This window comes from Geotrypetes seraphini, chromosome 1 (assembly GCF_902459505.1).
Source record: "Geotrypetes seraphini chromosome 1, aGeoSer1.1, whole genome shotgun sequence".
Taxonomy (NCBI): domain Eukaryota; kingdom Metazoa; phylum Chordata; class Amphibia; order Gymnophiona; family Dermophiidae; genus Geotrypetes; species Geotrypetes seraphini.
In genome coordinates this window covers 369,560,839-369,632,927 of record NC_047084.1, presented here as the reverse complement: position 1 = coordinate 369,632,927, position 72,089 = coordinate 369,560,839, and the positions used below count along the sequence as shown (strand labels likewise).

Below are 72,089 nucleotides of genomic sequence, written 5' to 3'. Positions count from 1 at the left end.
ACCAGGGCCCTACTCTTAGTGGGGATAATCTGCTCTTGGGCCGCATATAGGTCATATCCAGCTGCCTTAGGGTAAGCCCGGGTGGGTGCTATGGCTTTATCAGAAAGCGGGGCCCAGCGAATAGTCGGACTCCAGCTCTTTGCCTTCGGCGCCCTAGGTCGACGCCCTCTTCTCGGTGAGGCAGTTGTTCTCCCCTCTACCTGGCTTCCTAAGACACATCTCTCCAGGGCCCTATTTCCTTCAGGAACCCCTGTCCGAGCCTGGGTTAGCCAGTCTCTGCCCAAGATTAACGGGTAGGGAGCGGATTCCAGGATCGCTACAGGTATGTGGGTTCTTTCCCTCCCGAACTCTATGGACATGGGCCTAAGAGGATATTCCCTGGATTCCCCATGAATGCAGGTAATGGGAACCTTCTCAGTCCCCAAGCTCTGGTCCTTCCCTAGCTCGTCCCAAAGCTGGCCTGACGTAACTGATTGCTCAGCTCCGGTATCGACGAGGGCCGAGACCTCCTTACCTGCCACCGAGACCACTACCCGATATTCCTCAGGGATCTTGGTACCTGTCCCCTGGGTAATCATCAGGTCCTTACGATCCCTCCAATATCTCTGGGTATGCCCTGCCTTCCCACATCGATAACATCGAAGGGTCTTTTCCTGTGAAGGCTCCTTAGGCCTGGCATACCCAGAAGTCTTGTAAGCTTGGCTTTGGCCTCCAACTGTCTTCCCCTTCTCCAAACTCTGTGCAGAGGTTGCCCGCTCCTCTCCGCCAGCGTCCTGGGCATCCAAATAAGCCTCTGTGACTTCCAGAGTCTGAGCCAGGGTTTTGCAGCCTTGTCTCCGGACCCAGCCCCGCAAATTTTTCGGGACGGACTCCAGAAACTGTTCCCTTATTACCTCTAAAACTAGAGCTCTGGGGTCTCCTAGCCATGCATGTAACCATCTCTCTGCTAGTTTAGACAGTTTTTGCACTAAGGCCTTGGGTCTCTCTCTGTCCTGCATTATAGTAGTCCTGAATTTCTGCCTATAATGCTCGGGAGTGTACCCTAGGTACTCCAAAATATGGCTTTTGACTGCCTGATAGTCGTTGGCTAACTCGGGGATTAGGGTCTGAAATGCTGCCAATGTCTCCCCAGCTGGACAAGGCAGAAGTCTAACAGCCCACTGTCCCTGCGGCCAACCAGCAGCAGTAGCTACTCTCTCGAAAGCACATAAAAATTCATCCGGTGCATCTGCCGGTGTTATTTTACATAAGTTCAGCATCGAGAGTGGGTTAGCTCCTCCTACCGGTGGCTGAGTGTAGTTCAGTCCTGGCTCACCGCCTGTGGTGGCCGTGGGTTTTTGCAAAAGCTGCGACAGTACCTTTGTCTGTTCCCCCATCACCATCACCATTTCATCATGCTGTCGCCTTGAAAGTTCTTGCGACCGATACCACAACTCCTGGTTGGTCTTAAGCACCGCTTGTAGGTCCTCGCTCTGTTTCTGCCTTTCCCCGGCCAGGAACGCCATCAGCTGCTGCTGGTCCATCTTCCTCCCAGGTCTGGAACAGAAACAAGAGAAAACACACCAAGTGCGGTACTTTAAGATAGCTAAGCTATCTCCCTCACCAGCCCCTTAGTTTGGGTACTCTTACCAGAGGTACTGGTGAGTCTGCGCCTTGGTTAGTAGGCCTCCTTGGCCTCCAGTCGCTTTGTCTGTGTCTCTGTCCTCTCAGGAACCCGGTCTGGTTCTCCTTGGTTACCCTTGGTATCAGGTCCACTGCAGGTAAGGCCAGGTCCCTCTGGTTTCGTCCTCCGCCTTGCTTCCGCCCAGCCGATAGGATATCTCCCCAGAAGACTCGCCTCTCTCAGCTACCACGGACAGAAGAGTCTGGAAACCAGCTGCTCCAAGACAGGAACAAACAAAACAAACTAAAACAAAAAAAATCCAAAAAGACAAACTTTTTTTTTTTTTTTCCAAAAAGTTCCTTCAAATGTCCAGCAGGAGGCGCAATATCCCACTCCTGATACCACTTGTGGCTCTGCCGGTGCTGGTTTGTAAGATGGCCCCGGTCAGCGCCCAGAATAACCTGCGTCTCACATGCTTCCAGATGATGCTGGAAGTCCTGCTGGTCTCTCAGCCAATAAAGCAATACAAAAAGGTCAGGAACAATGAGGTTCAAAATAAAGTAAAGTCCCAATTTTTTGAGTTCACAGACCCTGAATAGGGTTTAGTTCATTCCTTTCATGAACAAAAGAAAACATGAAAGAATAAAGGGTTGCAAAAATAAACAACCCACACCTTCCGTACAGGTATATCAGGTGAGTAGTCACTTAGGAGTAAATTCTCTATTAGTACGTTTAACTTAGGCGTGCTTTGGACGTCCGGTAAACGTAAATAACAATTAACTATATTTAGGCGTGAGATAGACGTCCCGCAAAGTAGACGTGCGCAAAATAGACGTCCCTCAAAATAGACGTCCCTCGTCGCACAAAATAGACGTCCTTCATGGACCCGTGATAGACGTGAGTACGGGTTTGTTTTTTGTTATTTGTTTTTTTTTAAAATTAGACTTTATATATACTCTTTATTATCACACATTCAGCATTGATAAGTATAGGATGATGAAAAACATAACTAAAACACTGTATCAGAATTGTACAATTTACCATTAATACAAGGAAAAGAAATATGTTATGTTTCAAAGGAAAACTAGAAAATGAAACGTACCGAGTGGGTGTTGAACTTACATTATCAGTAATGGAAGGTGGGAACCAGTAGATGTGTGCTACACAGAAAGCTATACAGGAATGTCATACTCACCTCCTATTAGAAGTGGAAAGGATAGGACTTTGAACACCATATAGACTTTTTATAAACTTCGTTTAACTTCCACAAAGACTGGCAGGAAAGGCACCCTAACTCATCCAATAAGCTTTCTCTCGATTTGCCAGAGACATTATTTCAGAGAGGATAGTTTAGAAGTGATATCTTGCTCCAAAGAACACTCTCCTGGTCTTAAAACATTCCTACTATCAGCTCATTCTTCACAACAAGAAACACAATCAAAACACAGATTCAACCTGAATGTGGCTTCCAGTTCACAGGAAGAGGAAATAGCAAGCAGCACAATGCTGATCTCATTGTGACATCATCAAGGTGCACCTGGAAGGTAGATATGCCACAAGTAAAAGACAAGCCGGGACTTGAACTCACAACCTACAGATGATCGAGATAGTGCTTTTACTCACTGACCTACACCTGTGTCTCTAATTCCTCTGTCATAGCATACCTTAGTAATGTGCTAAAGTATACTCTACTTAGCTATCATATCACAGTCAGTTGAGGCTCAATGGTGTAAAGCACTGTTGTCACGGATGCAACACCCATATTCTTAAGTATGGTTCAATAAATGTAATACAGAGTCAAAATTATGCTGTTTATTTTATCAAACCCAAGCTCAACTTTTTAATGTATTGTGTATAGTCTCGCTAATGTGTTTGTGATGAAAATTAGATGTGATACGTGTATATATATAAACCCTAGCCACGCATGCGCACATACCTGCATGCTTCTGTGATCTCTGCTCTGTGATCAGTAGGTCTGTGGCCAGCAGGAGTGCAGATGCAGCAGCCAGGTGACTCCCCCCCTCCCTCCCTCCCTCCCTCACCACCAAAATCACCACCGCCAAAGCTTCCTCCTTCTGGCCAGCCGGGAGGAGGGCTCCGAGTCGCTGAAGACTGTCCCAGATCGCTCATAAATTAACCTTTTCATCTGAGGTGTGAGGCTGCGGTGACCTTGCTCCCCGGCTCACTAAGGTTTCATCTTAAGAAATTCAAATGCATTGTAGAAAATGCAAGTGACTATTCTGTGTCATCCTAGACACCCCTGCAACACCCCAACAACACACTCCTGCAGCATAAACCCCTCATGTTATAATCAAGTAAAAGACAAGCTGCGAGTTGAACTCATAACCTATGGATAACTGGTACAGCTTGTTTACTAACTGAGCTACCGAGCTACTTAACTGTAGCCCTAACCCTAACCATAAAGTAGCATCTGACATTATAGAAGCCGTTAGAATTTTGAAATAGTTTTGGACGTTCCTTGGGTGTTCTTAGATCAAATATACCTGTAGATACTTGCAATGATTACCCCTTGTCAAAGCTTGTACCTAAAGCCATTTCTGGAGACTCCCATTCCCAAGTCCCCAACATAGCTCAGTGCTTAAAAGCACTGCTTGTATCTTCCCCAAAGGTCAGGGGTTCAAGTCCTGACTAAGGTTACCAAAGACAGAATATTTTTTTTTTCCACCCACCCACCCAAACATGCATAGCTAAGCATGTGAACCTCTTCATTTATTTAATTTATAACGTCACTGTGTTTGGGGGGGAGGTGAAGTTTCATTAGGTTTACATGGTAAGCTTCTAAGCTTGTACCTAAAGCCATTTCTGGAGACTCCCATTCCCAAGTCCCCAACATAGCTCAGTGCTTAAAAGCACTGCTTGTATCTTCCCCAAAGGTCAGGGGTTCAAGTCCTGACTAAGGTTACCAAAGACAGAATATTTTTTTTTTCCACCCACCCACCCAAACATGCATAGCTAAGCATGTGAACCTCTTCATTTATTTAATTTATAACGTCACTGTGTTTGGGGGGGAGGTGAAGTTTCATTAGGTTTACATGGTAAGCTTCTAAGCTTGTACCTAAAGCCATTTCTGGAGACTCCCATTCCCAAGTCCCCAACATAGCTCAGTGCTTAAAAGCACTGCTTGTATCTTCCCCAAAGGTCAGGGGTTCAAGTCCTGACTAAGGTTACCAAAGACAGAATATTTTTTTTTTCCACCCACCCACCCAAACATGCATAGCTAAGCATGTGAACCTCTTCATTTATTTAATTTATAACGTCACTGTGTTTGGGGGGGAGGTGAAGTTTCATTAGGTTTACATGGTAAGCTTCTAAGCTTGTACCTAAAGCCATTTCTGGAGACTCCCATTCCCAAGTCCCCAACATAGCTCAGTGCTTAAAAGCACTGCTTGTATCTTCCCCAAAGGTCAGGGGTTCAAGTCCTGACTAAGGTTACCAAAGACAGAATATTTTTTTTTTCCACCCACCCACCCAAACATGCATAGCTAAGCATGTGAACCTCTTCATTTATTTAATTTATAACGTCACTGTGTTTGGGGGGGAGGTGAAGTTTCATTAGGTTTACATGGTAAGCTTCTAAGCTTGTACCTAAAGCCATTTCTGGAGACTCCCATTCCCAAGTCCCCAACATAGCTCAGTGCTTAAAAGCACTGCTTGTATCTTCCCCAAAGGTCAGGGGTTCAAGTCCTGACTAAGGTTACCAAAGACAGAATATTTTTTTTTTCCACCCACCCACCCAAACATGCATAGCTAAGCATGTGAACCTCTTCATTTATTTAATTTATAACGTCACTGTGTTTGGGGGGGAGGTGAAGTTTCATTAGGTTTACATGGTAAGGTTCTAAGCGTTCTGCTGTACATTTTTGTATAACAGCGATATCGGCGTCGTTGCGCATGTAATGAACTGTATTGATGTAGAGTATAGTAGCTGCTTCAAGTACGCTCATGAGGCATATATACGTCATCGATGTTTTTTTCTATACTTGTTCTTCACATGCAGTTATTTCCTATAAAATGGCAGCCAGGACACAGCCAAACCAGGCTCTTCCTACCAAACGAGCATCACTACTTTGTAGTGCCTGGCCATCACAGGTCATATCTGCAATTGAGAAACTCCTGGATTTGCCTGACCTGGTGGTATAACAGAAGAGCCTCATGTCCCAGGGAAGTGGAAAGGATAGGACTTTGAACACCATATAGACCTCATATAAACTTCGTTTAGGTTCCACAAAGACTGGTAGAAAAGGCACCTAAGTCATGCAATAAGCTTTCTTTCGATTTGCCAGAGACATTATTTCAGAGAGGTTGCTTAAAAGAAGACTCTCCTGGTCTTAAAACATTGCAACAATCAGCTCATTCGTCACAACAAGAAACAGAATCAAAACACTGATTCAACCTGAATGTGGCTTCCAGTTCACAGGAAGAGGAAGTAGCAAGCAGCACAATGCTGATCTCATTGTGACATCATCAAGGTGCACCTGGAAGGTAGATATGCCACAAGTAAAAGACAAGCCGGGACTTGAACTCACCACCTACAGATGATCGATATAGTGCTTTTACTCACTGACCTACACCTGTGTCTCTGGTTCCCCTGTCATAGCATACCTTAGTGATGTGCCAAGGTATAATCAGCTTAGCTATCATATCACAATTAGCTGACACAAAAAAGTGGTAGGTCAATGGTTTAAAGCACTGCTTTCACTGACTCAAAATCCATATTCTCAAGTATGGTTGAATACATAGTTCAAAAGTGCTGTCTTGATCACACACAAATTCAACTTTTCAAATGTTTTGTATCTGGTATTGCTAATGTGCTGTTTCAGATGAAAATGAGATGTGATTGGTGTGTATCTTGTAATTTTATTCAAATGAGTATTGTGTCAGCTGAAGGAGTTGAGGGTGTTAAAACCGAACTGTACTACTGAATGAATCTATTCCGTTTAGGCGCTTAACATTCGCCGTCCTATATGCTACAATAATGGCATTCCTTTGGTAAGTAATCACAACATCCTTAAGTGGTTTAAGATTTTTATTGTAGAATATTATGTCATTTCATTGACACTCAAAAGTCCAGAAAAGCGGTGTGAAATTGTAACACATGCAACTGCAGTTTGCTGAGATGGATCACAGCTACACCGGTATACAGAGTAAGCCCCTCCTAGGTCCAAATCAACTCCCAGCCTACAGGAGGAAACGGTACAATGTCAGTGCATGTGAAATATTAAGATTTGCTCATGGTAGGGTAAGGCAGGATGTAGGAAAAAGACAGGAAAGTAAGGAGGTCAGAGAATAAAGGCCAGAGGTTTATGCCAGAGAAGCAAGGGAAATAAAAGCCATCCTCCTTGTTACAGAGTCCATATGTGAGCTAATAACCTACACACACTGGTTGGAATGTTGAAGGTTAGTAGAAGTGAGCACAAATGTCTCATACCTACCTATGCACAAGTATCAGGAATACATCACAGGATCCGCCCGTATCACAGGAACAGCTTCACGATGAGATGCTAGCCACATGAGGAGGAGGAGGAGATCAGCTGGGCCCGAACACCTGCAAAGAGGGGAAGCATGTTAATACATTGGAAAAGTCCCCCACCTCAAACTGTTACAATACCTACAGTTATCCTATAGCTTCAGTTGAACTTGAAGTACCAGCATGGAGAAGGGAGGGGGGGGGTGCTAGTCTTATTCTACACAGAAACTTGTAGACCCATACCATCATTAACTCCTACAAGGTGTGGAAAGCTGAGCAGCATATAGGCTTCTGATAGCCATAGTTTTAACATTTTAGCAGTATAACTCATCCAATCTGCTTTCTCTGAGCTCCCAATATAGATGTCATTTATACCTAAAACTAAGGGGGTGTTCAATCAACACACATGCTAACCTAACACCAGCATGTGTCGATATACAATTTGTTGTTGGTAAAACAACAAAAAAACAAGAGGTCCTAAACTGCTAGCTCATACCAGGCCATCGAGAAGCACATTACGATGCCCTTGTATGGTGACGATGAAAGTCTTGGACATCCAACCTGCAACAAGAGTATGAAAGCTGTTAGCTATTTGACATGTGGGCAATTCATCATAAAGCCTGCTAATGGAATGATATACAGGAGCAACATAGTGAATGAGGCCAAAAACAAAGATAGCTTACCTATTATTCTACCTTTAATACTTGAGCTGCTACCAATAACTTCTTGCTTTGCTGGTCAGGGACATCTGAACTTTAACTTCAGCCTAGAGAAAGAGGCATCATCACATTCACTCACATGAGACAGAGACAGACAGAGAGAGAGAAGCTGTTTGGGGTTCACATAAATATACTCACCATTATCCCAAGAAATGGGCTCTTATTAGGTTGTCCCTGACCACCTGCCCTCTCCTACGCTCTTCTTGCTCAGGTAGAGGCCTGCGTCTAGCTTGGATGTCCTCATCATCGTCACTGTCTTGGACCGGCTCAGGAGGGTCTGGCATCCGTCTTCTCAGCGCTAGGTTATGTAGCATGCAGCAGGCAACAAACATCCTGGACACCTTGTCGGGCCTGTACAGCAGTTGCCCTCCTGAGCGGTGTAGACATCTAAAGCGGGACTTGAGCAACCCAAACGCACGTTCCACGATGGTCCTTGTGGTGTTCAGGGCCCGGTTATATCGCTCCTCCTCTGGCTGTTGGGGACGCACAATTGGGGTCATCAACCATGTCCTCAGGGGATAGGCACGATCACCTGCAAGGAGAAACAATATTAGAAAAGGGGCACATATCTGTTGTCCATTGTTCTGCATCACCTCCAAAGTTAGCCATGACCCTGTGGTAAAATGAGAGAAAGGCGGTTAATGTAGCAAAGCTTTATCTGCAGTAGTACGTTAACTCACCAACCAGCCATCCACCTTGGATTTCACCCCTCTGGAACCTGCCACCTAGGCCGGAGTGGGCCAGGATATAAGCGTCGTGGCAGGACCCTGGAAAGCTGGCACACACATCTGTCACCTCCATGGTAGCACTACAGACCACCTGCATGTTCATGGAATGATATGCCCTCCGGTTCCTAAATTGCCTTTCAGTTTCAGCAGGTGGTCTGAGTGCTACGTGTGTGCAGTCTATAGCTCCCAGGACAGAGGGGAAACGTGCCAGTTGAGCAAAACCCCTCATTGTGCGTTGCCGCTCTGCCTCACTCATTGGAAACTGGATATACATAGCAATACGCCTTAAAAAGACTTCCAAAAACTTATTGATTATCCTGGATACAGACGGTTGACTGATGCCAGCCCCAGCTCCCAGGGGCCTTTGGAAGGTTCCTGTAGCCAAAAACCCCAGGGCTGTAGTTACTTGTACATAAACTGGAAGGGAATGTCCCCTAAGAGTGGTGCGCTCCAAATCCACCTGCAGTTGCTCACAGAGATGAACTATGGTCTCCCGATTAAATCTAAAGAGACCAATACACCGCTCATCTGTCATATCAAGGAAGTTTGCCCTGGGCCTATATACCCTGGGGGCCTGGCGTCGGCGTCGGCCTGGGCCTCTGCCTCCAACCTGGCCACGCCCCAGGGCCACAGCCGGACCTCTTCCTCTACCTCTAACCTGCCCACGCCCCGGGGCCGGGGCCAGGGCCAGGGCTGGGGCCGGGGCCGCCACCAGACCCCTTCCTCTGCGCAGCAATCTATCATGGGCCACCACATGTAAGACAAACTCAAACTCATCAATCATCTCTCAAACCAATACCAGACCAAAGACACAACTGACAAGTACACAACAAAAGGGAGAAGATGGGGGAAAGGAGAAACAATACAATCACAGTACAAAGTCACACTATCACAAATCAACCACCAGAAGCACGAACGCACGGGAGTCTAAAGGAGACAAAATAATGATTTTTTAAAGATCCTTATATACTCTCGACGCCGATGTAGCGTCTGACGTCATAACCGTTACAATTTTGAAATCTGTTTGCACAGTCATTGGGTGTGCATAGATCAAATACACCTGTAAATACTTGCAATGATTACCCTTTCTCAAAGCTTGTACCTATAGCCATTTCTGGAGACTCCCATTCCCAAGTCCCCAACATAGCTCAGTGCTTAAAAGCACTGCTTGTATCTTCCCCAAAGGTCAGGGGTTCAAGTCCTGACTAAGGTTACCAAAAACAGAATATGATTTTGTTTTTCCACCCACCCATGCATAGCTAAGCTAAAATATGTGAACCTCACTTCCCAATCTTCATTTATTTAATTTACAAATTGTCATTGTGTTTGGGGGAGGTGAAGTTTCATTAGGTTTACATGGTAAGCTTCTAAGCGTTCTGCTGTACTTTTTTGTATAACAGCTATATCGGCGTGGTTTAGGATATAATCTATAGTGTTGATGTAACGCGGAGCGGCTGCTGCAAGCACGCCCAAGCGGCACAAACACGTCATCGCGTTTTTATGCGTTGTGACGTCATAGAATCGCCCGTTCTTCATACGCAGTTATTTCTCCTAAAATGGCTGCCAGGAGACAGCCAAATTTCTCAACAGAGGACTCCAGGCTGCTGGCCAGGCTCTTTTTGGTACATGAGCACCACTATTTTAGAGTGGCAGGCCATCGCAGGTCATACCTGCAGTTCAGGGACTCCTGGAGCCGCCTGACCCGGCGCTACAATCGTAGAGCCTCCTGTCCCAGGGAAGTAAGTATTCCAAGTCAGGCCCTCACAAATAATCATGTAAAATGTAATGATGGAAACCTGTCTCAATCAAATTGTTCATGTTTTTGTGGGTAAATTTTGATTCCTTTTAAAAACTACAATTGTGCATAATAAATCTTTTACATTGAATACTGAAATTAAAGCACATCCCAAAGGAGCAGTAGTAGGATTTCAAATGACAAATTCAGCTCCTAGAAGGCATCTATTCCATTCACAACATGCACACAACTAATTTTTGGGTCACAAGCTTCACATTTGTAATCGAAACATCTTGACATCAACTTTCCCAAAGTGCTGCTATGTCATTTCAAATACCTTAAACACTCCTGTATCAATCTGCTGGTCTAGGGAGATAGTGGCATGACGTTTAAAGTGACAGCGTCAGTACCCTGACGTCAGGGGTTTCAAGCCACGCTGCTCCTTCTGACCAAACTATTTTATTGCCCCTGCTGCATGATTGTAAGCTCACCAGGACATGCTGTAATGTGGGGCAGTGCTGATAGGCTACAGCCTCAGCACCCTGGGGTTGTGAGTTCAATCCCACCTCCTCCTTGTGATGCTGTCCATGTCACCTCACACACCCCCTCCCCCCCCCCCCCCCCCCACTGTCCCAGGTACAGTAGAGAGATAGCGATGCCTCCAGCACAGAAAGGGGAAATGCTGGTGTACGTGAATAAATTCATGTAAAACATGTGGCAGAAGGGGGTGGAGGCAGACACCAAAGCGGATAGGGGCTCTTGGAGGGCAGTGTACTCCATTTTTTGTGCTTATAGAGGTCAATACTTAAGTAAACATGTTATGCCATAGTGCTAGATGGCACTCATCATATCCCTCCCTCTCTGTTCTTTCTTTCTCTCTATTATCCAGGTTGAGGATCTCAGGAAAAGGGGGCGACTGCTGAGGCGCCAGGAGCGGGCCTTCCTTGAGGGGGTGAGGGAGGAATTGCGTGCACAAGCCGGTGAGTAATGAGTCCAGTGTGTGTTTCTTTGTGATCAGCTTACCAGAATAAATAGATGAAAATGCTTGAGTAGCTGTAAACCATTCTTAATCATAAAATCTGCAGTAAAGCTGCTATTGTGATATCATGTCACAATGGCTTTATGGTGTTCTACTTGCCTCACTTACTTACGCTACATTTTGATGTTTACAGTGGAGTAGGTGCTTTGCATCCTGTTATTAGCATTTGAAGAAAATAACGTAGTAAAGAATGTCATGTTCAAAAGTGTTGTGGACATATCTGACTGTATCCTATTTCTCTCTTGTCAAGCAGCAGCGCAGGCACCCCCTCAGGAGGCCCCGCAGGTGATGGAGGGAGCCCCACCCTGGTCCTCGGCAGAGGAGGAAGAGGAGATGGAGGAGGAAGAGGAGGAAGAGGAGATGGAGGAGGAAGAGGAGGAGATAGAGGAGGAGATAGAGGAGGAGGAGGAGGAGGCCTGGCAGCCCTCAGGACCGCCCACACCACCACTGCCCCCTGGACCTCCACCACTGCCCCCACCACTGCCCCCTGGACCTCCACCACTGCCCCCACCACTGCCCCCTGGACCTCCACCACTGCCCCCACCACTGCCCCCTGGACTGCCTGCCCCACCACTGCCCCCTGGACCCCCACCGCCTGCCCCACCACTACCTCCAGGACCACCACCACCATCCCCTGTTGGACCTTCCCCTTCCCCCACCCATAGCCCTTCCCCTCACTCTCCTGCCCTTCCTGTTCCCATCCCACCCCCTTTCCTTGCTGTTCCCCCCCAGGAGCAGCCCGACCAGCCTCAGGAGGGGGTGGCCAGGGAGATGGCGGCCTACTCTGCCATCTTGGAGGAGGTGCAGGTATTGAGAGGGTGTGTGGAGAGGATGGAACATGCCCTCTTGCGGCTGATAGCCGAAAGAGGGCATGGTGCCAGCAGCCATACACCCTCTCAATGACTGCACCTCTTCTGCCCCCCTCGCCTGAGGTAGCTCAAGCTGCTCTTGGGGGGCACCCACCCTCTTTCCCTGTGTTATGTGTATGTAAATAGTTATTTAAAAAAAAAGTTTTCCAAGTTTTAAAAAGTTTATATTTTAATTAAAAAGTTGGTTATGGTTTAAACTTTCCTGTGTGGTTTTAACCTTGTAGCATCAGAAGTTTAGTGGACAGAGTCCAAGGTAGATAGGGGTTCAGGAGGGACTGCTGAATGGGCCCTTTTCAATATAACAACAAGGTGACATATAGAAAGTTTGACAATCTTTATTGGGGTCTGTCATTCATTCTATTACCTGCTAGCCACTTTGATGTCAAATCATTGCAGAATCTAGGAAAAAAGTAAGTGAATGCAAGGGTATATGCAACTGTAGGTAGATGACAACATCTCAGCTATGATGTGCAAAGTAAGCCAGTCCCTGTTCCAAAGTAAATGGCTACATAAGGAAGAGAATATAAGTCACTCTGGTAGATTTGTTGTTAAGGAATAGGGTTATTTCTAGTAAGAGTTGGCTCCACACCAGGAGAATCCAAATGAGACATGTGGGTTTTTCTTCATTTCACGGAAGGTGATGGAAGTAAAGGCCAGATACCTCAATCTATCCTCCTGGTTCTTGAGCTGCACTATTTTGGTAAAGCAGGTGTGGAAACCACAAAGATGCTCACAGCTGCACTGCTCTCAGTACTATAAAAACTCCATCTGACAATACTGCACTTGCCTGTCTAAGACACCTGAAAACAGAAAAGAGGAGAAGCTGGTTTACACAACGTTCACAAACAGGGGGGTTCAACCCCCAAGGTCCTCCCTTCCCTGAAGCAATGTGTTAACCTCATATATGTTGAGCTGTTTAGATGTCACCGTGGTATAGGTGTTAAGGCAATAACCTTAACTTGCTGATGGTGTGGGTTAGTATCACCTGTAATCCTCCACTGCTACTGTTTAGAACTCATGTGAGGGAATAGACTAACTGAAAACAAAAAGTTTGTGTGCATATAACAGCAGGAATGCGTGCCATGGTGTTCTATGAGGCCAACATTATCAATTTACTATTGTTCCTGAAAGTCATTAAGGATACCTGTGTGAAGAGTGACTCAAGAGTAAGCAAATAAAGGTTACCATATATCATTCTCACCTACAACTGTTTGGCTAGGTGCAAACTGGTGTGCTGAGCTGCTGCTCTGGTCTGAAATGAAGAATACAGAGAAACTGTTAACAAAGACCTATGTCTCCTAAATTAAACACTGAAGTTGTGGCAGAACACACACCTAGAAGTAACAGAGCTGCTAACATACCTTTAGAATCCTTATTAAATATGGCAGCCATTAGGCACTCATTAGGAGTTTTCCACCTGAACCATGTTGATTGGATATCCATTGAATGGCAGTGTTCCCCCCCCCCCCCAACATACCCGACCTATTCTTATCAATGAGTTAGTACACAGAACCATTCCTCACCTGATTTTAATTTGCCTGTAATTAGATTCTACAAAGAATTAACTTTAACTCTGAGTAAACCCTCTCAGATGTATGAACACATCCATTTTACTTACATATCCATTTGTGTACCAGCAAAATATATACCAGTATGGTCTTTATCAGTCTTCTCAGTCATTTTTATCAGCCCTGTGGAATGGAGAGTAGGAGATATCAGAAATAAAATAACTAGTATAAACAATAGCACACAATGAAAGGCCATAAAGAGAAGTCACTTTTGGTTGGTTAGTTTCTTTAGTTCTATGATAGTTCAAAGTAGCTTACAAAATATCATTCTCACCTGGACTTACTATCTGAGCTGCTTCTAGAAAAGATAAAACCACATATTAGAATGGCCAGTATTAATGGCTCTGTGGAATAGAGGGAAATGGGAGGCAGAGATAGGGAAAGAAATGTAAAAGACTAAGACAGAGTAAAGTCTGAAACATCTGCATAAGCGATAGGATAGTATAGAAAGGAAACGCTGCTCACCTGGACCTTCTTATACTCATGCACGCCTATGTAGCGTGAGACGTCATCATGGTGGGAAAACTTTCTCTATGCCCATTGGGCGCCGTTCGGGTGCGGTTCCTTAGCCCGCTTCCTAACCACGCCCATCACACCTCATTGGGTGTTGTACAGGGGGTGTTTTTGAACGTGTTCTATAAGTAGCCTGAAAAGATGGCTACACCTTGCAACATGGCTTCAAAGCGAAAATCGAATTTCTTGCATGGAGAGTTGCAGATCCTTGTGGCCCAAGTTGGGGCCAACTATGATTCCCTCTTTGGGAGGGAAGCTGATAGGATTGGGATAGAAGGCCAGCATGCTATCTGGAGAAGAATCTGCAGTGACATAGATGCTGTACACCATCAGGGCCGTGATATAGAGGCTCTGAAAAAACGGTGGCGTGCCCTGCGGAGAGAGGTCCGGCGGAAGCAGGAACGAATTAATGCGCAGGGTCCTTGCGGCAACCTCCAGCTGACTGTCCTGGAGAGTGAGGTGATGGACATAGTGGGTCCTGGAATAGGTCCTGTTGTGGGAGCCATTGATACTTCCCTGGGGCACCAAGGTAACATCACTTTACATAGAAGCCATTGACTTGTTGGTGTTTTTACTCATATTTTATATCTTTCTAAACTACAACAGTACTATACAACCAATGCAATTCATAGTAATATAATAAAAGCCATTGCCTGTTTTGATACTCTTGGAAGCCTAACATGTGGAATACGTTGCTAATGTTCCACATGTTAGCCTGCATAATACCTTGTAAATGACCAGATGTACAGTATTGTGACCTGTGATGCAATTCAAATGATGTTCTCAGATGTTACCGCTTTCAACTAATACCAATGTGTATTTTCTTGTCTTTTTGCAGAGGCGTCCCATCCTCCTTCTGCTGCTGCTAGGGATGAAGGGGATGAGGAGGAGGAGGAGGAGGAAGCAGTGGCTGGAACATCATACGCCACCCCTCCTCCTCAGAACACTGCTACACAAGCTGCACCGGCGCCCCCCCCTTCATCCCCACGATGACAACAGGGCAGTAGAGGAGGGGGAAGAGTTGGAGGGGGAAGAAGAGGTGGATGAGGTTGGAGCCCTGGGGGAGGAAGATTTCCATCAGGGTGATGAGCTGGAGGCCCCCCCTGATGAGCTCCACCGTCAATTGGTGGAGGTGGGTAACCACCTCCACCAAAGACAAACTTTGCTCATCAGGGAGGTGGCTGAGATAAAAGAAGCCACACATGTAATGAACCAGCACCTGGCCTCCCTGGTGGCCGAGCAGTCTGCAACACGTGCTGTGCAGACTGCAATCCTGGAAGAACAGGCAGGGACTCGCCGGGCGCTGGAGAACATGTGTGGCATTCTTTCACAACTTCTCCCCCAGCTCATCACCCAGACTGCCTCCCATGGGGATCCTGGACCTCAATCCACCTCCCAGACCTCCTCCAGCCAGGCTCCCACCAGGCAAGGTTCCCCCCCGGCCACCCGTGGCCGGAGTCGAGGCCGTGGCCGGGGAAAGGGAAAAGGAAAGGACCGCCATTAGGACCCACTATGTCCTCTGAACACTCCCAGGCCAGTCATGCCGCATGGACCCTGGGGCTCCGCTGGACCTCCTCTGCATGTACACGCCACAGCCTCTATATCACGGTTCAGTCACTGCAGATCTTTCATCCAGATAGCATCCTGGCCTGAGTGCCAATCTTCATCAGCTTCAACTCCCATCGAGGGCATCATAGTTGGATAATAACTATTACACCCTTCCAAGGATCTGTAGCTCTCCAGGAGCCATGTTGCCGACTTCATCTTAAGGTGCAACCCGTTGCCATCTGTTGGCAGCCTGGACATTTGCCTGACTTCATCTTAAGGTGCAACCCGTTGCCATCTGTTGGCAGCCTGGACATTTGCCTGACTTCATCTTAAGGTGCAACCCGTTGCCATCTGTTGGCAGCCTGGACATTTGCCTGACTTCATCTTAAGGTGCAACCCGTTGCCATCTGTTGGCAGCCTGGACATTTGCCTGACTTCATCTTAAGGTGCAACCCGTTGCCATCTGTTGGCAGCCTGGACATTTGCCTGACTTCATCTTAAGGTGCAACCCGTTGCCATCTGTTGGCAGCCTGGACATTTGCCTGACTTCATCCTTGTCACAGGAAATGAAAAACTTTTTTCTTTGAACCAGGAAGCATTTAATTATTAATTGCACACAGCACAGCGGGTTCTCTGAAGAAGCCTCCTTGGCAAAACGCGTCTGAACCCTGCCGGACCATCGCTGTATGGATTTTTAAGTTAAGTTTGCTTGCACGTTTTGAAAGTATATTTTTTGGAATCATTGAATACTCACCTATGTTATGGACATGCTAAACAGAATGAAGCACTTTCAATGACCAATCTCTTTAGGGGTTTGTTCCCCATCCTGAGTTTTTTGTATTCCATCCGTGGATTCTGAGCACCATCTGAGTTAAATAAGGTATTAAATACTTCTTCAGGCTTGTTCCCTTTTGTTTTTTGTGGTTGCATCCTATATTATGCATATTTCCATCTATTATGTACAACAGCAAGTCAATGGATTTATGTTTTACAATAAAATCCATCAAATAAATGAAACATATATAGCTGACAGTGTGTTTGTGTTTCAGCTTATATTGTATTCGTTAGGTGCTTCCCAGAGCTACATTGCTGTATCATGTGGTTTACAGAGGTATGTCCCAACAGTGTCATGAACGACCACTAGGCCAGTTAAGGGTTTGAGGATACCCCTAATGGATATGCATCGTGGTAGATTTGATGGCTGACACCTCCATTAGATGCAGGTCTCTCATGCATGCTCATTAGCGCTATCCCTTACAATCCTCTTATCCCACCTTTCACAACCTAGCTCCCTATGCATCAACATCTGTCCCTCTCTTTTGTTATTTTCCTTGATGCATACCAGGGGAGGGGAGGAGAGGGCTGGAACCTACATGCCATCTCTCCATTCCACCTCAAAACCTAGTGTTACTCCCTAATCTCCTTCCATCCCCAGTGGCAACCTTTCACCCTTTCTGTTAGCAAATACCCTTGCATCCCTAATCTCTCCTTGCCTCCATGACATCCTCCACCTCTTGCTTTTATCTTTTCTCATTCAAGACTACTATCCAGCATATCTCTGCTCCCCCCTCCTCCAAGTCTGGCCATATCTAGACACCTCTCCTGCATTCAACTTAAGAATCTCATTAATATGTATCCCATCTGGTGCAGTAGCTGCCTTGGTTGATGACATATTTCCCATATTTAAACAAAGGTTCCCATCCATTCCACATGGAGTTAATTGAATGTTGTAGGCCCCCTCTGCTCTTTCTTTTTGGTGTACTCTGCTACTATGGAAAATGGAGGTGGGGCAGACAATGACATTATGAAAGCAGGGAGAGTGGTGGGTGTGGGCATCTGTGTGTAACCTGACCTGGCCCCTTCTTTTCCCTAACAATTTATTCCCCTCCACACTTAACACAAAATTTAAGTCCCCAACAATCCCTCACACCAACACCCAGAAAAATCCATAAACTAAGGAAATACAGATAATGGGGGAGGGGAGGAGTGTCAAAGGCAGAAGGGAGTATAAAGGAGAACAGGCAAGTCATAGCACAAAGTTTCATCATTGAGGAAACAGAACACCACAAACACCAACTCACATGAGGGGGTCTTACATAGGCAAAATGGCTGTGCCAAAGCTTTCTATATACTAAGCACGCCTAATTAGCGGCGGACGTCATAGAAACCGTTAGGATTCAAATCTAATTGGATGTGCATTGGATGTGGTTTTGCAATATACAGCTGTAGTGACGTTGTAGTCATTTCCTTCACATCTCTAAGCTCTATGTTCTAAACAAAGTTACCTCTATAGCTCTATGCCTTAAGGCATTGCTTTTTTCATCGTCCATACATCAGGGGGTTCAAGTCTTGAGTAAGGTTAGCAAATAGGTTATATTCATTTCTCAGCCAGGACACCTGGTAACTCTTTAGCCTTGCCTTTACATATCAATATTTTGCTTCAGCTTTTATTATGTGCAGCCCATTGTCTAATAGTTAATGCAACCTGTTCTCTCTCATGCTGAACACCCTCCCCCCACCAAAAACATCCCCCCCTAACTGGATCATTCTTCAACACCTGTCCAAGCCCTCTGAAGTTTGATTTAACTCATAGAAAACAAATATGAAATATGTATTAAAGAATTGCAGCACAAATAACGCCTAAACGGAACAGATTATTTACAGTCCTATATGCATTAGTACAGTGCTCAGAATGAAGATTAGCGTGTAAGAAAAACAGAGCTCCACCTCACATGCATTCAAGCACACTTGGGAATATGGGTTTGGGGCTCAGTGAAAGCAGCGCTTTTAGCCATTGAGCTAACACTCTTTTGTCTCAGCCTACTATGACATTATAGCTAAACTCCTTTTCCCTTAGCACTTCACTAAGATATGATATGACAAGGGAACGAGAGGAATTGGAGGTGTGGGTCAGTGAGGAAAGGCACTCTCTACCAATCGTGCGGCCTTTAAGGGTTCAAATCCCAGCCTGTATTTTACTTGTGGCGTATCAACTTTCCAGGTGCACTTTGATGATGGTTTCCACTTCTTATAGGAGTTGAATATAACATTTCTCCATTTAAACATGGCATACGTTGTTAGTTTTGATCGTGGTAAAGTATACATTTCTGAAATGGTGAAGAAACAATAAGCGGTATAAGCAAATCCAAACTGCTATAAGCGCAAGAAAGCATTTGTAGCTCAACACGCTAATGCTCCTTTTCTGAGCTTTGCCATCTAAAACTCCCCGGTTTGACTCCCACCTTTGCTCATTTTAATAAGGTCCTCGTTTTTTCCTATTAGATCTTATAACATTTCCCTTTGCAGGCAAACCTATTTTCAACTTACCATGGCTCGGACATCCTACGCAGTGATAAGCAGCAAGATGACATTTGTGGATCGCCTGGTTAATGTGCTCTCATCACTGCGTAGGATGTCCGAGCCATGGTAAGTTGAAAATAGGTTTGCCTGCAAAGGGAAATGTTATAAGATCTAATAGGAAAAAACGAGGACCTTATTAAAATGAGCAAAGGTGGGAGTCAAACCGGGGAGTTTTAGATGGCAAAGCTCAGAAAAGGAGCATTAGCGTGTTGAGCTACAAATGCTTTCTTGCGCTTATAGCAGTTTGGATTTGCTTATACCGCTTATTGTTTCTTCACCATTTCAGAAATGTATACTTTACCACGATCAAAACTAACAACGTATGCCATGTTTAAATGGAGAAATGTTATATTCAACTCCTATAAGAAGTGGAAACCATCATCAAAGTGCACCTGGAAAGCTGATACGCCACAAGTAAAATACAGGCTGGGATTTGAACCCTTAAAGGCCGCACGATTGGTAGAGAGTGCCTTTCCTCACTGACCCACACCTCCAATTCCTCTCGTTCCCTTGTCATATCATATCTTAGTGAAGTGCTAAGGGAAAAGGAGTTTAGCTATAATGTCATAGTAGGCTGAGACAAAAGAGTGTTAGCTCAATGGCTAAAAGCGCTGCTTTCACTGAGCCCCAAACCCATATTCCCAAGTGTGCTTGAATGCATGTGAGGTGGAGCTCTGTTTTTCTTACACGCTAATCTTCATTCTGAGCACTGTACTAATGCATATAGGACTGTAAATAATCTGTTCCGTTTAGGCGTTATTTGTGCTGCAATTCTTTAATACATATTTCATATTTGTTTTCTACTTGAAAACGTTCCAAATCTTTAGGCATTCCTTTGCTTAAACTTATTTGAGTTCATCCTGATATGATACCTAATGAAGCACAGACAGCTCAGTCAAACAGCTGTAGCTCTATCAGTTAGGAGCCCAGCCTATGCTGCTAACATCCAGAGGTTGTGGGTTCAACACCCACCACGTCTTTTAATTGTGGCATATTACTTTGGAAGATGCAGATTGATGAGGTCACAATGAGGTCAGTTTTGTGCAACTGAACACCTCCATTTTGCAATGAGGGAAGCTGGAATGTTAAGGTGTGTATCTGTTTATTCTCTTTTTAAGTGCTGATAATGTGTGCTGGTTTTTCTTTGCTTTCAAAAGAGAGCCGATTGCAGTGCTGTTTGTTGAGACAAAAAAGGGGGTTGTAAAAGCCATGGGAATATTATATTATGGTTTGGGCTGAAATGTGGTTTGTTATCCATGCAATATAATGTGTTCCATTGTTATGGTGTCATTCTATTTATTAGGACAGAGAAAAGATGAAACATACCTATTGAAATTTACTATTGGAATTATTGATAAAAAATACAGCAGACGTCTGCCTCGCGTGTAACAAAGAGCCGCAATTACGATAGTTGAAACGGCATTGAAATCCAAGTTAGACCAGGGTTTTTTACGTCTACATAATTCACGAGAGTTAGACGCACGCGTTCGCCCAAGTAGCGCCTATCCAGCGTCCCCACTTGGCACGCCCATAGACCGCCCACGGAACGCCCACGTCCAGAGCTGCAGACGGGACTATGCTTTCGATAGACGTTAGTTCCTTATGTACTACCTAGGGACGTCTATGTGTCGTCTATTACCCAATTAACATTAATTAAGACCCTTAACTCCATGATTATTCACTTATATCCGACGTCCAAAGCACGCCTAAGTTAAACGCAGTAATAGAGAATTTAGGCCTTAGTCTGTAATAGCCCAGTCTTAGTACATCTGCCTTTAGCAAGCAGACAGGAAAAAAACAATAGCCCTTTCCTTGAAGACTGAAAGTGCTGCACCCAGGCCTGGATTGAAGCAGGCCTGGCCCCAACCAACTCAGAGGTAGTTGGTGGGGGAGGGGAGTAGCTGAATCCACTTATTCAAACTTGTTTTAAATAGTATGCCACAAATGGCCCCACAATCCCGCCCTGAGGATCTTCTGTGGATTCTCCCCATGCTCCTCACCTCCCCAGGGTTTTGTAAGCTGAGGTTTAAATGTACATTCAGAGCCTTCCTTCTTATGGGTGTTTAATCTGTCACAATGGTTAGCCCTCTTTAAGGCCAGGTTAGGGTTAGACAGAGCCTTCCCTGGCACAAACCGAGCTTTAGGGCTAGGGTTGTGACAGTACCCATCACAATGGGGCGAGTACCAGCATTCTTCATTCTCTTTCGTGGTATGGCTTCTGTGTCTGTCATGCATGCAGGTTATGGAGTGGGGCCTTGTTTCCGGTGCTTTCTGCAGTATGGACTAGTCTGTGAGCTGAGGGAACTCTCTCTCCACAACTGAATTTATTTATTTATTTATTCAATTCATTATATCGTTTCCCCAGCGAACTCAGAACGGTTTGCATGACTTTATTCAGGTACTCGGGCATTTTATCTGTCTGTCTCGGCGGACTCGCAGTCTATCTGTGGTGCCTGGGGCAGTGGAGGGATTTGGTGATGTACACAGGATCGCAGGGAACAGTGTGGGTTTGGTCCCGCGAACTCGGGGTGCTGAGGCTGTGGTTTTGAGCACTGTGCCACATACTTGGTGACAGAGTATTGTAGCTCACAGGGGCTCGGCTGGGCCTAGTAGTGCAGCTTCTCATGAGATATTTGTGGGAATCGCGTGATGCGGGCAGGATCCCCATTTGCAGTCTCAGCCCATTGAGAAAAGTAGACATGGCCGGTGTGAAGGTTCAGTAAATCTAAGGCTATATCATGTAACCATGTATTTTGACCCATCTTCTTGTACTTTCTAGTTAGGTGGGAAGGGTAGTGGCTCCCCTGGAACTTTGATATCCAAGAACTGGCTAGGGGTTGATTATTTTGTTCATTAACAATGACATACGATTTCATGGTTTTCTCTGGTTGCTCCATGGTGACTCAAATCCTGAGGCAATGAGGCAGCTGACAGTGGTGATCTGTGATGGAAAGTCTCTTGGATTTGTGTTTCATATATGCCCGTATAATTTCACCAAGCCCATGGTAGGTCAGGAAACATTAGCTGTGTCTATTCCCAGTAGAAGGTAGATCTTAGTTCTTGGAGTGGTGGGCTACAGTTTACCGTGGTTGATGGCAGATGGGGAGGTCGTGCAACCTAGGGTGTAGGGACTCATTCCCCACTGTTTGTTATTTGATTTCGTTTGATCAGTTACCTGTGGGTAGGAGTGAGGCACTTATAATAGGAGCAACATCCAGGAAATAACCCGAATGTCAAGGATCTTGCCAAATATTCAGGGCGCTAGGGATCATTTCCTCTTTAGCCAGTTTTTTGTGATTGTCTGTGTGTTGCCATGCAGTTGACCATTAAATTTGTTGCCACACGCAGCATTGTATGGTGCACTTCTAGCGTTTTACGGTGCACTATTGATTGCCCGTCATATTTCTATACAGTGACCGTTAAATTTACTGCCACGTGGCAGCGTTTTAGGGTGCAATTCTAGAGGGCCAATTTTCCTGAGGTATCAAGAGCAAGTGTTTGTTATATCAGTGGGCGATTCTTGGAAGTTAATCATTCCTCCATTCAAGTCTCATTAATCTAATCTAATCTAATCTTATACTGGATCATTTCCCTAAGGAGCTCGATTCGGTTTACAGTTCATTAAAAAGGAGATAACATACTAATAGGCCATATAGAAAGTATACTATTAGTTAAGATTAGATAGATGTTAAGTAAGATATACTTAATTACTGTTCATCAGCTAATAATCGTGGATAACTATTGTGTGAACAGCCAAGTTTTTACATTTTTTCGAAATAGATGTAATTGACCTAACAGAATCTGGAAGTCTTTTCCAAATTTCCACCAATTTAAATGCCATAGATTTACTGAGCTTCCCGGCACATTTAAGTCCTTTAGAAGATGGAAATGATAATTTATAGATTGTTGTAATCCTTGAGTGACTGGATCTAATAGCATTCCAACAAAGAGGGACTGAAGGATCGAATATACCATAGAGGAATTTGAAAACAACACATGTACACTTGAACTGTATCCTATGACGAACTGGAAGCCAATGAAGTTTTCTCAACAATGGGGATACGTGATCATACTCATTAGCTGCCAGGCGGCCGTATCTCAGCTGGAGTTTTCTATCACACTTCTGGCAGGCCTCCAACTTGCAGGCCTTGGCGTGTGGTTTTGCTGAGCATAGTTGGGGTCATTACCTTTAGCTGATATGGCAGGCCCCATACAGTTTATCATCAAGCTCATTTGTTACCTCAGTGGGGCATGCGGAGGGCCCTGGTGCGCTGGTGGGTGGTATCTGTTGCATATGTAGGATACAGTGGTGGTGTGCGGTGTGGAAGTGCTGTACCTAGTACAGTCACTTTTTTTTTCACTGGGAAGTAGCCTGGTGGTCGCTTCATCATGAAACTAGGATCTGTTCGGAATTTAACAGGTCTGATTGACGTGAACGGAGTGATCCTCCCTTGATTGTTTCCTTCATATCGCTGAACTAGCGCACCATTTCCTTGGATGCCATACAAGGGCATGGGGTTGAAAATGCCACCGAATATGGGTAAATAGTTAGGACTCAGATCAGCTCTTTTGTACTTATTGGAGTACAGCTTACCTTTGTAACTCTGCATAGAGCCCATGTGTGCTAACACTGTGCAGAAACTCAAAACTCATGTTAACTCTGCAAGGTAACAGCTCCCCAGATGCTCACTGCTATTACAGTTCAGGTAAGGAACTCTGAATTGACCCCCCCTCTCCCAGTCTTCGGGAGTGGTTCGAAGCTTTCAGTGTACAAAAATATGACTTTAGTCCATAGGAAGGATCACCTAAGTCCAAAGGCATGTCATTATTTCTGCTCGAGATTTGGGAAGTGATTTATTCCACCCTTCAGGGCAGATGGTACAGCCATTTCATCCTGCCCTCGAGCTTCAAGTGCTCATTGGATGCCTTTCCTCGCTCGTCATGCAAAATGCACCTGGCATTAGATTGGGTGCGATCTTTACTGTCGCTATGGTGCCTTTAAAGTCAAGTTGCACTTGTTGAGTTTCACCCGCAGCAACTTTCACCAATTTTCACCATATACAGTGTGGGATCTGACTACATGGATTGACTACTGACTGTGGTTTTCTGGGGGCTGGGTAGCACATCAGGTGCCTCTTTGCCTGGCATAGGAGATTTAGACCAAATGTAAGAGGTTGGTCCATTACTTAGGAGCGTCTTTGAGGATAGGGGCTCAGGTATATCCTGACCCGATTGGGGGCACTCATCTGGGGGTGGTGTGGATATGGGGTAGACCCAATTGGGGTGCTAGTCTGGCGTTGGTGTAGATGTTGCTGTGGATATACTTATAAGTTCATGTCTTCAAGGCCACACTGGGTAGCAGGGGGCTGCAGTCGTATGCCTGGTGGGGAACCCGAGATAAGTAAGGTTTTGCTATCTCGGGTTGTGGCGGAAAAATCATAGTGGGGTCATAGGCACAGCATATAGACAAGAAAGAACACTGCGTAACTTTTGTTTAAAGCAAAAGAAGTGGCAACATATAGCCTTGCAGAAGCAAGTGTGGTAAGCACTCAGAGGCTTGTCTCCTTACTTAGACAGTGGGTAGGCCATGTGGCATGACTGCAACAACCGATAGGTCAATGGCCCTTCCTTGAATGGGATGTGGAGACGGCGGGGGCAGCTCGAATGACTCTCCCACAAGAACGACGGTAGCCCAGCCAGATACGCTGGGTAATCCATGGATGAGTTGATGGTTATAAGAACTGAGATGCAGCAATATGATGTTGTGCTATGGTATATAAAATGTTCATTGTGAATGAATATGATGATATGCATTGGCACCATACCCTCAATCGACCAATTAAAAAAAATGAAAAAAAAAACAAACCAACAAAGCTACCTGGAACCTAAATCAACCTACCGAAACCGATTACCTACCAACGTATGGAAACAGACAATTTGCTATGTAATGTAATGTAACCTGATTTATCTTCCAATGTTATTATGTCTATACACTCATTCTGTTATTAAGTCTATACCCTCAATCTGTATTCTCCAATGTCATGTACCCTCCTGGAAATGTCCAGTTCTCTTCTTATGTAATCCGCTTTGAACCGCAAGGTATAAGCGGAATAAAAATCACTAATCTAATCTAATCTAATCTAAACCTTAAGTTTGTATACCGCATCATCTCCATGAGAATGGAGCTCAACACGGTTTACAAGAACTTAAAATAGTGGGTAGAGAAGAAGAAAAAGGATTACATGAACTTATGTGTAGAAGGGGGGAGAGAAAGGGGGGAAGGATAGAGCTACAATTTGCTGAAAAGCCAGGTTTTCAGTTGTTTGCGGAATAACTGAAGGGAGCTCAGGTTCCGCAGCGGGGTGGTGAGGTCGTTCCAAAGACCTGTGATTTTGAAGAGAAGGGATTTTCCCAGTTTGCCTGAATAGTGGATGCCGCGTGGAGAGGGGAAGGCTAGTTTAAGCCTTTGGGCAGTTCTGGAGGAGTCGGGACTGGAGGAGTTGAAAGACAGTGGGATAAGAGGAGGCAGGATTCCGTGAATGATCTTGAAAGCCAGGCAGGAACATTTGAAATGGATTCTGGAGATTATTGGGAGCCAATGAAGTTTGGCAAGGAATGGGGAGGCATGGTCAGACTTGCGTTTTGAGAAGATCAGTTTGGCTGCAGTATTCTGGATTAGCTGGAGTCTTAGAATACTTTTTTTTGATAGATTTAAGTAGATGGCGTTGCAGTAATTTAGTTTGGAGAGGATGATGGATTGGACAAGGATGGCAAAGTGTTGTTGGCTGAAGTAGGATCTAGCTTTCCTCAACATGTGAAGGCTGAAAAAGCATGATTTTGCCAAGGAGTTGAGGTGGTCATTGAGGGAGAGAGAGGAATCGATAGTGATACCAAGGACCTTGCATGAGAACTCGAGCTGTAGTGTATCGCCTGTGGGTAGTGTGAAAAGTGTGGGCAGGTGTTCGAATTTTGGGCCGAGCCAGAGTAGTTTTGTTTTAGATTCGTTTAGTTTCATCTGTACTGAGAGGGACCAGGCACGGAGTCTCATTATGCAGGCTGTAATGTTTTCATGGAGGTTGGTGAGGTTCTGGTCAGTCTCAAGGAGGACAAGGATGTCATCTGCATAAGTGTAGATTGTTTCCAGGGGGGATAGTTGAAAGAGTTTCAGGGAGGACATGTAGATGTTAAAGAGAATAGGGGAAAGGGGTGATCCTTGAGGGACACCGCAAGAAGGAGTCCAAGGAGTGGACATGGTGCCATTTGTGTTGACGGTGTAGGAACAGGAGCTTAAGAAGTTTGAGAACCACATTAGGACGGTGGAGTCGATTCCAATCTCGGAAAGTTGGTAAAGTAGTATGTCGTGATGGACGACATCAAAAGCAGTGGAAAGATCGAATTGTAGTAGGACAGCGAATTTGTTACGTGAGTGTAGTTGTTGTACCTTTGAAATTAGGGAAACTAGGAGGGATTCAGTGCTAAAGCAGGGTCTGAAGCCATGTTGGTAGGGGTGAAGAATGGAGAATCTCTCGAGATAGGAGGAAAGCTGGGTAGCAACTATGGTTTCTAGAAGTTTGGTAAGTAGAGGGATATTTGCTATGGGTCGGTAGTTTGATGGTAGGGAGGGGGTCGAGATCGGCTTTTTTCAGAATAGGTGACAAGGCAATGTGGCCCATTTTTGTGGAGAACAAGCCTGATAGTAGAGCAGAGTTAATGAGTCTCGTAAGGGAGGAGATGGCCTGTGCAGGAATGTTTTCATAAAGGTGGGATGGGAAAGGATCTAAGATGCATTTGCAGGATTTCAGTCTGAGGCAGAGTTTAGAGATCTGGGGTTCAGATATGGGTTCAAATGTCGTCCAGGATCTATCCGCTGGGATAGGGTTTGAGTCATTGGGAGGAAGAAAATTGTAAGAGACTGCTGAGGGGAAAGAGCTCCTTATGGTGGAAATCTTTTCATTGAAAAATTTGGCTAAGTCGTTTGAGGGGAGAGGGGAGAGGTGGAGTCGTTTTTTGAGGTTAAGTTTCACCAGATGTAGAACAGAGTACTATTTTGATTTTTTGATCTGGTGATTTTATCTCCATAGAAATTCTTTCTTGCTTTTTTTAGTATTGTGTTATAGCACTTGATGTTGTCTCACCAGGATTGTTTGTCTGAGGGGGATTTCAATTTTTTCCATTTCCGTTCCAGGGCTTGACAATTCTGTTTTAGTTCCCTGTGATATGGAAGGTACCAGGGGGCTTTGTGGGAGTGGGAGATAGATTTTGTAGATAAAGGGGCCAGAGCGTGGTATGTAGTCCCGGAAAGGGTAACCCAATTATGCCAGTTGGACTCTGGGTCTGTGTGTTTAGGAGAAGGGGAAAGTTGGTTAAGAAATTGGGTCCAGAACAATTCGCTCGTGATTTTTTTGCGGTAGGTGATAGATTTTGTGGGCCGGGGTGGAGTACCTAGATGAGACATGAAGATGGGGAGGTAGAAAGAGCCTAGAAGGTGGTCAGACCACGGGACAAGGTCCCAGCGGGCCTCTTCGGCAGAAGTTTTGTGCTCAGTCAGGTCGAGGAAGATGATGATGTCTAGTTTATGTCCTTTATCATGGGTAGGTGTGGGTGGAGGAGTGGTGAAGCCAAGGGAGGTGAGGAAGTCTTTGAATTCAGTTGTGTCCATGCTGGTGTTATCATCAAGGTGGAGGTTAATATCTCCTATGATCAGTAGTCTCTGGAATTTTAGGAAGACTCTTGTTATAGTCTCTAGGAAAAGTTCAGAGGATTTATTCCAGGGGATAGGAGGGCGGTAGAGAAGCAAGATGCCTAGTGGGTGGGGTTGGAGTTCGTCTTTAACTGAAGCTAGTAAGAATTCTAGAGAGGTATGGCTGCCCTTTTCAAGGAGTTGAACATTGAAGAATGATTTGTAAAGCAGAGCCAGGCCTCCTCCTTTCCTTTCCTTACTAATGTAATGTAATGTAATGTATCTAAAATGTTCATGGTTAATGTTTTGGTATGTCGGTATTTGCTGTTTGTAGATTTGGAGGTAGGAGTGTCAAAAGGCAAGAGATCCATTGCGACAACTTTTAACTTCAGGAAAGGAAACTACGAAGCAATGAGGGAATTGGTAAGGAAGAAACTTAGGAACACTTCCAAAACATGGCTAACGGTAAATCATGCCTGGTCCTTCTTCAGGGACATGGTGAGCGAGGCGCAAAATCTGTATATCCCCAGATTCAGGAAGGGGTGTAAAAAGAATCGAACAAAAGACCCGGTGTGGATAACCAAAACAGTGAAGGAAGCGATAGGCAATAAGAAAAAATCATTCAAGAAATGGAAAAAGGACAAAACTGAGGGGAACTGGAAAGAGCACAAGAAGCATCAAAAAGAATGTCACCGTGAGGTTCGGAAAGCCAAAAGAGAGTATGAAGAGAGGCTAGCCAGGGAAGCAAGAAATTTCAAACCATTCTTCAGATATGTTAAAGGGAAGCAGCCGGCTAGAGAGGAAGTGGGACCGCTGGACGACGGAGACAGGAAGGGAGTGGTGAAGGAGGAGAAGGTAGTGGCAGAAAGGCTTAACATGTTCTTCTCGTCTGTATTTACAAACGAAAACACGTCCAACATACCGGAACCTGAACAATTCTTCAACGGAAGTCAGGCAGAAAAATTAACATCCATAGAAGTGAGCCTTGAGGACGTTCGTAGGCAGATAGATAAACTAAAAACTGACAAATCCCCGGGTCCGGATGGCATACATCCAAGGGTTCTGAAGGAATTAAAGGAGGAGATAGCGGAACTACTGCAGCAAATTTGCAACTTATCCCTGAAAACAGGCGAGATCCCGGAAGATTGGAAGATAGCCAACGTTACGCCCATCTTTAAAAAGGGATCAAGAGGTGACCCGGGAAACTACAGGCCGGTGAGCCTGACTTCGGTTCCGGGAAAATGGCAGAAGCACTGATAAAAGAAAACATCGATCAACATTTTGAAAAAAATGAACTTCTGATAACCAGCCAGCATGGTTTCTGCAAGGGAAGATCGTGCCTAACGAACTTATTGCACTTCTTCGAAGGGATCAACAAACGGATGGACAAAGGAGACCCCATAGACATCATATATCTAGATTTCCAAAAAGCCTTTGACAAGGTGCCCCATGAACGTCTACTCCGGAAACTGAAGAACCATGGGGTGGAAGGAGACGTACATAGATGGATCAGAAACTGGTTGGAGGGTAGAAAACAAAGGGTAGGAGTGAAGGGTCACTACTCCGACTGGAGGAGGGTCACGAGTGGTGTCCCGCAGGGCTCGGTGCTCGGGCCGCTGCTATTTAATATTTTCATAAATGATCTAGAAACAGGAACGAAGTGCGAGATAATAAAATTTGCGGACGACACCAAACTATTTAATGGAGCTCGGACTACAGAGGACTGCGAAAAGTTGCAAAGGGACTTGAACAAATTAGAAGAATGGGCGGCGAAATGGCAGATGAAGTTCAACATTGAAAAATGTAAAGTATTACATGTGGGGAGCAGAAACTCGAGGTACAACTATACAATGGGAGGGATGTTATTGAATAAGAGTACCCAGGAAAGGGACTTGGGGGTAATGGTGGACATGACAATGAAGCCGTCGGCACAGTGTGCAGCGGCCGCTAAGAGAGCGAATAGAATGCTTGGTATAATCAAAAAGGGTATTACAGCCAGAACGAAAGAAGTTATCCTGCCGTTGTATCGGGCGATGGTGCGCCCGCATTTGGAGTACTGCGTCCAATATTGGTCGCCGTATCTTAAGAAGGATATGGCGTTAGTCGAGAGGGTTCAAAGGAGAGCAACACGTCTGATAATAGGTATGGAAAACCTGTCATATTCTGAGAGATTGGAGAAGCTGGGTCTCTTTTCCCTGGAGAAGAGGAGACTTAGAGGGGATATGATAGAGACTTACAAGATCATGAAGGGCATAGAGAGAGTAGAGAAGGACAGATTCTTCGAACTTTCGAAAAATAAGAGAAGAAGAGGGCATTCGGAAAAGTTGAAAGGGGACAGATTCAAAACAAATGCTAGGAAGTTCTTCTTTACCCAACGTGTGGTGGACACCTGGAATGCGCTTCCAGAGGACGTTATAAGGCAGAGTACGGTACTGGGGTTCAAGAAAGGATTGGACAAATTCCTACTGGAAATGGGGATAGAGGGGTATAGATAGAAGATTACTGCACAGGTCCTGGACCTGTTGGGCCGCCGCGTGAGCGGACTGCTGGGCACGATGGACCTCGGGTCTGACCCAGCAGAGGCATTTCTTATGTTCTTATGTTCTTATGTTCTTAGATGTTTGTAGTAAGGCATTTACGGCTGCGGCCATTAATAAATCCACATTTTGTCGAAGAACAGCGAGTCTGTGTAGTACTTGCAGGTGTATTTAGAGTTTGGGTGGGGGGCAACAAGTGCCGAGTGCCAATTTTGTTAAGAAATTGTATGGTATTGTTTACATGGTTGCTCAGCTACTATTTCATGCTACAATTCTCTAATCATCTTGTAACAAGTAAAGTTGTACATACATATTTAACTGAATAGCAACAACTTGTTCACGCCTAATTTATATGCATATCTTGTCTTTGAAAAATGGATTGTTTTGTACATGTTTGAAACTATGTGGGTATGCTACTAAACATTTACCCCCAAACTATAGAAGATCTATTGCCTCGGTTGATATTTAGAAAACCTAATTATTTTTAAAACTGAATTCATCTTACTATTAATTCATGAGCAAGCCTATTTATCTTCAAAACTTTTCTGTTCAGGTTTGCTCTGGAAATTAAATTAACCGATGCACGTGTTAGCGTGAATTTATTGTTTGTGTAAGCAAATGAGTCATGGCTGTGTCCCCTCACTTGCAGCTTTAGCAGCTGTACATGTGGCATTCACTTGAATCTTCTTAAGTTATGTGGCTGATAGACGAACTAAACCAGAAAAAAAGGGCTTAGATACTGCTTTTACAGAATTTAGCTATGGGATGCAAATCAACTCTGGACAACGAGTGCATGCATGCTATTTTGCCAATTTACATGTGCTGTTAATTGACAGAGATGTGAAGCACATACATTTTCAAACTAGAGGGGAAAAAAAAATACCAGGAAATAAGGAGGGGGGAGGGACAGGACTTCCTTATTCAGTTTTGCTAAGGATTGGCTAAAACAAACTCTTAATATGTAAGGGAGCAGTTTTTAAATGCTGACATTAATACGGTGTTCTTCAACCACCAGTCCGTGGACCGGTGCCGATCCACAGAAATTTCCTGCCGGTCCACAGGGCCAGCACGTGCATCAGACCCGAAACAGTGTTCTTAAACCGCTGGTCCACGGGGCGATCGATGCAGCATTATCTTCGAGCCAGCTCCCTCTTACTCACTGTAGATTGTGTAAATGGGCTGGAGTAATGTCTTAACAGAGATTTCGGCAGTTGGAACCCAATCACAGTACCGGGTAAAGCTTTGGATTCTTGCCCAGAAATAGCTAAGAAGAAAAAAAAAAAAAAAATTTAAATTGTTTCAGGTTGGGCAGACTGGATGGACCATTCGGGTCTTTATCTGCCGTCATCTACTATGTTACTGATTCAGCGCACAAAGCCACAGGCAGTGGCTCCTACAAGCGTCCTGTGCCTGAACCGGAAGCCTTCTCTCTGACGTTGCAACGTCAGAGGGAAGGCTTCCAGATGAGGCACGGGACGCGCAAGGAGCTGCTGCCCACAGCTTTGTGCACTGCATCAGTGAGGTAGAGGGAGCCGACCTGAAGATAATACCGGGGGTGGCATAAAATGGCCAGGCGGGTGCAGGCCAGAAGGTAAGCCATAGCATGGAGGGAGGGAGACAACAAAGGTAGGGGGGAATGATTTTATTTTTGAATTTAGTGATTGAATTATGTCAATTTTGAGAATTTACATCTGCTGTGAGTGCTTTGTATAGTTTAATTTTGTCGTTAACCATTATGTGTTGTTAATATTGTGTATCTGTGAAAAATGAATGGAAAAAATAGTGTTACAATTAGTACTATTATGGGGGCGGGGTCTGGGGTGGAGATTGGGTAGAGATGGGCGGGGTCTGGCCCATGACTTAGCCCAGTGTTCTTCAACCGCCGGTCCACGGAACGATGCCGGTCCACAGAATAATTATTTTATTTTTGCCGGTCCATAGGTGTAAAAAGGTTGAAAAACACTGCATTAATATATGGGGCAATATACTATATATGCATTGCCTTTCTTGAAATAGGAAATACATATATACTGTACAGTATATTCCATATATGGTACCTAAAATATCAGTGACAAAAAGTGCTATTCTATAAGCCACACTTAAAGTAACATGCGGTTTGTAGAATAACATGGTCATTTGCATCTGTGGAGCAAATGCCTGCCCCCTAAAGTTGCATAAGAACATAAGAATAGCCATCCTGGGTCAGACCAATGGTCCTTCTAGCCCAGTATCCTGTTTTCACGGTGGCCAATCCAGGTTACAAGCACCTGGCAAAAACCAAAACAGTATCAACATACCATGCTACCAATCTTAGGCAAGCAGTGGCTTCTCCCATGTCTGTCTCAATAGCAGACTATGGACTTTTCCTCCAGGGACTGCCTAGCAGGACAAATAGGGGAAATGCTTGAAGTAACTGTATCGGCTCAGTTGAGGGAAGAAAAAAACAGACATATTCAAAGGATAACTAAAAGGTTTTCTGTATAAAGATGCATACGAGGCCTTGTTTATAAATATGTCCTGTCCTCCTGTTTCTTCCTTTCACTGTTTTCTTTCCTAGAACAATTGTAGTTCCTCCCCGCTCCCTCTTGTTCTAGTTAGTAGCTTATCTGCGATCCTTGTCTATGTTATTGTGGTTAAAGCTACAGCCTCAACACCCTGGGGTTGTGGGTTCAAACCCCTGCTGCTCCTTGTGACCCTGGGCAATTCACTTAATCCCCCCCATTGCCCCAGTTACATTAGATCGATTGTGAGCCCGCTGGGACAGACAGGGAAAATACCTGAATAAACTCATGTAAACCATTCTGAGCTCTCCTGGGAGAATGGTATAGAAAATTAAATAAAGAAATAATTTATATTGTTCGCTCTTCCCATTTTACATTGTACCTCGCTTTGAAATTTTGATAAAGCGATGTACACTTGAAACTTGAAAAGATGTAAACCGCCTTGAGTGTGATTGTAAAACTATAAAAAGGTGGTATCCATATGAACATAAGAATTGCCGCTGCTGGGTCAGACCAGTGGTCCATCGTGACCAGCAGTCCGTTCCCACCCTTTCCCCCCCACCCTATTTTTTAAAAAACAGCTGTGTTAGCCACTCTTACCACATCTTCTGGCAATGCGTTCCAGAGCTCTACTATTCTCTGAGTGAAAAAAAATATTTCCTCCTATTAGTTTTAAAAGTATTTCCCTGTAACTTCATCGCGTGTCCCCTAGTCTTTGCAATTTTTGATGGAGTAAAAACTCGATCTAGATGCCCTTATTCTATAATAACCCATGTAATTTAAATGAATGCCCTTGATCTGCCCACGGCCCACCCATTTCCACATCCCCTTTTTTGACTGATGTGTAAAACCTAGGTGCAGATCTTACAACAGTGGTAGCTTTATTGGTGCAATGCAGTAACTCTCAATATAAAGCTTTTCACTCTCCTAACAAGTAAGCAATCCCCTCCCACCAATCTCCAATCAGAACAGGTCTTTTAGAGCCTACCTGAATGCCATGGTGGTCTAGAGCAGTGGTCTCAAACTCGTGGCCCAGGGGCCACATGCGGCCCTCCAGATATTATTTTGAGGCCCTCGGTATGTTTATCATAATCACAAAAGTAAAATAAAACAGTTTCTTGATCATATATCTCTTTAGCTATAAATTACAATATTATTATTAAGACTTAGCCAAAAGGAAAGATTTATAAACTATAAAGAGTTTTACCTCATGCAAAATTGTCATTTCTTTAATAAGACATTAACAATTTTTTCTGAGGCCCTCCAAGTACGTACAAATCCAAAATGTGGCCCTGCAAAGGGTTTGAGTTTGAGACCACTGGTCTAGAGTAACCCCTGCCCCTAGTGACTCAATACAAAAAATGGCCTCCATGACTTCTAGTGGTAGTCTCATGGGACTTTGTAGTGTTTATCTGATTTTCCTTTAATAGTGAATAAGAATACCACTGGAGGTTGCAGCAGTCATTTTTAACATAGAGTTGCTAAGGGCAGGAGTGAGTGGGGTTTGCTCTTCCCCCATTGCCTTACTAGACTGCCATGGAATCCAAGAAAGCTACAGAGGCCTATTCTGACTGGGGGAGGGTAGGTGAGGGATGGCTGCTTGTTGGGGAGAGGGAGGGGATTGCTTACTTGTTAGGAGGTGGTGGTAGGAAGCTGTTACTTGTTATGGAGGGTGGGTGGAAGATTGTTTATTTGTCAGGGGATGGATGGGGGTGGAACCCTGCTAGAGGAAAGAACATTGCATCCTGTGCAGGCCAGTTAAGTGCTGAATATTGGGGGTTTTTTTAACTGAAACTTTTCGATTTACATTCATGAAACATAGACAGTAATATGCACACAAACATCAAATCAAATATCAAAATAAGTAAATAGGAAACAAAAATTGTATACCAGCCCACTTTATGGAGAATCCAATGAGCTACATATAATTACAAATTAACTCAAAGAGAAAAGCTAATCATATACAGTTCATAATGAGAAACAAATTTACATGATCCTAATTGCCTGCTAAACCAATCAAAAATAATAGTGCTTTAAGAATTTTCTACTTTGACTATTGTTCTTAATCGCATAAGAGAGAGCTGGCCGCATAAACCTGGATATTCAAAGCCAATGCCTGGAATAACGCTGGTAGCAGCTAAAAAAACAAACAAAAAACACACGAAAAAAGCCACTCTCCACTGCCAGCAGAATGTCAACCTCTTTATGTACAGGAAAGGTCTGGAACACAATATGTAGTTCACATTCTGAACATCCCTTCCCACAATCCCCAGATTGTATACTTTATTTTTATATAGTTATAACAATTATGCTGTTTCTTTTCTGATGGAAAATCTATTTTGGAGTAGGGCACTTGCCTTAAATGGATCTCTGCTCGTATAAAATATGAGTAATTTTAGAACAAGCTAGAGCTTCAAGAACCGGTGTTGCTGATCATAATATATATGTTATGCCAGGAACATGATAAGTCCCCGCTCATGTCCTTCCAGATGTGAGGTGCTAAATTACAGAACTGTTATACACATGACAAAGTACCTTAGTTCTTCTGCAACAGGAAGATATATTCATTTGCTTTATCTTGCAGTACAAAGGTTCAGTTCCATTTACTTTGCTCTGGCAACAAGAAGATTTTCCAGTAATTATCATTTCAAGATTTTATCTCTTGATGGTTTAAAAACATAGCATAAGAGACTTCCTATGGCGTTTTGTCTACCTCAAATAAACTCGCATTTTGACAGATCCAGCTGGACTGAGATCTCCAACAAAGGGAATTAGGGTTGGATATTCTGGCAGTGATTAGACTCAAGCTTATTCTGTAGAAATGGGGCTGAATTTCATGCATTTCAGATTTGATTTTGCATAATAGTAGTAAAGCAGGAGGTTCCAACGGCTCATTCCGAATTCCTATGCTCTTGACAGTTACACTCACATGGACCTTTTCCAAATGACTTTGCAGCTCAAACTGAGTTTCATGATTCTGCCTAATGGAATAGGAGAACATCAAGTACTGCTTTAATATGTTTAAATACCTTTCTGTTAGCATTTCAGGTTAGTTAAATTAAGTGTTATGTATGCAGGTAAATTAGGGAAATCCCTTTTCTTCAAATTCACTGAGCTTTGGAATAACCTCCCTCCTCCGCTGCAGAACCTAGGCTCATTCCAATTATTCCGAAAGCATCTGAAAACCTGGCTTTTCTCCAAAACGTAAAGCTATCTATTTAAAATGTAAAGCTAGCTATCCTCTTCATAACCTCTAATTTCTTATTATGTCCTTCCCTCATTTATTGAATTATCTGTAAACCATGCCGAGCTCTATCTTTATGGAGATGATGCGGTATACAAACTTAAGGTTTAGTTTAGTTTAGGTGCCTTTTTACTAAACAATTAACTTGGAAATTAGTAAACACTGTGCTCTTGCTTTGACAGTTACAGCCTAATTCTACATAGGGCTCAAAATTCCATGCAGAAATTTGGACACAAGTCCAATTTCTGCACACAATTTAATTGAATAATAAGCCAATTAGCACTGATAATTGGACACTTAGGTCCTGATTCTATAAAGTCCGCCTGTAGTTAGGCGCCGATATCAGCACTGAGGGCCAGATTCTGTAAACGGCGCCTACATCGGGCAACAGCTACAAAAATGGTGCCGTTCACTTGTCAATCATGCGTAGGCACCGTTAACAGAATTGTGACTGCAGAAAAACTTAAGGCACCTGTAATGTAGTTTAGGGTTTTAAAGGCCTACATTACTGGCGCCTAAATTTGACTGAGAATCATGGCTAACAGCACCTAAGGTCATCTCCGCCCCTAACCATGCCTAAGTTGACCTTAGGCACTGTTAAGTGTCGTACTTAGATGCAATTCTGGCACTTACCTTCATAGGTGCCTCTTTATTCATTTTAAGCCATACATAAATGCAACATAGTATACAATCATATTATACTATAAAAGCACTTAAAATCATTCAAATTGTAATCTATGACAAATAGATATATCACCTCCCATACTCATATTCAAACATTGCACTCAAATTAAAGAATTAAAAAATATTTTCCAACCCACCCTGGACGTGTATGACCAAAGGGCAAAATCAACAATCACTCTTTGCAAAATTTTGTCAATAGTTCTCAAATCTTCAGAAACTTTTCGTAATGTCCCTGTTGTATAGCCATAATACATTCCATTTTAAAAACGTGACACAGAGACTCCCACCAAAAGGTATAGTTCAGTCTATCCCAGTTTTTCCAATTCCTTCAATTTTTTCCTACTTTTTTTTTTTAACAAGGTTTGAATCAGTTTTTAACGGCAAGGTCAATTACTGCGATGATTAAAACCAATTAAAGCAATTAAGTTAGGCTGCCTAACTTACGGCACGGTTTCTAGAATCCGGGCCTGATTCTATAAAATTTAGGCACCCATTATAGAATCATGTTTAGCGTAACCTAAGCATCTTAACATTTAGGCATTCTCAATTCATTCCAGGGTTTTCTTCACCTAAACTTAGTCGCCAATATCAGAGTCTAACGACACCTTATTCACAAACAGGCACCTAACTCAAAAGCAAGCCCATGACCCAGTGGCGTACCAAGGGGGGGGCGGGGGGGCGGTCCGCCCCGGGTACCAAGCCCTGAGGGGGTGCTCCCGGTCCGGTCCAGTTACCCCCCCCTGCGCCGGGTGTCGCGTCTGGAAACAGCCTGCAGCAAGATCGCGATGCCAGAGATCTTTGCCTGCTTCGACTGTTTCCTCCGCCACGGTCCTGCCCCTCCTCTGATGTCAGAGGAGGGGCGGGACCGCGGCGGAGGAAACAGCCGAAGCAGGCAAAAATCTCTGGCATCGCGCGATCTTGTTGCAGGCTGTTTCCCCAGGGCAGTAGCATACCAAGGGGGGCGAGGGGGAGGTCCATCCCGGGTGCCGCCTTAGGGGGGGGTGCACAGCTGGCCCGGTCCCTATCGCGCTCCTACCCTCCCAGCGAAAGCAGCATCGGCGCCATTATCGAAAAAGGTAATGGCGCCAGGCCTTGGAGCACCAAGGCAGACCGCTTCTCCCCCCTCCCAGCCGAAACCCCGCTGACCATCCTATCTCTCTCCCCCCCCCCAAGTGAACCTTTCTGACCCTCCCAGCGAAAGCAGCAAACCTCCCTCCAGTAGCGTCGGCTTTATCCTCCCTCTGCCGCATCACTGATGACGTCATCAGTAACGCGGCAGAGGAAGGAGAAAGCCGCGAAGGAGGTTTGCTGCTCTCGCTGGGAAGGTCGGAAAGGTTCACGGGGGGGGGGGGGAGATAGGAGGGTCAGCGGGGGTTCGGCTGGGAGGGGGGAGAAGCGGACTGCCTCGGTGCTCCATTACCTTCTTCGGGCAGCAGCAGCGTTTACAATTCGCTGCTGTTGCCGGCTTCAGGCCTTGTTCTCTGCCGGGTCCTGCCTACTTCCAGTTTTCATGAAGACAGGACCAGACAGAGAGGAAGGCCTGAAGCGGGCAACATCAGTGAATTGTGAATGCTGCTGCTGCCCGATGAAGTTCAGGACATCGGGGAAGGAGCAGGGAGAAATCGGCTGCTGGCTTGGGGGTGAGGGTAGGGAAAGAATCGTGGAAGTGGAGAAATCGGCACGATGGCTTTGTGCAGGCTAGGGGGAGAGAGAAAGAAAGGAAAAAATAAAGAGGGGGGCCAGGGGGAGAGAGAAAGAAAGGCAGAAAGAAAGAGGGGGACCAAGGGGAGAGAAAGAAAGGCAGAAATAAAGAGGGGGACCAAGGGGAGAGAAAGAAAGGCAGAAATAAAGAGGGGGTCAAGGGGGAGAGAAAGAAAGGCAGAAAGAAAGAGGAGGGCCAGGGGGAGAGAGAAAGAAAGGCAGAAAGAAAGAGGGGGACCAAGGGGAGAGAAAGAAAGGCAGAAATAAAGAGGGGGGTCAAGGGGGAGAGAAAGAAAGGCAGAAAGAAAGAGGGGGGCCAGGAGGAGAGAGAAAGAAAGGCAGAAATAAAGAGGGGAGCCAGGGGGAGAGAGAAAGAAGAAGGATCAGAAGAAGGACCAGAGACTCATGAAATCAACAGACAAAAAAGTAGGAAAAATGATTTTATTTTCAACTTAGTGATCAAAATGTGTCCGTTTTGAAAATTTATATCTGCTGTCTATATTTTGCACTATGGCCCCCTTTTACTAAACCGCAATAGAGTTTTTTAGCGCAGGGAGCCTATGAGCGTCGAGAGCAGCGTGGGGCATTCAGCGCAGCTCCCTACGCTAAAAACCGCTATCGCAGTTTAGTAAAAAGGGAGGGGGAATATTTGTCTATTTTTGTATAGTTGTTACTGAGGTGACATTGCATAAAGTCATATGCCTTGACCTCTTTGAAAACCCGCGGAATATAAATGATAATTAACATTTTCTCTGCGTACAGCGTGCTTTGTGTTTTTAAAATTTTATTGTTGGTAGATCATTTTGACTTGGCCACAAAGGTAAGGGGGAGGGAGGGAGGGGAACTGCTGAAAGACATCTAATAATCCTTGCAGGCTTGACTGCAGGGAATTATTTTTGTAAAATCATGTTTTGTTATGTGACTGGCATTATCTAGACTTTAATTTCTATGAATGAATAGAATGAAAATGATATAAAATTACTTGCTTGTTTTTATGTGCGTGCGCTGAAGGAAAGTGGAGAGAGAGTGGGCTGAGGATGCTGAAGGGAAATGGGGAAGAGAGTGGGGAGAAGACACTGATTTATAAATTGACAATTGTACAGAATATTGTTTCTTTTTATACTTTAATATAAACAATTCAAGGCTTGTGTGGATGGAATCAGGTGGTTTGCGGGGATGGGGACCGAGCTTACGGGGATTAGTCCAATAAAATTGTATTTTTTTATATCTCATTATTTGTTTTATTTTTATTTGTTAATTTATAAAGTGGTGATTGTTATGTATCAGTTTTTTCAAATTTACATCTACTGTCTTTATATTTTGCACTGTATTAGAGGACATGTGTTACTGTTTTTTGTGGTGTTGCATTGTATCCAGGGTCTGGTTTCTTGGAGGATCAGTTTAACTTTTGTCTACATATTTCTATTTTTAGTTTGTGATTATTCCATTTTGGGCGAGGGTGTATCTCTGTTCTGTGTGTATGAAAAAGACATAGTTTTCAGTTGGCATTGACTACAGGACCAATTGACTGTGCGGGATCTGGCTTGTTTAGTTTTACAATGTATGTGTTGGTGTTCTAGTGCTCACTGCAGTGTTTAAGATGCAGCCTTTTCCTAGGTACACTCTTGTGGTGCGATATGTAGATTGGTACTAAAAATCATATTTTTCATATAGATGGGGGGGGTGTCAAAAAATGATGGGCCCTGGGTGCCACATACCCTAAGTACGCCACTGCCTGCAACTACTCCATATGTACTTCTAATGTCATGACAATTTAGACATAATTTATGTTTTGTTATGTTTGGAATAATGGTTACATATATGAGGTTCAATAAAAGAAAATTTTCACTGCCTGTTTCTATTCTGACCATTTATTCCATTTCATGGTTATTGCAAAAAAAAAAAAAAAAAAATTTTTACATGGGGGGGGGGGGGGTGTCAAAAAATGATGGGCCCCGGGTGCCACATACCCTAGGTACGCCACTGCCATGACCCATCCCTAACCACAACCACTTTTAGTGTAGGTGCTTTGGGATAGTTGCCTACTCTTTATAGAATCGAGTTTTTCGAGTTAGGTGCGTAATTTTCAATTAAGTTCAATTAAAGCCGATTGTGAGCTGTTGAGCGCCAGTATCAGCACTGATTAAGCCTATTAATCAATTAAGATAGGCACCCATATTGGTGCCTAACTTTAGGTAGCCTTAAATTTATGCACACATTGGGATCCACAAGTAAATTTTACATGCAGATCCATAAAGGCGGGAGTGGTGATAGGAGGGGCATGGTCAGATCAGGACATTCCTGTAATTTATCACAGTTTTATGGAATAAGGGCGGCCTGCACATAATTTAGGCATGATAATTTTCACCAGGTTTTACTGCCCATAGTGAAATTCCTCTCTCTCAGTCAACCTGTTCTCCTCCTGAAGGTCAGCATAGGAAGGGATCTCACCATCCTCCCATATTTGGCCCAATGTACACAGCTCCCTGTCTGCCTATTGGTTTAAGATTGGGTCTTGTTTCCCAGCCAGAAAAGCCACTGTGTATTGTATGGCTGTTTGCATATAATACTTTTAATCTGGAAAACACTGTTTATGCACCCTGAGCCAGGTTTGTAAGAGAAGTTTAATCATGACAGGAAACTTATTAAGAAACCCTTTCAAATCTGGAACAGGCATCTGAGATACCACCCACAAAGGGTTAATTCCAAAATTATGCTGCTCATTTCAGATCCATTTTTTGTGGGTTCCCTATCTAATGGCTAATTATGCAAAGTTGTGCTGCTGTATGATAGTGACTTAAGTTGGGGACTCACAATCCTCTGCACAGTATTGGGTCATAAAGAGCTGCTCTCTAAACTCTAGGTGGCACCTTTTCAAGCTATTTCAAAATACCCTATGATTCAGCTTACAAAAAATTCATTGCCAGAGAATGTGGTGAAAGCAGTTAGCTTAGCAGGGTTTTAAAAAAATGGTTTTAATAATTTCCTAAAAGAAAAGTCCATAAGCCATCATTAATCCACTGCTTATTTCTAGGATAAGCAGCATAAAATCTTTTTTGCTCATTGGGATCTTGCCAGGTTGTTGTGATCTGGGTTGGCCACTCTTGGAGACAGGATGCTGAGTTTGGTGGACATCCGTCTGGCCCAGTATAGCAACTCTTGTGTTCCTATGTTCATCATTTTTCCCCCTCCTTCCATTCAGCATCTCTACCTCTCTCCTGAGCAGAAGAGAGAGCAAAGCAAGGATTAGGAGGCTGGGGCTGCAGTGCTTGGGCATACGCCGTCAGCTCTGTTGATCCTCTGCCCCTCTAATGTCAATTTTCTGTTCTGACAGAAGGAACAGGCAAGGCCAACAGTGTGCACCCGAGCACTGCAGCTCTGTGCCTATTACTCCTTGCTTTGCCACCACTACTGCTCATAAGGAGAAGCAGCAGCAGCCGCGGGAGAGAGGCAAGAGATGGGGAAGGGAGGATGAGTGGACTGTTAGATCTGTGGAGAAAAAAGGAGCCCTGATTATTGACCACTCAATAAAACCATTTGGACCCTTATGGGATAAAGATTGTAATTCATAAATTGAAAACTCTTCTTGTATATTTAGACAAAATAATTTGTCTCCTTCAATGGTAGCGGGTATGGATTCCATGATAAGCCAGCCATGTTGATATGTAAGCATTGGCTCTTGTAAAATGGATGCTGCTGCCATATGTAGCTGGAACTTACGTATCCATTCTTGCATGTATTTTCGAAAAGGCTCAACATCTTCAGATCCATCTCTAAAGTACGACCAGAATTTGACATGTCCAGCCCTAGCATCTCATTTCTCATCTGATTGTTAATACAAAGCCTCCATTGACAATAATGGAGCTGTGTTAAATACGCTGATTGAATTGTATTAGTGTGCATGAATATATCAAAGTGGTGCAAAAAAACTCCACTTAAAGGTAGCCGAGAGTCTGCCCAAATGGTGAGATCGTGAGCACAACACTGTCACTCTGTGAAGATTCAAGCAAGGTCATATTAGCCCTGAAGAAACGGCTTAGGGCTGTGAAACGCTAGCATTGTAACAGACTGCTTTAAACACTCACAATGGTTTCAGTTGCAAAATATCTCAGTCCTCAATTATTTTAAACCTTAACAGCGAGTTGTCACTCTATGGAAGTTTTTTTAGCCAATGATGTGGAGGTGCTGGTTTGAGCTTGAGCTCTGCCAATAAAACCTGAGGCTTTTTCTTCCATTTGAGCAGACTCTCAGCTACCTTTAAGTGGAGTTTTTTGCACTACTTTATTTATATTTTCCCACTTCACCTTTTGCAACATGAATATATCAATACATATTGGTAAATATAGACCTTAGTTACTACTTCCAGAAAGCAGGGCCACTTTGAATCCAAATGAGCTGGATAGCCAAAAATATCTTCCTTTGTGTGGCTGTAACACTGATTACTAGCAAGTGACAATAACACCCATCCCTTCAAGCCAGTGGCATACGATGAGGGCTTTCAGGGGATTCAGTGAATCCCTCAGCTGTACAACCCTGCTTTTTAATTTTTTTTTTGTTTACTTTTTGCTTGATGCAGTTTGATTTGTTGAGTAGTCAGCCTGCTCACCCAGTCAAGCTGCATCAAACAAAAATTACCCCCCCCCCAAAAAAAAAAAAAAAAAAGTAAGACTCTTGGGCTGGGGATTCTCCAAACCCTCTGAAGGCCCTGACAGTACTGACCTGAATTTTATTAGCTGAGCAGCATCTGTCTATTGCCTGCTTGACCAATCAAATTCAGAGCAGTGCCCTCAGAGCTTTTAGGAAGTGACCACACCTCAATGAAGGCCCTGACCACACTTCAATCTCACTTTTTAATTTTTCACTGGGAGCATCCTCAAGGATACAGACATTTCTAAATGCATTCATTTTTACTACGAAATGCCTTGTCCTTCAAGTATGCAACCCTTCCCCCACCCACTTCACGCTTTATATCGAGCTTGGGAAGAGAGGCAGATAGTAGTGAAAAAAAGCAAACCCCAGAATGATGCTGGAAGTCACACTCCTAGGGCCACCATTGGCCTCCAAGCCTTGCATTGCACAACACTGTTATAAAATATATCATAGCACGTTCATTGGCATAAAAGTCACAATTTTAATGTAGGCCAGAAATTTATGGAGACAGTGGTTTATATGCACAGGAAAAAGGAAGAGATTTTTTTTATTTTATTATCTCTAATGTGAGAATTAAATTTGGCTTAAAATGTCATTGCAACTTTAAATAAAGCTTCTGTGTAAAGGATACTACTTTATTTTCTTATAGTTACAGGGACACAGATATGAAGCGCAGATGGCAGTGTCTATAACAAGAGTGCCTTCAGATAATCTGCATTCTTACATTTTATTGCAGTTTTAAACTCACCACTGTGCCCTGTTTGCAATAAGAAGCACGACACTTATTTGAAGCTTTGGCAACCACTGCCTCACCAATAACTCATTTTGATATTTTGTAATTTGTAAAAAAAATTATGCCTCTGTGCTCCCACAGGCTCTTAACTACTTTGTAATGAGCACGTATGAACAGATGGAAAATGTTTTCAATTTCAGAGCTAACTACTAATGGGTGTCACTAGCTATTAGAAAACTCAGGTGGCTCCATTTTCTAAAGGAAAAAAAAAAGAATTTTCATAAACCTCATCATTTTTAATGACATGTTTGCTCATTTATTCCTTTATAGTAAGCTTAATACTATTTGCATGAGTCAAAACAGATTAGAACCATTGTTGGAAATTATTCAGTGTTAAGTAGTCCGGAACCTCCCTAAAGCATTATACCTGAATACAAAAAAAAGCTTGTACAGATCACCACCACACTGGGACGAGACTTAATCTATTTGCTACGATCAAGTTCCGGCGAGTGTGTTGACATTTCATTTCACACCATATGAGATTGTGTTTTTCTTTCCCAAATTGATTGGCATTCTTTAGTTTAGAAACAAGAAGTACCCACGTGGTAAATGCCTGCAGCTCAGGGTGACAATCTGTATTGATGAAAAAGTATTGTCGTTTGCAGAAGAGTCCAAGACCAGTGGTTTTGCTCTATGGAACAGTGTTCTGCAGTGCAAGGCCTGGGGGCCAGTGACGGCTGAGGGGAGATATGATTGAAGTCTACAAAATCCTGAGTGGAGTAGAACGGGTACAAGGGGATCGATTTTTTCACTCCGTCAGAAATTACAAAGACTAGGGGACACTCGATGAAACTGCGGGGAAATACTTTTAAAACCAATAGGAGGAAATCTTTTTTCACTCAGAGAATAGTTAAGCTCTGGAACGCCAGAGGTTGTGCTAAGAGCGGATAGCGTAGCTGGTTTTAAGAAAGGTTTGGACAATTTCCTGGAGGGAAAGTCCATAGTCTGTTATTGAGAAAGAGTTGGGGGAAGCCACTGCTTGCCCTGGATCGGTAAAATGGAATATTGCTACTCTTTGGGATTTTGCCAGGTACTAGTGACCTGGACTGGCCACTGTGAGGACTAGATGGACCATTGGTCTGATCCAGTAAAGCTATTCTTATGTACAAATTAACATCTTATTTTCTTAATCCTGTTACTCTGTTTTATCTATCTATATGCCCCATCTGTGCTTACACCCTCTTACTATCTATTATAGTATTTTATCTAGTATTTTTGTTGACATTGCAATGCAGCATACTATGCCACACTTTGTACTGAAATATGAATATTTGTACTTCTGTAATTGTCTACTGCTAATGTCTGAGTTATTTTTACTATACACCGACTTGAGTGAATTCCTTCAAAAAGATGGCAAATAAATCCTAACAAATAAAATAAAAATACTTAAGAGTGTCAGGTGTCAAACAGTTTTCCTTGTTCTTGCTCCCATTGCAGGATGCTCAGGATTAACAGTTCTCTCAACAAGATCAGTGCTGTTATCAGTTCATTATCACTTAAAGTTGGCTGGCATCCTTGATGAAAGCTCAGGGAAACTGAGCTCTAAATGGTGACTCTCTGGCATAGATGCACAAAGCACATTCATTAAGATGCGGGTGGCTATTGACCAATTTTCAAAGAGATCCATGCTCAAAAGGCTTCCCATACAAATGAGTTGAGTCGGATGTCTGCCCTAATCCCACACTCACCAGTCGTTGTAAAACCGACTCAACACATGCGCAGAGAATCCCGAACAGCTGAGTTGCAGGGGAAGCCCTGAAGCAGCCTCCTGCCACTCAGCTATTCGAGACAGGAAGCCTTTTTTAATTTTTTTTTTTTGTAATGGGCACAGATATTGTGCATGTATTACACACGCACAACATCTGTCCCCATAATAAAAAAAAGCAAGCCACCCTCCCCGATGATCGTCCGTCTCTCGACGAAAACCCCCTTTATATGACCCCAGTACCAAAAAATTGGCAGGAGGGATGCCCACTTCCTCCTGCTGCTGCCGCAACCCCCACACGTCAGCCAAAATTAGCAGGAGAGATGCCCACTCCCTCCTGCCACTGGATGCCCCCCACACTCCCAAACCTCTCCCATACCTGTTGATGGATTAGACAACAGGAAGGATGCCTAGTCCCTCCTGTTCTCAGGCCCAACACTCCAAAATGATGGGTATTCCCCTTCTCTGTGCATCTTGGGATGCATGGGGAGAGGCCTAACTCCCTGATTGGCTCAAATGTCTGATGGGAGGGGCCTCAGGCATATGAGCCAATCAGGGCCTTAGGCTCCTCCCTCTGTATCCCTGGATACATAGGGAGGAGCATAAGGCCCTGATTGGCCTAAGGCCCCTCCCATTTTGGAGTGGCAGGCCTACAAGCAGGACAGACTGGCATACCTCCTGCTGTCTACTGCATCAACAGGTATGGGGGAGGCTCGGGTGGGGGGGTGGCATCCAGTGGCAGGAAGGAGTGGACATCCCTCCTGCCAATTGTTTTTTAGGAAGGGGAGTGGGGAAGGGGAGGGGCAGGGAGTAATCGGTTTGGAGGGGTCCTGGCAGGAGGTTGGGTGTCAGTTCAGCATAGGATTGTCAGTTCGGCAGCAGTAGGGAGTGGGCATCCCTCCTTCTGATTTTAGCTGGCATGAGTGGTTCACGGCAGCAGCAGGAGGGAGTGGGCATCCTTCCTGCCAGTATTTTTGTACTGAGGTCATAGTAGGGGGGGGGGGGGGGCAGTATGGCACAACATTTTTTTTTATGGGCACAATATCTATGCCCATAGAAAAAAATTTAAACAAAAAACAGGTAGACTTGTTAGTAACACAATTACCCAAAACCAAAAAGGGAGTCTTCTTGGATAGTCACAGTATCAACAATTACAAAAATCAAAACAAATTAATGTCTCATTCATGTGTGAATCTGATGGTAAACATATAAGTATTTTTCTCAAACTGTTACTCACATTATTTGTATTTGCAGCAGGAGCGCGTTGTGAATGTAGAGTTCAGCAACTGACCAGTATCCCCCGAGGAAGGCCTTTACAGGTTGAAATGCTTGTGGTGAAGCGGAGCGTCGGGTGTCATACCAAATACGGGCCAACGTTGGACGTGGCAAGATGGCCACTTAGATAAGTGTTGCTGTTTTATTTTCCCTCAAATAGTTTTTTAACTAACTGTAATTTAGAAAATCAAATTGAGTAAATTAGATTTAAGGGGGGGGGGGAAGGAGGTTCGACGTATATGATTATATGGCATTAACCATCCAGGATAGGAACCTGAAATAACATAAGAGGTTTTATGTTCTGAGGCCTCCTAGTTTATTCAGTACTTAGGAGAGTCCTTTCAAGAACTGGATTGCTGTACAAACAGTTTGAGTAAAATACTTACGTGTTTACCATCAGATTTGAGACATTAATTTGTTTTGAGTTATGTAATTGTAGGTTGGATCTAGTTAAAAGTGATCCACTTTGGTCTGTTTTTGAGTAACACAGTGACTGACAGCTAGACCTGTCAGCTTTTCTGACCCGATTCTGGCATGTAAGTTTAGGGTATCGATCAGATGCCTGGTTTTAATATTAATGACCTCATTTGTACGCCAGAATCGGAGAATGTAGAACTGCACAGAAAACCACGCGGTGAGCCGTTTAGGCATCGGGTTGGCAAATTTGATCAGTCGCTAAAGCAGTCAAACCGGTTTATTAAAGTTATAAAGTTTATTAAAGTTTATTATTAAAGTTTATTAAAGTTATAAAACCCTCCTGCTTGTCCATTTCTGACTACCGGTAATCATGGGATGAAGCTAGTTTCCTTAGTCCCCTTGAAAAAAAAAAACCTACTCTACTGTGGTGAGGTCCTCAGCCCTGGAGGTACATGAGTCAGTTTCATTGAAGGAGAAGCTTACATCTCATCACTGCCACATTATATAAGCTCCTGAGTGGGTTCCTTGAAGTAAAACCAGTGCACACACACAACCAGAACACATGCTGGAGGGTAACAAAAGGGTTTTATTGTTCACAAACCCTGAGCCTGTTGCTTCACATGCTCAGGGGAAGAAGCAAAAGTCTTTTAGTTAAAGATAAAGTCTTGAAATGGCCTGGGATTATAGGTTCCAAAGTGATCCCTAAATGATTGGACACTTTAGTGCATCTAGCCCTCACAGATTCCAGAGCTCCAGTCAAATAATCGGATAAAGTTATGTACAAATGTGGTGTTACAGGCTGTGAGCACTTATGCTTGTGGTTGACATGGCTATGTAGTGGTGCATAAGTCATGCCTTAGACTAGGGGTGTCGAACCTTTTGGCTTCCCTGGGCCGCATTGGCTGAAAAAAAATGTTACTGGGGCCGCACAAACACGCAAACGCTGCAGCAAGACAGAGGAGGGAGCAGGCAAGATGATAAACACCCAGGGGCAGCAGAGGAAAACAATGCATTGCCCTCGACCGGGGCCGCACAAAATACTTCACGGGGCCATAGGTTGGACACCCCTGCCTTAGACCTTCCAGCGCATACCCATGTACTGCTTCACTCAATTATTTCTGGTACACATTTCCCAGCACTCCATTAGGCACCAAGAATTTATTAACTATTCCCTGCGCTCCTTCCCGGGTGTTTAGATCTCTCCAAGACAATTAATGTGGTCAGCATCCAATAAGACAAATTGGGAATCTACATGATGCAAGGCTTTCTTTTGTTTAGCACCCAGTTTTTGGAATAAATTGCCAAACTATATAAGTCTTGAATTAGATTTTAAAGCTTTTAAGACCCTTTTGAAAACTTTCTTTTTTCAGCTGGCCCTCAGTTCTGAAACTCCCCAAAATGATCATATTTATTAACAAGACACAGACGCAGGGCTGCCATCAGAAATTTCTGGGCCCCTTACTGAGCAATCCTATTGGGCCCCCCACGCACCCCTTCCCTCCCTGACCCCCCCCTTCTTCCATGGGCCGAATACACACATACTTTTCTCTGTCGCCGCACTCTTTGACCAAAAGATTTGTAAGCCTGCAACCACGTCAAGGTAGACTCTTTCAGCAGCTCCCCTCCCTCCCCCTTACCTTTGTGGCCAAGTCAAAATGATCTACCAACAATAAAATTTGAAAAACACAAAGCACGCCTTATGCAGAGAAAATGTTAATTATCATTTATATTCCGCGGGTTTTCAAAGAGGTCAAGGCAGATGACTTTATGCAATGTCACCTCAGTAACAACTATACAACTATACAAAAATAGACAATTCTCCTTTCTTCCATTCCCCGTGTACACAACCATCTCTTTCCCTCCCTTCCTCTCTCCCAAGTCCATGCCTTCTGTGTCCAAAAACCTATTCCCTCCCCCACCTCAGCATCTCTTTCCCTCCCTTCCTCTCTCCCAAGTCCATGCCTTCTGTGTCCAAAAACCCATTCCCTCCCCCACCTCAGCATCTCTTTCCCTCCCTTCCTCTCTCCCAAGTTCATGCCTTCTGTGTCCAAAAATGCATTCCCTCCCCCACCTCAGCATCTCTTTCCCTCCCTTCCTCTCTCCCAAGTCCATGCCTTCTATGTCCAAAAACCCATTCCCTTCCCCACCTCAGCATCTCTTTCCCTCCCTTCCTCTCTCCCAAGTCCATGCCTTCTGTGTCCAAAAATGCATTCCCTCCCTCAGCATCTCTTTCCCTCCCTTCCTCTCTCCCAAGTTCATGCCTTGTGTCCAAAACGCACTCCCTCCCCCTTTTGTATTCCCCGTTTGCCTCCCAGCCCATCTTAGCAACTTTCTCAGCAAAATGTAGCTCGAGCCGCGTAGGCTTGTCTTCTATTTCCTGCCTGTCCCGCTGCGCACACATAGCCGACCAGAAGTCTTCCCTGACTTCAGTGCTGACGTCGGAGGGCGGGCTTTGCTTAAGCCCTCCCTCCGACGTCAGCGCTGACATCGGGGAAGACTTCCGATCGGCTGTGTGAGCGGCAGGGCAGTCGGAGTAGAAGATGAGCTTCGCGGCTCGAGTTATATTTAACCCCGTGGGTCCCCCATCGTCCCCGTTCAGCTCTCTCTCCTGTGCAATGCCCCCCTAGGTACGCTACTGGCCTGGGCCCCCTGTCAGCTCCGGGCCCCTGAATGCAGGACTGGTAGTACTGCCCTGATGGCGGCCCTACACAGATGCATCTTTGTGTATAGAGGGTCTGAACGGAGGGATATGGGTAACTTTTTTCCCCTTCTTCTCTTTTATAGATTGTATAGGTCTTTCCCATATTTTATGGAGTTCCTTTCCTTTTATAGTATTTGATTTTAAATGTTAGCCACTGAGAGCTGTTGTAAGCTTTGGCGGGATATCAAATTTTAATATATATATAAACATGTACAGAATTGCCTCCTAAGAGGGCAATTCTATAACAGGATGTCCACTATTAGGTGCCTGGAGGGTGCTTGGTAGGATCCTATTCTATAAAGGAACATAAGCCTAACTGGGTATATGAGGCAGATTTGCATTAAAATGTTCTATTTTACCACTAACTCATGCCATTTAGAGCAACTCTCATTTTAAGCATAAGACCTAGGGCTCCTTTTACAAAACTGCACTAGCGGTTTAACGCACGTAATAGCGCATGTTAAACCGCGCTAGCCGCTACCACCTCCTCTTGAGCAGGTGGTAATTTTTCAGCCAGCACGGGGGTTAGCGCATGATGAAAAAAATTGCGTGCGTCAAACCCGCTAGCGCGGCTTTGTAAAAGGAGCCCCTAGTTACTAATAATTAGGTTAACAGTAGAATAAGGCATCTCAATGGAAGTCCGCATTTATAACGCCCCCAAGTGAAATTTTGGCAGGTATAGGTGAAAGTGCACCTAAATGTGCATGAATCCCAGTATTCTAAAATAAATAAATACAAGCTGAATATCCACTAGTTAAATTGCACCACCAAAATAATATTCATATATTTAACGAAAACCAGGGATTAATTAGATATGGTTCCCTATAAAATACTGAGAAAAGACCTCAGTTTCTTCCAAGGATACTTGACACTTGGAAAAACTCTATGATCGCTGAAAAGCTATCCCAGGAAAAAGCATCCTTGGTCTACAAAAACTCCGTTTAAATATTTCAAATTCATCAGTCCATTTTCCAAAAACTTAATGGTATTGATAGAAATATACTTAATGCATAGGAAACCAGCACTTATCTTTTAGAAACTCTCTTTCCACTGGTATCGGTAAAAAAATCACAGCAGTTGTATAATCATATTCTCATATAATCATATTTTCAGCGATCATAGAGTTTTTCCAAGTGTCACGTATCCTTGGAAGAAACTGAGGTCTTTTCTCAGTATTTTATGGGGAACCATATCTAATTAATCCCTGGTTTGGTTAAATATATGAATCCCAGTATTCTAAAACATTTATGTGTGCAATCTATACATAGGGCTAAATTCTATATATGGTGCCCAAAATATTGGTGCTGAAAATGCACTATTCTATAATAAGTCATACCCTGCTGATAAAAAGGCACTATGATCAATTATATCATATCAATTTACCAATATATATGGGTGGGAGGGTAGTGATTTTGATATAACTTTAGCCTTAAAAGAACTAAGGGGGATTTTTGAAGTAAATACAGTGGTTCCCCATGGTCTAAATGAGGAGTTGGAATGGCTGTCAGTAGCAGATTAGTGATGCAATAGGTTTTTGTAATCTTTTGCAAAATGCTGTTTTAAAATAGGGTCCTGTAAGCCATTGTATTCTTTCAAAAGAATCAAAAGATTTAGGGCTTCTTTTACGAAGCCGTGTTAGCGGTGTAATGTGCATAATACCGCGCACTAAATTGCTGGCCGGTCTAGCCGCTACCACCTCCTCTTGAGCAGGCGGTAGTTTCTCAGCTAGCGTGGGGGTTAGCACGTGATAAAAAAAAAAAATCACGCATGCTAACGCGGCTTTGTAAAAGGAGCCCTTAGTTAAAGTAGGGCTGGACGAACGCTCTCAGGAGTCCTTAAAAATCCCCAGTGTTCTGTCAGCTGTCTGGTGAACGTCGAATGGCGTCACTATTGAGGAAACTGTTTAAAAGGCTGGGGAATCACCGTGGTCATTTTTAACTAACACGGCAAGGCAACTTCTGAATTCACAAGCAAGCATGAAACGGTAATTAAGATCTTTTTGATCCATCTTTTGGAATTATAACTGATAGAGCAGTTGGTAATTGTGATTTTCTTTTACAGTATTTATACTTTAATAACATCTCATCCTTGAAGAAAGCTACTGAAACGTGTGCCATCTCAGAAAAGGTGCCGTTGCAAAGATAAGCTTGGTTTACTGATCAGCATGGCTACCACATAAGATTCACAAGTTGTATGAAACATTAACATATGGACTTTTGTGGGAGTTCATATGCAAAACTTTGATGAAAACCATAAGATTCCTGAAGAATATAGTTGTTACTTTAGGTTTACAGTATATTGGGCTATTCCATAATAAGCCACACTTAAAGTTAGGTGTGGTTTATAGAATAGCACTTACACTTGGGAATCGTGACTAAATTTAGGCAAAACAGTGCAAAGGTCTGTGTCTAAATGCCTGCATTCTATAATTACGCATGTAACTGAAAGTATCGCCCCCCAATCTTCTCATGGCTCACCCATTTCCATGCCCCCTTTTTAACTCGCATGTAAAATAAAGGTGCATATCACGTAATTGATTTTAATTAGTATCAATAATTGCTTGTTAAGAAACCAATTATTAGTGCTAATTAGCTTGTTATTCAATTAAATTGTGCAAACAACATGATTATGTGACTAAAAAATTGTGTGCGCAAGTTTTAGTCCTTTTTATAGAATTTGGGGAATAAAAGTTAGTGATAATGTTATAGAATTGGACCCTATACCTAGAAATCTAACAAAGGAGTTAAAATTCATGACACATTAACTATGGGGGAGAGTGTGGCGTAGTGGTTAAAGCTGCAGCCTCAGCACTCTGTGGTTGTGGGTTCAAACCCAGGCAGCTCCTTGTGACCCTGAGCAAGTCACTTAATCTCTCCATTGCCCCAGGTAATTAGATATATTGTGAGCCTGCCGGGCAGACGGAAAAATGCTTGAGTACCTGAATAAATTCATATAAACCATTCTGAGCTCCCTTAGGAGAACGGAATAGAAAATTGAATAAATAAATAATAGAATTCAACTTTAAAATAGGGATTTGTAATCCTCTATAATAAAAGCCTCACCCGCGCATGCGCAGTTGACATGGCGTGATCCCTACTGCCATCATTTCTGCTTCTGTGCCGTGTTCGGCGTGTGGCGTGCGGCGGCTTGCAGCACATGTGGCAGTGAGAGCAACGGCAGGAGGGTGTCCGAGGTGCTGCGAGGCGTCCGGTTGCTACTGCTGCACAGGGAAGTGGAGGAAGAGAGGGAAAAGTTCAGGCTGACAGGCAGTTCATGACAGATGAGATTGCTGAGACAGTGCAAGAACTGAAGAGATCAGGAACCTTCCAGAGCCTCCTCACAGCCGTGGAAGGGGAAAAGGAGCAGAAAGAAAATGTTCATGCTACAATTGCCAGGAAGGAAGAAGGTAAAGTTTCTGCAGAAACAGTTGCAGGATGTCAAAAGAGAGAAGGAAGTGGAAATTCAGCATCGCAATGAGCTGATTGCTCACCTGAAGGACCAGCTTCAAGAAATGAAGGCAAAAACCAACATGGAGGGCAAGTATGTGAAGACAGACATGGACCTGCAAGTATATCAGACACAGATGAAATGCAACAATGCCGAGGCAGAGCTGGAAGAAAACATCTTGAAGCTAAAGGCCAAAATGGATGAAGAGATTCACATGCACATGGAGATTGAGAACTTCCTCAGACACCAGCAGAGGGAGCTTGAAGAGCAGCTCGAACATTGGATGGAGAAGTATGATAAAGACACAGAAGCAAAGCAGCAAGAGCTGAATGACCTGAAATCAGCTCAAAGCAGCGATCAGCTGCTGCTGCAGGAACTTGCGAAGCAGTACAGGGATTTTGAGCATGCGGTCATTGAGGACCGTCTTCAGAAATAAGGCGAGAAGTAACAGCGTCGGACAGAAAGACAGAAAGCGGCCAAGGAGAGAGAGAGAGAGAGACAGAAAGAAAGAAAGACAGACAGCGGCTAAGAAGACAGAAAGACAGACAGAAACATCTATTCTAGCACCTGTTAATGTAATGGGCTTAAAGACTAGTAGCTGTAATAAAATAATGGCATTAAAAAAATATTTCACTCTCTTCTTAAAGTTAATACAGAAATCAATATTATGTGCCACCTGTAAAATTAGTCAGTGCATTAAGGCCAAAATAACTCAAACAGCGATGATGACCATAAGAAAATTAATGGATAATTTTCTTGACAATGTTTCCATCAACGTGGAGTGTGTAATTTATTTTTTGTGCATGGATTCTAAAGAAGCTAAGTAATTTGGTGTTGGTTTTGAAATGAAATAGAAAAGACACGAAGGACAAAGTGAACAAGGTTCATGACTTAAAGAAGCAAAAAAACCTACACGGGGAATATGGTGACATAGAGAATGTGGTAAATATAATAATGTGGATGTCCCTTTAAATTTATTTAATTTGATTCACAGTAGCTCACACATTTTCTGTTGAAGCTCAAGGTGAGCTGCATTCAGGAATGCTGCAGTCCAGTTTGCACCTAAGGCAAGGGAGTCACAAGGAACAGTAGTGTGATTTGAATATTTGTAACACTTTTATTTTGCACTATCAGTACATTTCTAGGTGGATCACATTCAGGTAAGCATTTTTCCAAGCATTTTTCCCTATTTATTTAAAACATTTGTAGCCCGCATATCAGCTATCTATGCAGATAACAATATATACATAATTAAAACAGAATATAACAGATTATTAAAATAACAGCATACAATAAACAACTTACATATCTGCCTTAAAATAAAAAGCCAAGCAATTACAAATTACAAAGTAACCAAATTTGGAAAGGCAAGTCAAAAAAAAAATAGGTTTATAAACTTTTCCAAAATACAAAAAAATCAGAGGAACTGAGTTCCATAATAAAGGTCTGGCTATTTGGAACATACTGTCTGTCCTGGTGGGCTCACACTCTGTTTAATGTACCCAGGGCAATGGGGGATTAAAGTGACTTACCCAGAGTCACAAGGAGCAGCACAATTTGAACCCACAACTGCAAGGTTCTGAGGCTGCAGCTCTAACCACTGGGCTACACACTGCCCAGGTATCTGGTTGTCAACCTCTAGCTACTAGGCTACTCTTCAAAGTTTAAACTTGAATACGCTTTCCAGTTTATGTTCAATTAAGTATTCTTGTGCCTTCATTCATCAATCAAGTACGTATGAAGTAATTGCAAACGGTGTGCTAGACATGATAATTTCAAGAAGCAAGCAGAAAAAGTTGAAAGTGTGCACATCCTTTTTAGTTACTAATTCAGCTTAAATTTTGTTCCTAATAACATGTAACTGCTGTAGCAAATAAAAAGGGCCTTGGAAGTTCTTTGGTTTATTTATTTATATCCTGCCCTTACCCAGGGCAGATTACAAACTATCATACAAAAATACAAAATTACATACAAAAATACATACAAGATCGACAATAAATACACCCACAAAACAAAGCAAAAATACAAACATTAATACAGTGTTCCCCTGGTCATTCACGGTCGGTGGTTCACGGTCCCGGTCATTTGCAGTATTTTCAACCACGAACCGCCAAACAGGAAAGGACAGCTGGAGAGGCAGGAGAGAGCAGCCGGAGCGCCTGTGAGTGAAGGAAATCACTCGCTGTATGCTCTGAGCGCCTCTTCCTGCACTAAAGTCGGGCCTTACCAATCAGCAGCTGCTATGACACGCAGCTCCTGATTGGTAAGGCACAACTTTAGTGCATGAAGAGGCGGACGGAGCATACAGCGAGTGATTTCCTTCACTCGCTGGCGCTCTGGTTGCTCTCTCCTGCCTCTCCAGTTGTCCTTTCCAGTCTCCCCCCCACAAAAAACCGTATTCGTGGTTTTTCAAGATTCACGGGGGTTCCTGGAATGGAACCCCCATGAATATTGGGGGAGTACTGTATATGTAGGTGACCAGCACCATCTCTTCCTCATTAACCACACATACCCTGTATTTCATATGGCAAAAAATATGCCGTTTCAGCAGTCGTTTAAAATTCTGTATGTTGTGTTGTCGACGAATGTACTCAGGGAGATTGTTTCATTCTCTAGGCCCTATACAATGGAATATATCATTGTGTTTTGCTTTAACTTACCTTAAATTGCACCATTGCCACCACTAGGGGGCACTTCTGCTTTAGGTACCATTTGTTGTGCTCCAGCCATGTCGTTAGCATTTGCTGCTGAGGAAATGACTTTCAGGCAGGATCCATGTAATGGTATGTGATGTAACCATGCTGCAAGAATTCAGGCAGAACCAAAATCAATGGCCCTGAAGCTGGCCATTATACTCTGTTTGTTAGAACTCTATTGAGCTTGTCCATTAGTGCTATGCTTTAGTTCTAAGGAATGCAGCAGGTGTAATTTTGCGTCAAGTGTATCAGAACTGAAAGTTCTCTTTCCTGAACATGAATTGCTGTGAGAAATATTGTTCTTGTAAATTGTAAGGGCAAGGTAGCCAAGGTGTTTCAGCATTCTTGGATGGCTGGAAGAAATAACAAGTATGCCACAAGGTAAAATTATATTTCTTTTATTTTTTTTTGGGGGGGAGGGGGGAATTTGACTTCCAGGTCAGGTTCATTACATATTTATATATCCCCCTCCCGATGAAGGTTGGATTAGTTTCTTAATTTATATTCCACATAATTATGTATACAGATAACAGTAAATCACAGATATAATCATAAATCCCATCAGAAGTTGCAAGATTATGGACAGTACAGCACAGATATAATCAATCAAGCTCATTATTTAAAGATCAGTGTGCACTGCGGAGTAGAGAATGACACGGTGATAAAATTCATCACCGTTCCCGTCCCCGAAACAATCCCATGTCATTCTTTAGTGTCTATCTCAACCTCAGTCCTTTTACACCAGCATTCTTCAATGCAAGGCTTGAGGGTCTGATTCTCATACTCTGATTCTTCCCTCTTTCCTTAAAGAATGACATGGGGATGGTTTCCCACGATTATCCACAGGGAGAGGAACAGTGATGAATTCTGTCACCGTGTCATTCTCTCTATAAACTGAAAACAATCTTCATAGGCCAAATCCTTAACCCTCTAAAACAGGACTGCCCAAGTCTGGTCCTCGAGATCTACTGGCAGGTTTTCAGGATATCCACAATGAACATGCATGAGAGAAATTTGCATATCAAGAATGCAGTGCAGGCAAAACTCTCTCATGCATATTCATTGTGGATATCCTAAAAACCTGGCCTGCCTGTGGCTCTCGAGGACCGGACTTGGGCAGCCCTGCTCTAAAATGATTCACAAAATATGTGGCTATCTATCATGGCAGAATTTTTATCACAGAGTCCATGCTTAGCACTGAATCCTGGTGCCTAACTTTAGGCCCCCTTTCTTGAATCCACCCCATAAGCTAGTTCACGAACATACATGACAAATAAGAATTTCTAGAAGAAGGTATTATAAAGAAGTGATAAAAAAAAAACTTTAAAAAAAGCCATGATGAGTCAACCCAAGGTCCATCGAGCCCAGCAACCAGTCTCTGAGAGTGGTCAGCTCAGGTCACAAGTGGCCAGCAGATACCAAACAGTAGATCTATTCCTCAAAGCTTATTTCAGGAACAAACAATGACACTCTGTCTGAAAGAAACTTCAAAAAGGTTTTTAGTCTGGTTTGTGAATATGATCAGAAAAGAAGCATGAGGCACTAGCTCAGCAAGGCTGAAATAGCAGGATCAAGAATTAGCAATGTCCTTGTGCCAATAACTTTAACACTGAAGGTCCTGATCTTTCGGGATCAATTGAGATGGAGAATCAGTTGTTCTATGCTCAGCTCAAAATGGGTGTCAGAATCCAGGCAGACTGAAACAAATGTGTTTCAAGGTACACAAAAGTCAAACCATAAGACATAAGATTTTTATTCTGTGCATTGGAAAAAAGCAGCTTAAAAGCAGAGTGATTTGCCGAAGGTCGCAAGAGTCAGCAGGAGCTGGCGAAAAATAATTAGACATCATTGTGTTTGAAAAAAAAAAAAAAATCATATTGATCTGGATGTAGAAAAAACTTCAAAAAAGGTAAGAAAGTCAACTTTCATGCACCAGTTTTGATTCAACAAAGCGGAGCAGCAGGTGCAGAAGTGTGCAATTTATTATAACCAAGTACCGGACATGACCATGTTTCAACCTAACTAGCTATGTCAGGAGTAGAGCTAAAGGGGAATAAAAGCACACCATTCTCTAATAGAAAATATATATATATATATATTTGAACAATCTTAGCACTCTGTGAATTGAGCAGTGGCAATTCTCCTTCACTAGCAAGAATAAGTCAGGCAAATGCTCCTATATTTCCAAGCATAATTTGATAAAGAATTATATATATATATATATATTTTTTTTTTAAAGTAGTGTCACAGTGCAGCACTATGGTTTATTGCTGCCTGTGTGTTCAAAGCCCCAAGTGGTTTTGCTAGGGGCTTTAAACATCAAGGGGCACTGACCAATTTAGCACACGCTAATGATGAATGCACGCTAAATACTAAGATGCCCCTTGATGCATTCCCTCTTAAATAAGCAGCACAGCTTCCCTTACCTCATGTCCAAACAAGCGGGTAGATTGAACAAGTGTAAAAATTATATTTGCATTCCCAATATATTTTTGGGGATTACCTGAACCACACTTAAGAGTCCTTTTACTGAGCTGCGCTAAAACAGTAGCCTGCGGTATGATTAGCGCGAGAGTTTCATGAGCGCTGAGGCCACTTTTAGCATGACTGTAAAATGACTGCATTTCCCTTTTACTCCATTAATGGCCACATGCTAATTTTTCCCCATTAGCACGTGACAATTAGAGGATGAGCCCTTAACTACACATATTTTATAGGTTGTAAGGGCTCACATGCTAACTATGTACTAATCGATTAGTGCATGGTGATGGTGATAATAATAATAACAGTTTATATACTGCAAGACCATAAAGTTCTATGCGGTTTACAATAGTTAAAAATGCTACAAATTAAGTAAAACCTACAAAGATTAAGAACTAGTAACTGAGAGCCCTAAAGATAAATTATTGTGTAATAAGATTAAACAAATCAGCTACCTAATTACATCAGGGCTCACATGATAACCACTAATCGATTAGTGCATGGTGATGTAAGGGCTCACGTGCTGATGAGGTTTAACGTGGATAAGTGTATAGCGATGCATGTCGGTAACAAAAATCTTATACACGAATACAGGATGTCCGGTGCAGTACTCGGAGAGACACCTCCCCCCCCAGGAAAGAGATTTGGGAGTACTGGTAGACAAGTCAATGAAGCCGTCCGTGCAATGTGCGGTGGGCGGCAAAAATGGCAAAGGTAAGATTCTTCTTCACCTTCAGAGTGGTAGAAATCTGGAACGTTCTTCCGGAGGTTGTTATAGGGGAAAACACTCTCCAGGGATTTGAGACAAAGTTAGACAAGTTCCTATTGAACCAGAACGTACGCAGGTAAGGCCAGACTCAATTAGGGCACTGGTCTTTCACCTAAGGGCCACCGAATGAGCGGACTGCTGGGCACGATGGGCCACTGGTCTGACCCATCAGTGGCAATTCTTATGTTCTTATGATTAGTGCATGGTGATGGTGATGTAAAGGCTCATGTGCTAACCATGTACTAATCGATTAGCACTGGTCATGCCTACTCTCCATCCTCAAACACTCCCTCAGTGCTAAAAAATAAAAAGATGCCAAAACTACTGAGGGATGTCTGTAGATTTTAACTTGTGGTAAGCACACCGTAGTGCCTACCACAGCATTCTAAAAGGGCCCCTATATTCCTATAGGAATCTTAGAATTTAGGCCTGGATCCTGTAATTGGCGCCGATGTTGGTGGCCACCATAAAAGCGGCTTCCAATCGCATGTCAAACACATGACGGCACTAGGTAGAGAATCGTGCCTCTGGCAAAGGTAGACACCGAACATGTAGGCCACAGTTTTCCAGGCCTCAATTTCCAGCACCTACCTTTGATGTGAATCATGCCTCGGTAAGCACTTTCGGTCACCTGAGGCCACTTCTGGCATAAGCCACGCCCACAGTGGCATTAGGTGGCCTAAAGTACCTATGGAGGTACAATTCCGGCAATGATTTTTTAGGTGCCAGTAGGTGCCTTGAAACTCATTAAAATGTCATTTAAACAATGTTTTTATACCGAGCTTGGGTGCCTACTGGCGTCAAAAAATATCAGCAAAGGTTAGAGAATCTAGGCCTTAGTGCATGCTAATTGTTAGTGTGCACTAAATCATTTATTTAACAAATTTCTATTGCACACCATCAACAATTCTGAGCGGCTCACAATTAACACACAGAGAGGGCCATTTTAGACAGGACGTCCGAGTTTCACTTTGGATGTTTCCTGCAAGACTTCCAAATATCGAGCAGAAGAAATGGCCATTTTTTAAACCCGCAAGACTTCTAACCTTTTTTTTTTTTTTTCCAATGGCCCAGCAAGATGTTTTGTTCAGCTAGACATCTAATTTGTTTTGCCAGTATTTAAAAAAAAAAAAAAAAGTCCAGATTAAAAATGGCCAAAACAAACCATTTGCATGTATGAGGGGTCATCATTTTTAATGGACAGGCCACACAGACATGCCAGGTGAACAATGAGGCACCCTAGGGGGCACTGCTATGAACTTCACATTAAGGATGCTAGGTACACATCTCGCCATAACCCCTGTACATTATAAGGTGAGCCCTCCAAAGCTCCACCAAAACCTACTGTACCTACCTGTCTACCATCCCAGTGTCACTTATATGTCAGTACAATGGGGTTTTAGTGGGCTCGCACTTTCCACCACAAGTGTACTAGTTAGGGTGGCCATGGGCCTGGTTTCCCTTATCTGCAGTCCACTGCACTACCCAGTGCTATTCCAGAGACCTGAGGGAGTGTTTTGAGCCATATTTGCATCCCTCTAGTGTTCATCTGGTCAGTTTGGGCACCTTTTTGGTCCTTATAAGTTTTAGCCCAAAATGTTTAAATTGTGCCCTGGATGGGGAGGGTCCTAAGGCTCTGATTGGCCCAGACGCCTGTCCAACACTTTGCAAGCAGTCCTGTTTTGGTCCCTCCCCCTTCTACTTCGCAAGTAGTTCTCCCTGCTAAGCTACAACCTCCCAAACAGGGTTTTGCTCTTCAACTCAGCCTGGGGACTAATTTCAAATCCTCATTGATACCTGTGTAGGTCTGTTCCTGGAGCTTTCTCCTTTCAAGGCTCTTCCCTCTCTGTAATAGGACTTGTGCTCCCAACTTTGGGTGACCTATAAATAATCCAACGGATACTCTCACAGTAATAGTGATGAGGATTTATTAGTTTTACAATTCTCCAATTATGTTATCCACTTTTAACTGATATACAGTATCTTGTATTTATTTAATAAACATCTCTCACAGTGTACATAAAGAAAGAAATCCTTTCAAATGAGATGGAGTGACTAGCAAGGTCATTTTATAAGCTTTGTGCAGTATTAAATGGCAGCATTTACATAAGCAGAATGCATTCACTTGTAAATGCTGATTTATATGTAGAATTGTTGCAGAATGTACAGGTTCAAGGATATACTAAGCCAAATCAACAAGTTTAAAAGTGATAAATTGCCAGGACAGGGATGGTATACATCCCAGGGTATTAAAATAACTCAAAAAATGAAATTGCTGACCTGCTGTTAGTGATCTGTAACCTAATCTAATCTAATCTAAACCTTAGGTTTGTATACTGCATCATATCCACGTTCGTAGAGCTCGACACGGTTTACAGTAGGAGAAATAGGAAGGAACTACAACAGAGGGTTAGAGGTAGAAGTGTGAAGAAAATTTACAGGACTTGGGATGCCAAGATATAAGAGTTTCCTTGATTCCTAAATTGGAGGGAGACTTACATTTTTTGAGAAAAGCCAGGTTTTCAGGTGTTTGCGGAAAACTTGGAGAGAGCTCAAGTTCCGAAGAGGGGAGGTAAGGTTGTTCCAGAACCTGTCGTTAAAATCGTCTGTAGTACCTGAAGATTGGAGGGTGGCCAATGTTACGCCAATTTTTAAAAAGGGCTTCAGGGGAGATCCGAGAAATTACAGACCGGTAAGCCTCACTTCAATGCAGGGCAAAAAGGTAGAAACGATTATAAAAAATAAAATTGAGGAAAACACGTAGACAAACATAATTTAATGAGACGGAGTCAGCATGGGTTCAGCAGAGGGAGATCTTGCCTCACAAATTTGCTTGACTTCTTTGAAGGTGTGAATAAACATGTGGATAAAGGTGAGCCGCTTTCAGAAAGCTTTTGATAAAGTTCCTCACGAGAGGCTCCTGAGAAAATTAAAGTGTCATGGGATAAGTGGCAAAGTTCAGTTGTGGATTAGAAATTGGTTATCAGATAGAAAACAGAGGGTAGGGTTAAATGGTCATTTTTCTCAATGGAGGAGAGTAAACAGTGGAGTGCTGCAGGGGTCTGTACTGGGACCGGTACTATTTAACTTATTTATAAATGATCTGGAAATTGGAACTACGAGTGAGGTGATTAAATTTTCAGATGGTACTAAACTGCTCAAAGTTGTTAAAACGCATGCGGATTGTGAAAAATTGCAGGTGGACCTTAGGAAATTGGAAGACTGGTCATCTAAATGGCAGATGAAATTTAATGTGGACAAACGCAAAGTGATGCACATTGGGAAGAATAACCTGAATCACAGTTACCGGATGCTAGGGTCCACCTTGGGGATTAGCGCCCAAGAAAAGGATCTGGGTGTCATCGTAGACAATACGATGAAATCTTCCACCCAATGTGTGGCGGTGGCCAAAAAAGCAAATAGGGTACTAGGAATTATTAAAAAGGAATGATTAACAAGACTAAGAATGTTATAATGCCCCTGTATTGCTCCACGGTGCGACCTCATTTGGAGTACTGCGTTCAATTCTGGTCTCCTTATCTTAAGAAAGATATGGGGCTCCTTTTACAAAGCTGCGATAGCGTTTTTAGTGCATGCAGAATTTTAGCGCCTGCTAAACCCGCGCTATGTGGCTAGAACTAATGCCAGCTCAATGCGGGCATTAGTGTCTAGCACACGTGGCAATTTAGCATGCGCTAAGCGTGCGATAAAACCGCTAGCGCAGCTTTCTAAAAGGAGCCTATAGTGGTGCTAGAAAAGGTTCAAAGAAGAGCGACCAAGATGGTAAAGGGGATGGAACTCCTCTCGTAGGAGGAAAGACTAGAATGGTTAGGGCTCTTCAGCTTGGAAAAGAGACAGCTGAGGGGAGATATGATTGAAGTCTACAAAATCCTGAGTGGAGTAGAATGGGTACAAGTGGATCAATTTTTCACTCCGTCAAAAATTACAAACACTAGGGGACACTCAATGAAGTTACAGGGAAATACTTTTAAAACCAATTGGAGGACATATTTTTTCACTCAGAGAATAGTTAAGCTCTGGAACGCGTTGCCACAGGATGTGGTAAGAGCGGATAGCATAGCTGGTTTTAAGAAAGGTTTGGACAAGTTCCTGGAGGAAAAGTCCATAGTCTGTTATTGAGAAAGACACGGGGAAAGCCAGTGCTTGCCCTTTATCGGTAGCATGGAATATTGCTACTCCTTGGGTTTTGGCCAGGTACTAGTGACCTGGATTGGGCACCATGAGAACAAGCTACTGGGCTTGATGGACCATTAGTCTGACCCAGTAAAGCTATTCTTATGTTCTTATATGTTCTAAGAATTTTGTTTTAAGCTAGCCACTTTACTGTTTAAAGCTTTTAATTATCTCTTCCCAATTTGTTTGACAACCACTTTAAGTATATATAGACCTGTTAGAAGTTTGTTGGGTGTGCCTTCCTCTATGTGTGTGAGACTTGATATTTACAGAGAACAGATCTATATAACTGCAGGTCTAATCTTTTGGAACTCACTACTAGGTCACATTAGACCAGTGTCTCAAACTGTGTGCCAAGGCACAGTGGTGTGTCCTGCAGAGATTCTGGGTATGCCATGAGACATTCCAAAATTTTACTTTATTTTTAAAAATTCCCTTCATAAGTATACACTAGAATACATGGCATGTATGTCAGTATGCAAGAGTCTGTCAATGTTATGAGCATCTGTGTGCATAAGGATACAACCGCCCAAACAAGCAACATTCTTTGACATGATTGGTCCTTGAAAAACAATGGCAAGTAATTTTATTTTTATTTTTTATGCAGTAGTTATACTTACTTGAGCAAAAAGCAATCAAGGTTTTGTTACTGGTGGACGTTCTTATCTTTGCAAACTTGGATTTTCAACTCTGATAGAGATTAAATTTAAAAAAGAGAACGACTGCAGATGGTGGATGATGAAATGCGTGTTTGCTTGTCAGCTATCCAGTCTTCCAATTTCCAAAGGTCTACCTACAATTTTCCACAGTCTGCATGCGTTTTAAGAACTTTGAACAATTTACTGTAATCCGCAAATTTAATCACCTCACTTGTACCAATTTCTAGACCATTTATAAATGTTAAATAGTACCGGTCCTAGTGCAGATCCCTGCAGCATCAGTTCTGGGACTGGTGCTATTTATCCGGTGCATCAATTACGTCTTTTCTAACAGTTGTGAATGAGACCCTTTATTTTCTCATGTGATAAAGCTGCCCATTCTTCTTTGCAAAAAGTCTCCAGATCCTGTAAATTCTTTGGCTGTCTCCAAAGTGGATCAATGATGTTGATGGTCAGGAGATTGTGATGGTCACTACCGAATCTTCACTTTTTTCTGCTGCAGCCACTGAAGGGTCGAATTGGCCTTATGTTTCAGATCATTGTCATATTGGAAATTCCAAGTGTGCTCCATTTGCAGCTTCCTGGTTGATGAATGCAAATTCTCTTCTTGCCGAGGAAGATTGCATGAGATTGCGGCAGGATGGATTGAGCATCCCTCCTGTTGGGGAAGATTGTGGGGGATCACGGCTGGTCTGGACAGGAGGGATTGGGCATTGCTCCTGCCAGCGATCATTGTGTGTGGGGGGTGGGGGTGCGATCAGCTCAGCGGCCCAATCTGGAACTTATACCTGTTTTGACTTGGTCTAAGTCAAAATGTATAAGTTCTGTCCAGGCAACTTATTAAACTTTTTGACTAAAATATAGGTTTCAAAAATAGTGATTTGGATGTTTTAGTAAGAAATACATTCAAACGATATTCTCCAAAGCAAAAATGCAAGCTGGCAAAAAAATAATAGTTTCCACACACACAAAAAAATACTCAGCTTCTTGAAACATGCATGATCATACAAAACCTTTTTTTTTTTTTTAATGAAAACAGGATCTCAGCCATCCATATCACAGACCAATCATAGGTCTGTTGTTAATATTTGGATAGAACTATCTTTCATTGATCCTTAAAAGGATCCTTAAAAGGACCAATGAAACATAGCCCTATCTAAATATTACCAACAGACCTATGATTGGTTGGTGGTATGGATGTCTGAGATCCTTTTTTCCTTCAAAAAAAAAAAGGTTTTGTATGATCATGCATGTTTCAAGTAGCTGAGTATTTTTTTGTGGTAACTATTAGCAAGAAAAACATTAAAACACCACTTTATGCCATTTTTTTTTGTTTTTATCTTTTGAAAATGAGCCCCATTAACTCTATGGACATGTTAAAGGTTGAACCTTGAGTCATGTTTGCTGAACTGAATTTAGAAATATTTAAGACACCTGTGAGGTCATATTCATTTTTATAAGGAAAGGGACTGAAAGCCTGTGTATACTGAGGCCTGCCTGCTAGAAGTGAAGAACTTCAATTTAGGTTTGATTTTTGTGTGTGAGACAGTTTGCAGCTGAAGACAAACTCCCTGAATGTAGCTTGTTTAGGAAACTAAATAAAAGAACCCTGTAGTTAATTACTTAGGTATTTTACTTAATTTGTATTTGACATAACACTTCTATGCACTGTTGCCAATTAAAAGGTTAAATCAGTTATTTCATAGCCCAAATATACCCCCCCCCCTTCCTTATACAAAGCCATACTAGCGGCTGCCGTTGCGGTAACTGCCCCAAAGCCCATAGAAATTTAAAGTGTTTCGGAGCTTTTGCCGCATAGCAGCTGCTTGTGCGTCTTTGTTAAACTGTGTGTGTGTGTGGGGGGGGGGGGGAATGTTGTAAAATATTATCAGCAGTGTTTATTCCATTGCTTAAATAGAGAAATTCTTTGCACAAAAGCTTCTTTGTTCTTCACCAGTCATGGCTACTTTAATTAAAATACTAAATAGGCATATCTTCTATCACTATCAAAAAAAAAAAAGAGAAAACTTGATTATTTAAATATTTACCCCTCCCCCTTTTACAGCTGCTGTGTGGCAAATGCTCTAGTGCCCATTAAATCCTTACGGGTGTCAGAGCGATTGTGGCAGCAGCCGCCGTTACCGCAGCTTTGTAAAAGGAGCCCTAAATGTGTTATTTATGGAAAATGCCATTAGATTCTTCAAAACTCATGCGCTTCTGTAACAATAAAATCGGAACAAATTACCAATATGTGCTCACCGAACCTTGCCTATTTGCACACTGGGAATCAAGGTCGTTCCTTGCATTTCAGCTTCTCCGCTTAATGATCATTTTAAAGAGCCCCACGTCAGTGTGCTGCTTTGAAACAGGTGACAAAACACCAAATGAGCAAACAGAAGCATTTTTAATTGCACTAAAACTCAAAGATAATCATGCAGTCAGTAGTGATTAAGATTTGAATAATAACTCTGTGTATCAAGAACATACGTACAGGCTAATTTAACCTGCTAGGGAAACTTCTGTACCACATTTTTGTGATTATATTTAATTGTACTACTGTAAGTAGCATATCCATGACTTTTAGCATCCTATAGCAAACTGTATCTATATAATTCTATAGAAAAAGGCACTCTTGAGATGTTTGCTAATTTAAAATGTCAACTAATCATAAATTTTACAGTCAAAAGAAGGAAGTTATCAATTACAATGTGCTATTTTACTATTCGTCTCAGTTACTGGTAACTAGGTCTCATTGCATAAATGGGGCCTGTATAAAATAACATAAGATAGTAGTAAAATAACGAGGGACATTTTTTATATGATGTCCAAATGGCAAAATAAATGTTTCCTACCAAATATTTAAATCCTCAAGGTCATAATGAAAAAAAAGAATATATAAACACGTTCCAATAGTCAAAAACACCTAAGAACGACATTTAGAAAGCAGATGCACTGTAAATGTCAACAACGTCAAGAGAAATATTTCTGCCAATTGGAAATATGCCAAGGAAAACGTGCAGCAGTGGAATTGGTCCCCACGTCGAGATATTGTCTGGGATGCTACTTTGTATGGGCAGACATATCTATTTGCAGGGAGCCCAGATTTACAAGAACGCTCCTGAGGTTTCCTCTCACTGCAGGCCCCACTCACAGATACACTATAGTCATAGCACAACCAGTGTTCCTATGGGGAGCTGGTGAGAGGGTTGCCAGCTGAACTGACCAATGGGAATCTCCCTGTATTTAGCTACAGTAACCTGGACATGAGAGGAGAAAGCAGTTCAGAGAAACAGCACGATGGGGGGTCACTATATTGGGCTGTCTGCCCTCTACATGACTCTTGTCCTCTGTAGTCATCTGCTCCACAGTCTGGGCATAAGCCTATAGCAATGCTGCCTACTGAGATCTGGACTTTGGGACAATTGGGGTGAATGAAGCTGGATGGCACATGAGTAAAGCAATTGCGGAAATCAGCATACTGGTCTCACAGTCTTCCTTCATGCTGGAGACTGGTACCCAATTTCCCATCATAGGTGTTCCTTGACTATGAAGGGGGCAGCAGCTACAGATGTTGGCTACATTTTGGTGCACCATAAGTATTACCATGTCTGTTCCAAACAGCTTGCAATGGCATTCCAGCCCCATATACCCCCTCCACCCTGCACACTTATACCCTTTTGCCAGACAGCATGCATCTAATCTAAGCAAGGTCTCATTGTCCTGCACTAGCCACCAGAGTGGTACTATTCAGCTGGTGTTCATCTGCAATGCCCAGATAAGAACATAAGAATATCCTTACTGGGTCAGACCAATGGTCCATCAAGCCCAATAGCCCGTTCTCATGGTGGCCAATCCAGGTGACTAATACCTGGCCATAACCCAAGAAGTAGCAATATTCCATTCTACAGATCCAGGGCAAGCAGTGGCTTCCCCCATATCTTTCTCAATAACAGAGTATGGACTTTTCCTCCAGAAACTTGTCCAAACCTTTCATAAAACCAGCTACGCTATCCGCTCTTAACACATCCTCTGGCAATGTGTTCCAGAGCTTACCTATTCCCTGTGAGTTATCGCTGAGCCTGCATGGACCACATACTCCCCCTATGCCCGGAGAAGCTACGTCGGGACAGATGGCTGTGGAGGACTCCCAGAATGAATCTCGGGAGAAGCGTCCTGAATACACAGCGAACCCAGATGTTAACATACTGACGCCGACTTCTGAGAGGGAGCAGGTGCATGAAGGGTGTTTTTTCCCCCATTAATACGAGCGGTGGTGAGAGTGTGGGAGCCCTGGGGCAGAGTCCTATGGAAGGAGCCCAAGATAATCTGGTTGGAACTTCCCCCCTCAATCCGCTTGTAAGACCACCAGTGGTGACACTGGACTGCGATAGAAAACCTGCATGCGGTATGTACTATCTGGACCGCGATAGAAAGCTTACATGCAGTATGTACTAACTTTGTTTCTATTACATTAAATACCTCAGCCAAGATAAACCAAATGGAAACATCTTTTCAACAACAAAAATTGGACCTTGCTAAATTGGAAAAATTGATGACAGAAACAAAGAACATGGTAGTTAAACAAGCAGCAGATAAAATGTTATTACTGAGGAAAATTGAGAATTTAGAGAACCAGCAGAAAAATCTTAACTTAAGATTTTTAAATTTTCCAATTACAAAGTTTATGACTCCCCAAGAACTCTTTAAAAACTTTTTGATAAAAGTTCTGAATGTTCCTGACTCAAATCTTCCTCCAACACAAATAATTTATTACTTAAAAAAAGATTACTGAAGAATTAGTGGAAAGAGAGAAGACTGAGTTGGATATATCAGCATTGTTAGAATCCTCAGAGATAGAGGTCTCAGGTAAAGCCACATTGTTAGTTTCTCTCGCCTTTTTGCAAGATAAAGAAATGTTGTTGAAATTATATTTTAAAAAGAAACAGGTCTCCTATTTAGGAGAAAAGGTTTATATATTTCCAGACGTTTCCAAATGGACACAATCACGGTGGAAAGAATTTCTGACATACCGCCAAAGAGTGACCTCATTAGGGGGAGTATTTACATAAGAACATAAGAACTGCCATCTCCAGATCAGACCCTAGGTCCATCAAGTCCAGTGATCTGCTCACACGGAGGCCCAGCCAGGTGTAACCTGTCGAAAACTTAGTCACCCATATCCTTCTATGCATCTTTCGAGGAGATGTGCATCTAACTTGCCCTTAAATTCTAGAACGGTGGTTTCCGCAGCAATCTCCACTGGGAGAGCGTTCCAGGTGTCCACCACTCGCTGTGTGAAGCAGAACTTCCTGGCATTTGTCCTGAGCTTGTCCCCCCTCAGCTTCAGTCCATGACCTCTTGTCCTAGTCACATTTGACATCGTAAATAACTTTTTATCCTGCTCTATCTTGTCAATTCCTTTTATTATTTTAAAAGTCTCAATCCTCGCAGTCTTCTCTTCTCAAGGGAGAACAGTCCCAGTTTTCTAAGTTGTTCTTTGTAGTTCAAGTTCTCCATACCTTTTACCAGCTTCATTGCTCGCCTCTGCACCCTCTCCAGCTGTTTATATCCTTCTTTATGTAGGGAGATCAGTGTTGGACACAGTATTCCAAGTATGGTCTGACCATTGCTCTATATAGCGGCATTATGACCCTCTCTGATCTACTCGTGATTCCCTTCTTTATCATGCCCAACATTCTATTTGCTTTCTTTGCTGCCGCCGCACATTGTGCTGACGGTTTCAGGATCCTATCTATCAGTACCCCCAGGTCTTTTTCTTGTTCACTCTTACCCAGAGTTGCACCTGACATGCTATATTCGTGCTCCTTGTTCTTTCTGCCCAAATGCATTACCTTGCATTTTTCCACATTAAACTTCATCTGCCATATTTCTCTGCCCATCTCTCTAACTGGCTCAAATCTCTCTATAGTTCCTCGCTGTCCTTTTGTGATCTCATTGCCCGACATAGCTTCGTGTCGTCTGCAAACTTAATGATTTCACTGGACGTTCCTGCTTCTAGATCGTTGATGAAAATATTAAATAAGATGGGCCTAAGAACCGAGCCCTGAGGCACACCGCTAATCACTTTCTCCCAGTCTGAGAGCTTCCCATTTATGCCCACCCTCTGCATTCTGTTTTCCAGCCATTTGCCTATCCACCTTAGTATGTCTCCCTCTATTCCGTGGCTTTGTAATTTCCTGAGAAGTCTTTCATGTGGAACTTTGTCGAACGCTTTCTGGAAGTCCAAGTATATTATGTCCACTGGTGCCTCGTTATTGATTTGTTTGTTTACTGTTTCAAAGAATTGTAGTAAATTCATCAAGCATGACTTCCCTTTCTGAAGCCATGTTGACTGGCTCTCATCAGGTCGTGTGTATCCAAGTGTCGGACTATGCTATCTTTAATCAGTGCCTCAACCATCTTTCTAGAGACAGACATAAGACTCACCGGTCTGTAGTTGCCCCGTTCTCCTCTTGATCCTTTTTTGAAAACTGGGGTGACGTTCGCTATCTTCCAGTCATCCGGTATCTGTCCAGTTCTAATTGACAGGTTAGCAAGGTTTTGCAGTAGTTCTCCAATTTCTACCTTCAGTTCCTTTAATACTCTCGGGTGAACTCCATCCGGTCCAGGAGATTTGTCACTTTTAAGTTTGTCGATCTGGTAGTATATCTGGTCCAAATCCACTTCTACTGTGGTGAGGCTGTCCTCTATTTCTCCCTTGAACACTTTCACTGTTTCAGGTATTGATATAATGTTCTCCTTCGTAAAGATTTCCCTGTAAGTGTTTTGTTTTTATCAAGGGAACAAATATATATTTTTTAACCTGCCCAATTGGGATTTTTCCTGGAGAATAAAGGGGTAACTACCATTGATCAGGTTGAACCAGTATAAACATGGACTTGGAATAAATAGGAAAGATGTTTATTGCTCATATTTCTTTTGATATAATTTAATACTTATCTCCCTTAGTTCCCAAGGGAGGTTTCTTTGAAACTTTTTCTCCCCTCCAGGTGGACTATGCTAGATTATATTTTCCTTCTTTAAATTTTGTTCAAATGTATTGGACTGATTGATGTCTGTATTTCAGTATTTCCTTCACTGTGGTATATGTTATAAATTGAAAAGATTAAAAAAAAAAAAAAAAAATTTCCCTGTAACTTCATCGAGTATCCCCTATTCTTTGTCAATTTTGATGGAGTGAAAGATCGATCCACTTGTACCCGTTCTACTCCACTCAGGATTTTGTAGACTTCAATCATATCTCTTCTCAGCCGTCTCTTTTCCAAGCTGAAGAGCCCTAACCATTTTAGTTTTTCCTCATACGAGAGAAGTTCCATCCCCTTTATCATCTTGGTCACTCTTCTTTGAACCTTTTCTAGCACCACTATATCTTTCTTGAGATAAGGAGACCAGAATAGTCCAGGAGACAGGATAGTGCAGATGAGGTTGCACCATAGAGCGATACAGGGACATTATAACATTCTTAATATTGTTAACCATCCCTTTTTACAATTATTCTTAGCATCCTGTTTGCTTTTTTGGTTGCCGCCGCACATTGGGCAGAAGGTTTCATCATATCATTTCCTCTCTGTTGAGCAGCATATCTTGCATGAGAATCATGTCCACTGGGACTGCTACTGGAGCTTGCGGTCACTTCTGGAGCAAGCCATGCCTACTTTGACCATATGCACTGGTAGGTGCTTCTGTGGACAGGACATTGGTGGCCTGCAGGTGCCTACATTAAAAAAAAAAATTGGTTTTAAATGATGTGGTCAATTACCGCAT

At 43.1% G+C, this 72,089-nt stretch overlaps 1 pseudogene; it reads left to right on the top strand.

Annotated features, from left to right (window-relative positions):
* The first annotated feature begins 22,088 nt into the window (after positions 1 to 22,088).
* Positions 22,089 to 53,941, top strand: LOC117367768 (annotated as a pseudogene).
* The last annotated feature ends 18,148 nt before the right edge of the window (positions 53,942 to 72,089 follow it).